We start from the raw sequence: 72,089 nt of genomic DNA, 5'->3' as shown, positions 1-72,089 counted from the left end.
AGAGAGAGCAGTGTAAAGTGTGAGAGAGAGCAGTGTAAAGTGTCAGAAAGAGAGCAGTGTAAAGGGTGAACGAGAACAGTGTAAAGTGTGAGAGAGACTGCAGTGTAAATTGTGAGAGAGAGCAGTGTAAAGTGTGAGAGAGCAGTGTAAAGTGTGCGACAGAGAGAAGCGTAAAGTGGGAGCGAGAGAGCAGTGTAAAGTATGAGAGAGAGTGCAGTGTAAAGTGTGTGAGAGAGAGCAGTGTAAAGTGTGTGACAGAGCAGTGTAAAGTGTGTGAGAGAGAGCAGTGTAAAGTATCAGAGAGAGCAGTGTAAAGTGAGAGAGAGAGAGCAGTGCAAAGTGTGAGAGAGAGCAGTGTAAAGTGTGAGAGAGAGCAGTGCAAAGTGTGTGAGAGAGAGAAGGGTAAACTGTGTGAGAGAGAGCAATGTAAAGTGTGAGAGAGAGAGCAGTATAAGTGTGAGAGAGAGAGCAGTGTAAAGTGTGCGAGAGAGAGCAGTGTAAAGTGTGAACGAGAACAGTGTAAAGTGTGAGAGAGACTGCAGTGTAAATTGTGAGAGAGAGCAGTGTAAAGTGTGAGAGAGCAGTGTAAAGTGTGCGACAGAGAGAAGCGTAAAGTGGGAGCGAGAGAGCAGTGTAAAGAGTGAGAGAGAGCAGTATAAGTGTGAGAGAGAGAGCAGTGTAAAGTGTGAGAGAGAGAGCACTGTAAAGTGTGTGAGAGAGCAGTGTAAAGTGTGAGAGAGAGAGCAGTGTAAAGTGTGAGAGAGAGAGCAGTATAAAGTGTGAGAGAGAGCAGTGTAAAGTGAGAGAGAGCAGTGTAAAGTGTGAGAGAGAGCAGTGTAAAGTGTCAGAAAGAGAGCAGTGTAAAGTGTGAACGAGAACAGTGTAAAGTGTGAACGAGAACAGTGTAAAGTGTGAGAGAGACTGCAGTGTAAATTGTGAGAGAGAGCAGTGTAAAGTGTGAGAGAGCAGTGTAAAGTGTGCGACAGAGAGAAGCGTAAAGTGGGAGCGAGAGAGCAGTGTAAAGTATGAGAGAGAGAGCAGTGTAAAGTGTGTGAGAGAGAGCAGTGTAAAGTGTGTGACAGAGCAGTGTAAAGTGTGAGAGAGAGAGCAGTGTAAAGTGTGTTGGAGATAGCAGTGTAAAGTGTGAAAGAGAACAGTGTATAGTGTGAGAGAGACTGCCGTGTATATTGTGAGAGAGAGCAGTGTAAAGTGTGAGAGAGAGCAGTGTAAAGTGTGTGACAGAGAGAAGTGTAAAGTGTGAGCGAGAGAGTAGTGTAAAGTGTGAGAGAGAGCAGTGTAAAGTGTGTGAGGGAGAACACTGTAACGTGTGTGACATAGCTGTGTAAAGTGTGTGAGAGAGAGCAGTGTAAAGTATCAGAGAGAGCAGTGTAAAGTGAGAAGAGAGAGCAGTGCAAAGTGTGAGAGAGAGCAGTGTAAAGTGTGAGAGAGAGCAGTGCAAAGTGTGTGAGAGAGAGAAGGGTAAACTGTGTGAGAGAGAGCAATGTAAAGTGTGAGAGAGAGAGCAGTATAAGTGTGAGAGAGAGAGCAGTGTAAAGTGTGAGAGAGAGAGCAGTGTAAAGTGTGAACGAGAACAGTGTAAAGTGTGAGAGAGACTGCAGTGTAAATTGTGAGAGAGAGCAGTGTAAAGTGTGAGAGAGCAGTGTAAAGTGTGCGACAGAGAGAAGCGTAAAGTGGGAGCGAGAGAGCAGTGTAAAGTATGAGAGAGAGAGCAGTGTAAAGTGTGTGAGAGAGAGCAGTGTAAAGTGTGTGACAGAGCCGTGTAAAGTGTGAGAGAGAGAGCAGTGTAAAGTGTGAGGGAGATAGCAGTGTAAAGTGTGAGAGAGAGCAGTGTAAAGTGTGAAAGAGAACAGTGTATAGTGTGAGAGAGACTGCCGTGTAAATTGTGAGAGAGAGCAGTGTAAAGTGTGTGAGAGAGCAGTGTAAAGTGTGTGACAGAGAGAAGTGCAAAGTGTGAGCGAGAGAGTAGTGTAAATTGTGAGAGAGAGCAGTGTAAAGTGTGTGAGGGAGAACACTGTAACGTGTGTGACAGAGCAGTGTAAAGTGTGTGAGAGAGAGCAGTGTAAAGTATCAGAGAGAGCAGTGTAAAGTGAGAGAGAGAGAGCAGTGCAAAGTGTGAGAGAGAGCAGTGTAAAGTGTGAGAGAGAGCAGTGCAAAGTGTGTGAGAGAGAGAAGGGTAAACTGTGTGAGAGAGAGCAATGTAAAGTGTGAGAGAGAGAGAGCAGTATAAGTGTGAGAGAGAGAGCAGTGTAAAGTGTGAGAGAGAGCAGTGTAAAGTGTCAGAAAGAGAGTAGTGTAAAGTGTGAACGAGAACAGTGTAAAGTGTGAGAGAGACTGCAGTGTAAATTGTGAGAGAGAGCAGTGTAAAGTGTGAGAGTGAGCAGTGTAAAGTGTGAGGGAGATAGCAGTGTAAAGTGTGAGAGAGAGCAGTGTAAAGTGTGAGAGAGAGCAGTGTAAAGTGTGTGACAGAGAGAAGTGTATTAGTGTGAGCGAAAGAGCAGTGTAAAGTGTGAGAGAGAACAGTGTAAAGTGTGAGAGAGAGTAGTGTAAAGTATGAGAGAGAGCAGTGTAAAGTGTTAGAGAGAGCAGCGTAAAGTGAGCGAGAGAGAGGGCAGTGTAAAGTGTGAGAGAGAGCAGTGTAATGTCTGTGAGAGAGAGCAGTGTAAAGTGTGAGAGAGAGCAGTGTAAAGTGTGAGAGAGAGTAGTGTAAAGTATGAGAGAGAGCAGTGTAAAGTGTTAGAGAGAGCAGCGTAAAGTGAGCGAGAGAGAGGGCAGTGTAAAGTGTGAGAGAGAGAGCAGTGTAATGTCTGTGAGAGAGAGCAGTGTAAAGTGTGTGAGAGAGAGAAGTGTAAAGTGTGAGAGAGAGAGCAGTGTAAAGTGTGAGAGAGAGCAGTGTAAAGTGTGAGAGAGAGCAGTGTAAAGTGTGAGAGAGAGAGCTGTGTAAAGTGTGAGAGAGAGCACTGTAAACTGTGAGAGAGAGCAGTGTAAAGTGTGAGAGAGAGAGCGGTGTAAAGTGTGTGAGAGAGAGCTGTGTAAAGTGTGAGAGAGAGCAGTTTAAAGTGTGAGAGAGAGCAATGTAAAGTGTGAGAGAGATAGCAGGGTAAAGCGTGAGAGAAAACAGTGTAAAGCGTGAGAGAGAGCAGTGTAAAGTGTGAGAGAGAGAGCAGTTGAAAGAGTGTGAAAGAAAGCAGTGTAAAGTGTGAGAGAGAGCAGTGTAAAGTGTGAGAGACAGCAGTGTAAAGTGTGAGAGGGAGAGAGCAGTGTAAAGTGTGAGAGAGAGCAGTATAAAGTGAAAGAGTGAGAGTAGTGTAAAGTGTGAGAGAGAGCAGTATAAAGCGTGAGAGAGAGAGCAGTGTAAAGTGTGAGAGAGTGAGCAGTGTAAAGTGTGAGAGAGAGCAGTGTAAAGTGTGAGAGAGAGCAGTGTAAATTGTGAGAGAGAGAGCAGTGTAAAGTGTGAGAGAGAGAGCAGTGTAAAGTGTGTGAGAGACTGCAGTGTAAATTGTGAGAGAGAGCAGTGTAAAGTGTGAGAGAGAGCAGTGTAAAGTGTGCGACAGGGAGAAGTGTAAAATGGGAGCGAGAGAGCAGTGTAAAGTATGAGAGAGAGAGCAGTGTAAAGTGTGTGACAGAGAGCAGTGTAAAGTGTGTGACAGAGCAGTGTAAAGTGTGAGAGAGAGAGCAGTGTAAAGTGTGAGAGAGAGCAGTGTAAAGTGTGAAAGAGAACAGTGTATAGTGTGAGAGAGACTGCCGTGTAAATTGTGAGAGAGAGCAGTGTAAAGTGTGAGAGAGAGCAGTGTAAAGTGTGTGACAGAGAGAAGTGTATTAGTGTGAGCGAGAGAGCAGTGTAAAGTGTGAGAGAGAGCAGTGTAAAGTGTGAGAGAGAGCAGTGTAAAGTGTGAAAGAGAACAGTGTATAGTGTGAGAGAGACTGCCGTGTAAATTGTGAGAGAGAGCAGTGTAAAGTGTGAGAGAGAGCAGTGTAAAGTGTGTGACAGAGAGAAGTGTATTAGTGTGAGCGAGAGAGCAGTGTAAAGTGTGAGAGAGAGCAGTGTAAAGTGTGTGACAGAGAGAAGTGTATTAGTGTGAGCGAGAGAACAGTGTAAAGTGTGAGAGAGAACAGTGTAAAGTATGAGAGAGAGCAGTGTAAAGTGTTAGAGAGAGCAGCGTAAAGTGAGCGAGAAAGAGAGCAGTGTAAAGTGTGAGAGAGAGAGCAGTGTAATGTCTGTGAGAGAGAGCAGTGTAAAGTGTGTGAGAGAGAGAAGTGTAAAGTGTGAGAGAGAGAGCAGTGTAAAGTGTGAGAGAGAGCAGTGTAAAGTGTGAGAGAGAGCAGTGTAAAGTGTGAGAGAGAGAGCAGTGTAAAGTGTGAGAGAGAGCAGTGTAAAGTGTGTGACAGAGAGAAGTGTATTAGTGTGAGCGAGAGAGCAGTGTAAAGTGTGAGAGAGAACAGTGTAAAGTATGAGAGAGAGCAGTGTAAAGTGTTAGAGAGAGCAGCGTAAAGTGAGCGAGAAAGAGAGCAGTGTAAAGTGTGAGAGAGAGAGCAGTGTAATGCCTGTGAGAGAGAGCAGTGTAAAGTGTGTGAGAGAGAGAAGTGTAAAGTGTGAGAGAGAGAGCAGTGTAAAGTGTGAGAGAGAGCAGTGTAAAGTGTGAGAGAGAGAGCAGTGTTACGTGTGAGAGAGAGCAGTGTAAAGTGTGAGAGAGAGCAGTGTAAAGTGTGAGAGAGAGAGCGGTGTAAAGTGTGTGAGAGAGAGCTGTGTAAAGTGTGAGAGAGAGCAGTTTAAAGTGTGAGAGAGAGCAATGTAAAGTGTGAGAGAGATAGAAGGGTAAAGCGTGAGAGAAAACAGTGTAAAGCGTGAGAGAGCAGTGTAAAGTGTGAGAGAGAGAGCAGTTGAAAGAGTGTGAAAGAAAGCAGTGTAAAGTGTGAGAGAGAGCAGTGTAAAGTGTGAGAGACAGCAGTATAAAGTGAAAGATTGAGAGTAGGGTAAAGTGTGAGAGAGAGCAGTATAAAGCGTGAGAGAGAGAGCAGTGTAAAGTGTGAGAGAGAGAGCAGTGTAAGTGTGAGAGAGAGCAGTGTAAACTGTGAGAGAGAGCAGTGCAAAGTGTGAGAGAGAGCAGTGTAAATTGTGAGAGAGAGAGCAGTGTAAAGTGTGTGAGAGAGAGCAGTGTAAAGTGTGTGAGAGAGCAGTGTAAAGTGTGAGAGAGAGCAGTGTAAATTGTGAGAGAGAGAGCAGTGTAAAGTGTGTGAGAGAGAGCAGTGTAAAGTGTGTGAGAGAGCAGTGTAAAGTGTGAGAGAGAGCAGTGTAAAGTGTGAGAGAGAGAGCAGTGTAAATGTGAGAGAGAGCAGTGTAAAGTGTCAGAGAGAGAGCAGTGTAAAGTGTGAGAGAGAGAGCGGTGTAAAGTGTGTGAGAGAGAGCTGTGTAAAGTGTGAGAGAGAGCAGTTTAAAGTGTGAGAGAGAGCAATGTAAAGTGTGAGAGAGATAGAAGGGTAAAGCGTGAGAGAAAACAGTGTAAAGCGTGAGAGAGCAGTGTAAAGTGTGAGAGAGAGAGCAGTTGAAAGAGTGTGAAAGAAAGCAGTGTAAAGTGTGAGAGAGAGCAGTGTAAAGTGTGAGAGACAGCAGTGTAAAGTGTGAGAGGGAGAGAGCAGTGTAAAGTGTGAGAGAGAGCAGTATAAAGTGAAAGATTGAGAGTAGGGTAAAGTGTGAGAGAGAGCAGTATAAAGCGTGAGAGAGAGAGCAGTGTAAAGTGTGAGAGAGAGAGCAGTGTAAAGTGTGAGAGAGAGCAGTGTAAACGGTGAGAGAGAGCAGTGCAAAGTGTGAGAGAGAGCAGTGTAAATTGTGAGAGAGAGAGCAGTGTAAAGTGTGTGAGAGAGAGCAGTGTAAAGTGTGTGAGAGAGCAGTGTAAAGTGTGAGAGAGAGCAGTGTAAATTGTGAGAGAGAGAGCAGTGTAAAGTGTGTGAGAGAGAGCAGTGTAAAGTGTGTGAGAGAGCAGTGTAAAGTGTGAGAGAGAGCAGTGTAAAGTGTGAGAGAGAGAGCAGTGTAAATGTGAGAGAGAGCAGTGTAAAGTGTCAGAGAGAGAGCAGTGTAAAGTGTGAGAGAGAGAGCGGTGTAAAGTGTGTGAGAGAGAGCTGTGTAAAGTGTGAGAGAGAGCAGTTTAAAGTGTGAGAGAGAGCAATGTAAAGTGTGAGAGAGATAGAAGGGTAAAGCGTGAGAGAAAACAGTGTAAAGCGTGAGAGAGCAGTGTAAAGTGTGAGAGAGAGAGCAGTTGAAAGAGTGTGAAAGAAAGCAGTGTAAAGTGTGAGAGAGAGCAGTGTAAAGTGTGAGAGACAGCAGTGTAAAGTGTGAGAGGGAGAGAGCAGTGTAAAGTGTGAGAGAGAGCAGTATAAAGTGAAAGATTGAGAGTAGGGTAAAGTGTGAGAGAGAGCAGTATAAAGCGTGAGAGAGAGAGCAGTGTAAAGTGTGAGAGAGAGAGCAGTGTAAAGTGTGAGAGAGAGCAGTGTAAACTGTGAGAGAGAGCAGTGCAAAGTGTGAGAGAGAGCAGTGTAAATTGTGAGAGAGAGAGCAGTGTAAAGTGTGTGAGAGAGAGCAGTGTAAAGTGTGTGAGAGAGCAGTGTAAAGTGTGAGAGAGAGCAGTGTAAATTGTGAGAGAGAGAGCAGTGTAAAGTGTGTGAGAGAGAGCAGTGTAAAGTGTGTGAGAGAGCAGTGTAAAGTGTGAGAGAGAGCAGTGTAAAGTGTGAGAGAGAGAGCAGTGTAAATGTGAGAGAGAGCAGTGTAAAGTGTCAGAGAGAGAGCAGTGTAAAGTGTGAGAGAGAGAGCGGTGTAAAGTGTGTGAGAGAGAGAGCTGTGTAACGTGTGAGAGAGAGCAGTTTAAAGTGCGAGAGAGAGCAATGTAAAGTGTGAGAGAGAGCAGTGCAAAGTGTGAGAGAGAGCAGTGTTAAGTGTGAGAGAGAGCAGTGTTAAGTGTGAGAGAGAGCAGTCTAAAGTGTGAGAGAGAGAGCAGTGTAAAGTGTGAGAGACGGCAGTGTAAAGTGTGAGAGAGTGAGCAGTGTAAATTGTGAGAGAGAGAGCAGTGTACAGTGTGAGAGAGCAGTGTAAAGTGCGAGAGAGAGAGCAGTGTAAAGAACAGGAGAGAGAGCAGTGTAAAGTGTGAGAGAGAGAGAGAAGTATAAAGTGTGAGAGAAAGCAATATAAAGTGTGTGAGAGAGAGCAGTGTAAAGTGTGAGAGAGAGCAGTGTTAAGTGTGAGAGAGACTGCAGTGTAAATTGTGAGAGAGAGCAGTGTAAAGTGTGAGAGAGCAGTGTAAAGTGTGCGACAGAGAGAAGCGTAAAGTGGGAGCGAGAGAGCAGTGTAAAGAGTGAGAGAGAGCAGTATAAGTGTGAGAGAGAGAGCAGTGTAAAGTGTGAGAGAGAGAGCAGTGTAAAGTGTGTGAGAGAGCAGTGTAAAGTGTGAGAGAGAGCAGTGTAAAGTGAGAGAGAGAGAGCAGTGTAAAGTATGAGAGAGAGAGCAGTGTAAAGTGTGTGAGAGAGAGCTGTGTAAAGTGTGTGACAGAGCAGTGTAAAGTGTGAGAGAGAGAGCAGTGTAAAGTGTGAGGGAGATAGCAGTGTAAAGTGTGAGAGAGAGCAGTGTAAAGTGTGAAAGAGAACAGTGTATAGTGTGAGAGAGAGAGCAGTGCAAAGTGTGAGAGAGAGCAGTGTAAAGTGTGAGAGAGAGCAGTGCAAAGTGTGAGAGAGAGAGCAGTATAAGTGTGAGAGAGAGAGCAGTGTAAAGTGAGAGAGAGAGAGCAGTGTAAAGTGTGAGAGAGAGCAGTGTAAAGTGTCAGAAAGAGAGTAGTGTAAAGTGTGAACGAGAACAGTGTAAAGTGTGAGAGAGACTGCAGTGTAAATTGTGAGAGAGAGCAGTGTAAAGTGTGAGAGAGAGCAGTGTAAAGTGTGCGACAGGGAGAAGTGTAAAATGGGAGCGAGAGAGCAGTGTAAAGTGTGAGAGAGAGCAGTCTAAAGTATGAGAGAGAGAGCAGTGTAAAGTGTGAGAGACGGCAGTGTAAAGTGTGAGAGAGTGAGCAGTGTAAATTGTGAGAGAGAGAGCAGTGTACAGTGTGAGAGAGCAGTGTAAAGTGCGAGAGAGAGAGCAGTGTAAAGTGCAGGAGAGAGAGCAGCGTAAAGTGTGAGAGAGAGAGAAGTATAAAGTGTGAGAGAGAGCACTGTAAAGTGTGTGAGAGAGAGCAGTGTAAATTGTGAGAGAGAGCAGTGTAAAGTGTGAGAGAGCAGTGTAAAGTGTGCGACAGAGAGAAGCGTAAAGTGGGAGCGAGAGAGCAGTGTAAAGTATGAGAGAGAGAGCAGTGTAAAGTGAGAGAGAGAGAGCAGTGCAAAGTGTGAGAGAGAGCAGTGTAAAGTGTGAGAGAGAGCAGTGCAAAGTGTGTGAGAGAGAGAAGGGTAAACTGTGTGAGAGAGAGCAATGTAAAGTGTGAGAGAGAGAGCAGTATAAGTGTGAGAGAGAGAGCAGTGTAAAGTGTGAGAGAGAGAGCAGTGTAAAGTGTGAACGAGAACAGTGTAAAGTGTGAGAGAGACTGCAGTGTAAATTGTGAGAGAGAGCAGTGTAAAGTGTGAGAGAGCAGTGTAAAGTGTGCGACAGAGAGAAGCGTAAAGTGGGAGCGAGAGAGCAGTGTAAAGTATGAGAGAGAGAGCAGTGTAAAGTGTGTGAGAGAGAGCTGTGTAAAGTGTGTGACAGAGCAGTGTAAAGTGTGAGAGAGAGAGCAGTGTAAAGTGTGAGGGAGATAGCAGTGTAAAGTGTGAGAGAGAGCAGTGTAAAGTGTGAAAGAGAACAGTGTATAGTGTGAGAGAGAGAGCAGTGCAAAGTGTGAGAGAGAGCAGTGTAAAGTGTGAGAGAGAGCAGTGCAAAGTGTGAGAGAGAGAGCAGTATAAGTGTGAGAGAGAGAGCAGTGTAAAGTGAGAGAGAGAGAGCAGTGTAAAGTGTGAGAGAGAGCAGTGTAAAGTGTCAGAAAGAGAGTAGTGTAAAGTGTGAACGAGAACAGTGTAAAGTGTGAGAGAGACTGCAGTGTAAATTGTGAGAGAGAGCAGTGTAAAGTGTGAGAGAGAGCAGTGTAAAGTGTGCGACAGGGAGAAGTGTAAAATGGGAGCGAGAGAGCAGTGTAAGTGTGAGAGAGAGCAGTCTAAAGTATGAGAGAGAGAGCAGTGTAAAGTGTGAGAGACGGCAGTGTAAAGTGTGAGAGAGTGAGCAGTGTAAATTGTGAGAGAGAGAGCAGTGTACAGTGTGAGAGAGCAGTGTAAAGTGCGAGAGAGAGAGCAGTGTAAAGTGCAGGAGAGAGAGCAGCGTAAAGTGTGAGAGAGAGAGAAGTATAAAGTGTGAGAGAGAGCACTGTAAAGTGTGTGAGAGAGAGCAGTGTAAAGTGTGAGAGAGAGCAGTGTAAAGTGTGAGAGAGAGAGCAGTGTGAAGTTTGAGAGAGAGCAGTGCAAAGTGTGTGAGAGAGCAGTGTAAAGGGTGAGAGAGAGCAGTGTAAAGTGTGAGAGAGAGAACAGTGTAAAGTGTGATAGAGAGAGCAGTGTAAAGTGTGAGAGAGATAACAGGGTAAAGTGTGAGAGAAAACAGTGTAAAGTGTGAGAGAGAGCAGTGTAAAGTGTGAGAGAGAGAGCAGTGTAAAGTGTGAGAGAGAGAGCAGCGTAAAGTGTGATAGAGAGAGCAGTGTAAAGTGTGAGAGAGAGCAGTGTAAAGTCTGAGAGAGAGAGCAGTGTAAAGTGTGACAGAGAGTAGTGTAAATTGTGTGAGAGAGAGCAGTGTAAAGTGTGTGACAGAGCAGTGTAAAGTGTGAGAGAGAGAGCAGTGTAAAGTGTGAGAGAGATAGCAGTGTAAAGTGTGAGAGAGAGCAGTGTAAAGTGTGAAAGAGAACAGTGTATAGTGTGAGAGAGACTGCCGTGTAAATTGTGAGAGAGAGCAGTGTGTTGTGAGAGAGAGCAGTGTAAAGTGTGTGACAGAGAGAAGTGTATTAGTGTGAGCGAGAGAGCAGTGTAAAGTGTGAGAGAGAGCAGTGTAAAGTGTGTGAGAGAGAGAAGTGTATTAGTGTGAGCGAAAGAGCAGTGTAAAGTGTGAGAGAGAACAGTTTAAAGTGTGAGAGAGAGTAGTGTAAAGTATGAGAGAGAGCAGTGTAAAGTGTTAGAGAGAGCAGCGTAAAGTGAGCGAGAGAGAGAGCAGTGTAAAGTGTGTGAGAGAGAGAAGTGTAAAGTGTGAGAGAGAGAGCAGTGTAAAGTGTGAGAGAGAGCAGTGTAAAGTGTGAGAGAGAGCAGTGTAAAGTGTGAGAGAGAGAGCTGTGTAAAGTGTGAGAGAGAGCACTGTAAACTGTGAGAGAGAGCAGTGTAAAGTGTGAGAGAGAGAGCGGTGTAAAGTGTGTGAGAGAGAGCTGTGTAAAGTGTGAGAGATAGCAGTTTAAAGTGTGAGAGAGAGCAATGTAAAGTGTGAGAGAGATAGCAGGGTAAAGCGTGAGAGAAAACAGTGTAAAGCGTGAGAGAGAGCAGTGTAAAGTGTGAGAGAGAGAGCAGTTGAAAGAGTGTGAAAGAAAGCAGTGTAAAGTGTGAGAGAGAGCAGTGTAAAGTGTGAGAGACAGCAGTGTAAAGTGTGAGAGGGAGAGAGCAGTGTAAAGTGTGAGAGAGAGCAGTATAAAGTGAAAGAGTGAGAGTAGTGTAAAGTGTGAGAGAGAGCAGTATAAAGCGTGAGAGAGAGAGCAGTGTAAAGTGTGAGAGAGAGAGCAGTGTAAAGTGTGAGAGAGAGCAGTGTAAAGTGTGAGAGAGAGCAGTGTAAATTGTGAGAGAGAGAGCAGTGTAAAGTGTGTGAGAGAGAGCAGTGTAAAGTGTGTGAGAGACTGCAGTGTAAAGTGTGAGAGAGAGCAGTGTAAAGTGTGCGACAGGGAGAAGTGTAAAATGGGAGCGAGAGAGCAGTGTAAAGTATGAGACAGAGAGCAGTGTAAAGTGTGTGACAGAGAGCAGTGTAAAGTGTGTGACAGAGCAGTGTAAAGTGTGAGAGAGAGAGCAGTGTAAAGTGTGAGAGAGATAGCAGTGTAAAGTGTGAGAGAGAGCAGTGTAAAGTGTGAAAGAGAACAGTGTATAGTGTGAGAGAGACTGCCGTGTAAATTGTGAGAGAGAGCAGTGTAAAGTGTGAGAGAGAGCAGTGTAAAGTGTGTGACAGAGAGAAGTGTATTAGTGTGAGCGAGAGAGCAGTGTGAAGTGTGAGAGAGAGCAGTGTAAAGTGTGTGACAGAGAGAAGTGTATTAGTGTGAGCGAGAGAGCAGTGTAAAGTGTGAGAGAGAACAGTGTAAAGTATGAGAGAGAGCAGTGTAAAGTCTTAGAGAGAGCAGCGTAAAGTGAGCGAGAAAGAGAGCAGTGTAAAGTGTGAGAGAGAGAGCAGTGTAATGTCTGTGAGAGAGAGCAGTGTAAAGTGTGTGAGAGAGAGAAGTGTAAAGTGTGAGAGAGAGAGCAGTGTAAAGTGTGAGAGAGAGCAGTGTAAAGTGTGAGAGAGAGCAGTGTAAAGTGTGAGAGAGAGAGCAGTGTAAAGTGTGAGAGAGAGCAGTGTAAAGTGTGAGAGAGAGCAGTGTAAAGTGTGAGAGAGAGAGCGGTGTAAAGTGTGTGAGAGAGAGCTGTGTAAAGTGTGAGAGAGAGCAGTTTAAAGTGTGAGAGAGAGCAATGTAAAGTGTGAGAGAGATAGCAGGGTAAAGCGTGAGAGAATACAGTGTAAAGCGTGAGAGAGAGCAGTGTAAAGTGTGAGAGAGAGAGCAGTTGAAAGAGTGTGAAAGAAAGCAGTGTAAAGTGTGAGAGAGAGCAGTGTAAAGTGTGAGAGACAGCAGTGTAAAGTATGAGAGGGAGAGAGCAGTGTAAAGTGTGAGAGAGAGCAGTATAAAGTGAAAGATTGAGAGTAGGGTAAAGTGTGAGAGAGAGCAGTATAAAGCGTGAGAGAGAGAGCAGTGTAAAGTGTGAGAGAGAGAGCAGTGTAAAGTGTGAGAGAGAGAGCAGTGTAAAGTGTGAGAGAGAGCAGTGTAAAGTGTGAGAGAGAGCAGTGTAAAGTGTGAGAGAGAGAGCAGTGTAAAGTGTGAGAGAGAGCAGTGTAAATGTGAGAGAGAGCAGTGTAAAGTGTGAGAGAGAGCAGTTTAAAGTGTGAGAGAGAGCAATGTAAAGTGTGAGAGAGATAGCAGGGTAAAGCGTGAGAGAATACAGTGTAAAGCGTGAGAGAGAGCAGTGTAAAGTGTGAGAGAGAGAGCAGTTGAAAGAGTGTGAAAGAAAGCAGTGTAAAGTGTGAGAGAGAGCAGTGTAAAGTGTGAGAGACAGCAGTGTAAAGTATGAGAGGGAGAGAGCAGTGTAAAGTGTGAGAGAGAGCAGTATAAAGTGAAAGATTGAGAGTAGGGTAAAGTGTGAGAGAGAGCAGTATAAAGCGTGAGAGAGAGAGCAGTGTAAAGTGTGAGAGAGAGAGCAGTGTAAAGTGTGAGAGAGAGCAGTGTAAAGTGTGAGAGAGAGCAGTGTAAAGTGTGAGAGAGAGAGCGGTGTAAAGTGTGTGAGAGAGAGCTGTGTAAAGTGTGAGAGAGAGCAGTTTAAAGTGTGAGAGAGAGCAATGTAAAGTGTGAGAGAGATAGCAGGGTAAAGCGTGAGAGAATACAGTGTAAAGCGTGAGAGAGAGCAGTGTAAAGTGTGAGAGAGAGAGCAGTTGAAAGAGTGTGAAAGAAAGCAGTGTAAAGTGTGAGAGAGAGCAGTGTAAAGTGTGAGAGACAGCAGTGTAAAGTATGAGAGGGAGAGAGCAGTGTAAAGTGTGAGAGAGAGCAGTATAAAGTGAAAGATTGAGAGTAGGGTAAAGTGTGAGAGAGAGCAGTATAAAGCGTGAGAGAGAGAGCAGTGTAAAGTGTGAGAGAGAGAGCAGTGTAAAGTGTGAGAGAGAGAGCAGTGTAAAGTGTGAGAGAGAGCAGTGTAAAGTGTGAGAGAGAGCAGTGTAAAGTGTGAGAGAGAGAGCAGTGTAAAGTGTGAGAGAGAGCAGTGTAAATGTGAGAGAGAGCAGTGTAAAGTGTGAGAGAGAGCAGTATAAAGTGAAAGAGTGAGAGTAGTGTAAAGTGTGAGAGAGAGCAGTATAAAGCGTGAGAGAGAGAGCAGTGTAAAGTGTGAGAGAGAGAGCAGTGTAAAGTGTGAGAGAGAGCAGTGTAAAGTGTGAGAGAGAGCAGTGTAAATTGTGAGAGAGAGAGCAGTGTAAAGTGTGTGAGAGAGAGCAGTGTAAAGTGTGTGAGAGACTGCAGTGTAAAGTGTGAGAGAGAGCAGTGTAAAGTGTGCGACAGGGAGAAGTGTAAAATGGGAGCGAGAGAGCAGTGTAAAGTATGAGACAGAGAGCAGTGTAAAGTGTGTGACAGAGAGCAGTGTAAAGTGTGTGACAGAGCAGTGTAAAGTGTGAGAGAGAGAGCAGTGTAAAGTGTGAGAGAGATAGCAGTGTAAAGTGTGAGAGAGAGCAGTGTAAAGTGTGAAAGAGAACAGTGTATAGTGTGAGAGAGACTGCCGTGTAAATTGTGAGAGAGAGCAGTGTAAAGTGTGAGAGAGAGCAGTGTAAAGTGTGTGACAGAGAGAAGTGTATTAGTGTGAGCGAGAGAGCAGTGTGAAGTGTGAGAGAGAGCAGTGTAAAGTGTGTGACAGAGAGAAGTGTATTAGTGTGAGCGAGAGAGCAGTGTAAAGTGTGAGAGAGAACAGTGTAAAGTATGAGAGAGAGCAGTGTAAAGTCTTAGAGAGAGCAGCGTAAAGTGAGCGAGAAAGAGAGCAGTGTAAAGTGTGAGAGAGAGAGCAGTGTAATGTCTGTGAGAGAGAGCAGTGTAAAGTGTGTGAGAGAGAGATGTGTAAAGTGTGAGAGAGAGAGCAGTGTAAAGTGTGAGAGAGAGCAGTGTAAAGTGTGAGAGAGAGCAGTGTAAAGTGTGAGAGAGAGAGCAGTGTAAAGTGTGAGAGAGAGCAGTGTAAAGTGTGAGAGAGAGCAGTGTAAAGTGTGAGAGAGAGAGCGGTGTAAAGTGTGTGAGAGAGAGCTGTGTAAAGTGTGAGAGAGAGCAGTTTAAAGTGTGAGAGAGAGCAATGTAAAGTGTGAGAGAGATAGCAGGGTAAAGCGTGAGAGAATACAGTGTAAAGCGTGAGAGAGAGCAGTGTAAAGTGTGAGAGAGAGAGCAGTTGAAAGAGTGTGAAAGAAAGCAGTGTAAAGTGTGAGAGAGAGCAGTGTAAAGTGTGAGAGACAGCAGTGTAAAGTATGAGAGGGAGAGAGCAGTGTAAAGTGTGAGAGAGAGCAGTATAAAGTGAAAGATTGAGAGTAGGGTAAAGTGTGAGAGAGAGCAGTATAAAGCGTGAGAGAGAGAGCAGTGTAAAGTGTGAGAGAGAGAGCAGTGTAAAGTGTGAGAGAGAGAGCAGTGTAAAGTGTGAGAGAGAGCAGTGTAAAGTGTGAGAGAGAGCAGTGTAAAGTGTGAGAGAGAGAGCAGTGTAAAGTGTGAGAGAGAGCAGTGTAAATGTGAGAGAGAGCAGTGTAAAGTGTGAGAGAGAGCAGTTTAAAGTGTGAGAGAGAGCAATGTAAAGTGTGAGAGAGATAGCAGGGTAAAGCGTGAGAGAATACAGTGTAAAGCGTGAGAGAGAGCAGTGTAAAGTGTGAGAGAGAGAGCAGTTGAAAGAGTGTGAAAGAAAGCAGTGTAAAGTGTGAGAGAGAGCAGTGTAAAGTGTGAGAGACAGCAGTGTAAAGTATGAGAGGGAGAGAGCAGTGTAAAGTGTGAGAGAGAGCAGTATAAAGTGAAAGATTGAGAGTAGGGTAAAGTGTGAGAGAGAGCAGTATAAAGCGTGAGAGAGAGAGCAGTGTAAAGTGTGAGAGAGAGAGCAGTGTAAAGTGTGAGAGAGAGCAGTGCAAAGTGTGAGAGAGAGCAGTGTAAATTGTGAGAGAGAGAGCAGTGTAAAGTGTGTGAGAGAGAGCAGTGTAAAGTGTGTGAGAGAGCAGTGTAAAGTGTGAGAGAGAGCAGTGTAAAGTGTGAGAGAGAGCAGTGTAAATTGTGAGAGAGAGAGCAGTGTAAAGTGTGTGAGAGAGAGCAGTGTAAAGTGTGTGAGAGAGCAGTGTAAAGTGTGAGAGAGAGCAGTGTAAAGTGTGAGAGAGAGAGCAGTGTAAATGTGAGAGAGAGCAGTGTAAAGTGTGAGAGAGAGAGCAGTGTAAAGTGTGAGAGAGAGAGCGGTGTAAAGTGTGTGAGAGAGAGCTGTGTAACGTGTGAGAGAGAGCAGTTTAAAGTGCGAGAGAGAGCAATGTAAAGTGTGAGAGAGATAGCAGGGTAAAGTGTGAGAGAGAGCAGTGCAAAGTGTGAGAAGAGAGCAGTGTAAAGTGTGAGAGAGAGAGCGACGTAATGTGTGTGAGAGAAAGCAGTATAAAGTGTGATAGAGAGCAGTTTAAAGTGTGAGAGAGAGCAATGTAAAGTGTGAGAGAGATAGCAGGGTAAAGCGTGAGAGAATACAGTGTAAAGCGTGAGAGAGAGCAGTGTAAAGTGTGAGAGAGAGAGCAGTTGAAAGAGTGTGAAAGAAAGCAGTGTAAAGTGTGAGAGAGAGCAGTGTAAAGTGTGAGAGACAGCAGTGTAAAGTATGAGAGGGAGAGAGCAGTGTAAAGTGTGAGAGAGAGCAGTATAAAGTGAAAGATTGAGAGTAGGGTAAAGTGTGAGAGAGAGCAGTATAAAGCGTGAGAGAGAGAGCAGTGTAAAGTGTGAGAGAGAGAGCAGTGTAAAGTGTGAGAGAGAGCAGTGCAAAGTGTGAGAGAGAGCAGTGTAAATTGTGAGAGAGAGAGCAGTGTAAAGTGTGTGAGAGAGAGCAGTGTAAAGTGTGTGAGAGAGCAGTGTAAAGTGTGAGAGAGAGCAGTGTAAAGTGTGAGAGAGAGCAGTGTAAATTGTGAGAGAGAGAGCAGTGTAAAGTGTGTGAGAGAGAGCAGTGTAAAGTGTGTGAGAGAGCAGTGTAAAGTGTGAGAGAGAGCAGTGTAAAGTGTGAGAGAGAGAGCAGTGTAAATGTGTGAGAGAGCAGTGTAAAGTGTGAGAGAGAGAGCAGTGTAAAGTGTGAGAGAGAGAGCGGTGTAAAGTGTGTGAGAGAGAGCTGTGTAACGTGTGAGAGAGAGCAGTTTAAAGTGCGAGAGAGAGCAATGTAAAGTGTGAGAGAGATAGCAGGGTAAAGTGTGAGAGAGAGCAGTGCAAAGTGTGAGAAGAGAGCAGTGTAAAGTGTGAGAGAGAGAGCGACGTAATGTGTGTGAGAGAAAGCAGTATAAAGTGTGATAGAGAGAGCAGTGTAAAGTGAGAGAAAGAGCAGTGTGAAGTGAGAGGGAGAGAGCAGTGTAAAGTGTCTGAGAGAGAGCAGTGTAAAGTGTGAGAGAGAAAGCAGTGTAATGTGTGAGAGAGAGCAGTGTAAAGAGTGAGAGAGAGCAGTGCAAAGTGTGAGAGAGAGCAGTGTAAAGTGTGAGAGAAAGCAGTGTAAAGTGTGAGAGAGAGAGCAGTGTAAAGTGTGAGAGAGAGCAGTGTTAAGTGTGAGAGAGAGCAGTGTTAAGTGTGAGAGAGAGCAGTCTAAAGTGTGAGAGAGAGAGCAGTGTAAAGTGTGAGAGACGGCAGTGTAAAGTGTGAGAGAGTGAGCAGTGTAAATTGTGAGAGAGAGAGCAGTGTACAGTGTGAGAGAGCAGTGTAAAGTGCGAGAGAGAGAGCAGTGTAAAGTGCAGGAGAGAGAGCAGTGTAAAGTGTGAGAGAGAGAGATGTATAAAGTGTGAGAGAAAGCAATGTAAAGTGTGTGAGAGAGAGCAGTGTAAAGTGTGAGAGAGAGCAGTGTTAAGTGTGAGAGAGACTGCAGTGTAAATTGTGAGAGAGAGCAGTGTAAAGTGTGAGAGAGCAGTGTAAAGTGTGCGACAGAGAGAAGCGTAAAGTGGGAGCGAGAGAGCAGTGTAAAGAGTGAGAGAGAGCAGTATAAGTGTGAGAGAGAGAGCAGTGTAAAGTGTGAGAGAGAGAGCAGTGTAAAGTGTGTGAGAGAGCAGTGTAAAGTGTGAGAGAGAGAGCAGTGTAAAGTGTGAGAGAGAGAGCAGTATAAAGTGTGAGAGAGAGCAGTGTAAAGTGAGAGAGAGAGAGCAGTGTAAAGTGTGAGAGAGAGCAGTGTAAAGTGTCAGAAAGAGAGCAGTGTAAAGTGTGAACGAGAACAGTGTAAAGTGTGAACGAGAACAGTGTAAAGTGTGAGAGAGACTGCAGTGTAAATTGTGAGAGAGAGCAGTGTAAAGTGTGAGAGAGCAGTGTAAAGTGTGCGACAGAGAGAAGCGTAAAGTGGGAGCGAGAGAGCAGTGTAAAGTATGAGAGAGAGAGCAGTGTAAAGTGTGTGAGAGAGAGCAGTGTAAAGTGTGTGACAGAGCAGTGTAAAGTGTGAGAGAGAGAGCAGTGTAAAGTGTGAGGGAGATAGTAGTGTAAAGTGTGAGAGAAAGCAGTGTAAAGTGTGAAAGAGAACAGTGTATAGTGTGAGAGAGACTGCCGTGTAAATTGTGAGAGAGAGCAGTGTAAAGTGTGAGAGAGAGCAGTGTAAAGTGTGTGACAGAGAGAAGTGTAAAGTGTGAGCGAGAGAGTAGTGTAAAGTGTGAGAGAGAGCAGTGTAAAGTGTGTGAGGGAGAACACTGTAACGTGTGTGACAGAGCAGTGTAAAGTGTGTGAGAGAGAGCGGTGTAAAGTATCAGAGAGAGCAGTGTAAAGTGTGAGAGAGAGAAGGGGAAACTGTGTGAGAGAGAGCAATGTAAAGTGTGAGAGAGAGAGCAGTCTAAAGTGTGAGAGAGAGAGCAGTGTAAAGTGTGAGAGACGGCAGTGTAAAGTGTGAGAGAGTGAGCAGTGTAAATTGTGAGAGAGAGAGCAGTGTACAGTGTGAGAGAGCAGTGTAAAGTGCGAGAGAGAGAGCAGTGTAAAGTGCAGGAGAGAGAGCAGTGTAAAGTGTGAGAGAGAGAGATGTATAAAGTGTGAGAGAAAGCAATGTAAAGTGTGTGAGAGAGAGCAGTGTAAAGTGTGAGAGAGAGCAGTGTAAAGTGTGAGGGAGAGCAGTGTAAAGTGTGAGAGAGAGAGCAGTGTAACGTGTGTGAGAGAAAGTAGTGTAAAGTGTGATAGAGAGAGCAGTGTAAAGTGTGAGAGAGATCAGTGTAAAGTGTGAGAGAGAGAGCAGTGTAAATTGTGTGAGAGCAAGCAGTGTAAAGTGTGATAGAGAGAGCAGTGTAAAGTGTGAGAGAGAGCAGTGTAAAGTGTGAGAGAGAGCAGTGTAAAGTGTGAGAGAGATCAGTGTAAAGTGTGAGAGAGAGAGCAGTGTAAATTGTGTGAGAGCAAGCAGTGTAAAGTGTGATAGAGAGAGCAGTGTAAAGTGTGAGAGAGAGCAGTGTAAAGTGTGAGAGAGAGCAGTGTAAAGTGTGTGTTAGAGAGAGCAGCGTAAAGTGAGCGAGAAAGAGAGCTATCTCTCTCACACTTTACACTGCTCTCTCTCACATTTACACTGCTCTCTCTCTCACATTTTACACTGTTCTCTCTCACACTTTACACTGCTCTCTCACACACTTTACACTGCTCTCTCTCACACACTTTACACTGCTCTCTCTCTCACAATTTACACTGCTCTCTCTCACACTTTACAATGATCTCTCTCACACTTTACACTGCTGTCTCTCACACTTTACACTGCCCATTCTCTCTCACACTTTACACTGCTCTCTCTCTCACGCTTCACACTGCTCTCTCACACTTTACACTGCTCTCTCTCTCACACTTTACACTGCTCTCTCTCACACTTTACACTGTTCTCTCCCTCTCACACTTTACAATGCTCTCTCTCACACTTTACACTGCTCTCTCCATCACACTTTACACTGCTTTCTTTCACACACTTTCAACTGCTCTGTCTCTCACACTTTACACTGCTCTCTCTCAGGGTTTACACTGTTTTCTCTCACACTTTACCCTGCTATCTCTCTCATACTTTACATTGCTCTCTCTCACACTTCAAACTGCTCTCTCTCACACTTTACACAGCTCTCTCTCACACACTTTACACTGCTCTCCCTCTCACACTTTACACTGCCCTCCCTCTCACACTTTACACGGCTCCCTCTCGCTCACTTTACACTGCTCTCTCCTTGCACTTTACACTGATCTCTCTCACACTTTACAGTGCTCTCTCTCACACTTTGCACTGCTCTCTCTCACACACTTTACAGTGCTCTCTCTCACACTTTACACTGCTCTCTCTATCACACTTTACACTGCTCTCTCTCTTACACTTTACAATACTCTCTCTCACACTTTACACTGCTTTCTCTCTCACACTTTACACTGCTCTATCTCACACACTTCACACTGCTCTCTCTCTCTCACTTTACACTGCTCTCTCTCACAATTTACACTGCTCTCTCTATCACACTTTACACTGCTTTCTCTCACACACTTTACACTGCTCTCTCTCACACTTTACACTGCTCTCTCTCACACTTTACACTGCTCTCTCTCACACTTTACACTGCTCTCTCTCTCACACTTTACAGTGCTCTCTCTCACACTTTACACTGCTCTCTCTCTCACACTTTATACTGCCCTCTCTCACACTTTACGCTGCTCTCTCTCACACTCAACACTGCTCTCTCTCACACTTTACACTGCTTTCACTCTCACACTTTACACTGCTCTCCCTCAGACACTTTACACTGCTCTCTCTCTCACTTTTCACAGCTCTCTCACACTTTACACAGCCCGCTCTATCACACTTTACACTGCTTTCTCTCACACACTTTACACTGCTCTCTCTCTCACACTTTACACTGCTCTCTCTCTCACACTTTACACTGCTCTCTCTCACACTTTACACTGCTTTCTACCACACTTTACACTGTTATCTCTCTCACACTTTACACTGCTCTCTCTCACACTTTACACTGCTATTCCTGCACTTTACACTGTTCTCTCTCTCACACTTTACACTGCTCTCTCTCACCCTTTACACTGCTCTCTCACACACTTTGCACTGCTCTCTCTCAAACTTTACACTGCTCTCTCTCACACTTTACACTGCTCGCTATCACACTTTACACTGCTCTCTGTCACACTTTACACTGCTCTCTCACACACTTTACAGTGCTCTCTCTCACACGTTACACTGCTCTCTCTATCACACTTTACCCTGCTCTCTCTCACACACTTTACATTGCTTCCTCTCACACTTTATACTTCTCTCTCTCTCTCACTTTACACTGCTCTCTCTCCTACACTTTACAGAGCTCTCTCACTGACACTGTACACTGCTCTCTCTCTCACAATTTACACTGCTCTCTCTCTCACACTTTACACTGCCGTCTCTCACACTTTACACTGCTCTCTCTCTCACACTTTACACTGCTCTCTCTCTCACATTTACACTGCTCTCCCTCTCACACTTTACACTGCCCTCCCTCTCACACTTCACACCGCTCCCTCTCGCTCACTTTACACTGCTCTCTCCTTGCACTTTACACTGCTCCCTCTCACACTTTGCACTGCTCTCTCTCATACTTTACAGTGCTCTCTCTCACACTTTGCACTGCTCTCTCTCACACACTTTACAGTGCTCTCTCTCACACATTACACTGCTCTCTCTATCACACTTTACACTGCTCTCTCTCTTACACTTTACAATGCTCTCTCTCACACTTTACACTGCTTTCTCTCTCACACTTTACACTGCTCTATCTCACACACTTCACACTGCTCTCTCTCTCTCACTTTACACTGCTCTCTCTCACAATTTACACTGCTCTCTCTATCACACTTTACACTGCTTTCTCTCACACACTTTACACTGCTCTCTCTCACACTTTACACTGCTCTCTCTCACACTTTACACTGCTCTCTCTCTCACACTTTACAGTGCTCTCTCTCACACTTTACACTGCTCTCTCTCTCACACTTTATACTGCCCTCTCTCACACTTTACGCTGCTCTCTCTCTCACATTACACTGCTCTCTCTCACACTCAACACTGCTCTCTCTCACACTTTACACTGCTTTCACTCACACACTTTACACTGCTCTCTCTCTCACACTTTACACTGCTCTCTTTCTCACACTTTACACTGCTCTCTCTCACACTTTACACTGTTTTCTACCTCACTTTACACTGTTATCTCTCTCACACTTTACACTGCTCTCTCTCACACTTTACACTGCTATTCCTGCACTTTACACTGTTCTCTCTCACACACTTTACACTGCTCTCTCTCACCCATTACACTGCTCTCTCACACACTTTGCACTGCTCTCTCTCAAACTTTACACTGCTCTCTCTCACACTTTACACTGCTCGCTATCACACTTTAAACTGCTCTCTCTCACACTTTGCACTGCTCTCTCTCACACTTTACACTGCTTTCTCTCTCACACTTTACACTGCTCTATCTCACACACTTCACACTGCTCTCTCTCTCTCACTTTACACTGCTCTCTCTCACAATTTACACTGCTCTCTCTATCACACTTTACACTGCTTTCTCTCACACACTTTACACTGCTCTCTCTCACACTTTACACTGCTCTCTCTCACACTTTACACTGCTCTCTCTCTCACACTTTACAGTGCTCTCTCTCACACTTTACACTGCTCTCTCTCTCACACTTTATACTGCCCTCTCTCACACTTTACGCTGCTCTCTCTCTCACATTACACTGCTCTCTCTCACACTCAACACTGCTCTCTCTCACACTTTACACTGCTTTCACTCTCACACTTTACACTGCTCTCCCTTACACACTTTACACTGCTCTCTCTCTCACTTTTCACAGCTCTCTCACACACTTTACACTGCTCTCTCTCTCACACTTTACACTGCTCTCTCTCACACTTTACACTGCTCTCTCTCTCACACTTTACACTGTTTTCTACCACACTTTACACTGTTATCTCTCTCACACTTTACACTGCTCTCTCTCACACTTTACAGTGCTATTCCTGCACTTTACACTGTTCTCTCTCAAACTTTGCACTGCTCTCTCTCAAACTTTACACTGCTCTCTGTCACACTTTACACTGCTCTCTCACACACTTTACAGTGCTCTCTCTCACACTTTACACTGCTCTCTCTATCACACTTTACCCTGCTCTCTCTCACACACTTTACATTGCTTCCTCTCACACTTTATACTTCTCTCTCTCTCTCACTTTACACTGCTCTCTCTCCTACACTTTACAGAGCTCTCTCACTGACACTGTACACTGCTCTCTCTCTCACAATTTACACTGCTCTCTCTCTCACACTTTACACTGCCGTCTCTCACACTTTACACTGCTCTCTCTCTCACACTTTACACTGCTCTCTCTCAGACACTTTACACTGCTCTCTCCCTCTCACTTCACACTGCTCTTTCTCACACTTTACACTGCTCTCTCTGTCACACTTTATACTGCTTTCTCTCACACACTTTACACTGCCCTCTCTCTCACACTTTACACTGCTCTCTCTCACACTTTACCCTGCTATCTCTCTCACACTTTACATTGCTCTCTCTCGCACTTTAAACTGCTCTCTCTCACACATTACACAGCTCTCTCTCACACACTTTACACTGCTCTCTCTCACACACTTTACACTGCTCTCTCTATCACACTTTACACTGCTATCTCTCTCACACTTTACACTGCTCTCTCTCACATTTACACTGCTCTCTCTCTCACATTTTACACTGTTCTCTCTCACACTTTACACTGCTCTCTCACACACTTTACACTGCTCTCTCTCACACACTTTACACTGCTCTCTCTCTCACAATTTACACTGCTCTCTCTCACACTTTACGATGCTCTCTCTCACACTTTACACTGCTGTCTCTCACACTTTACACTGCCCTCTCTCTCTCACACTTTACACTGCTCTCTCTCTCACGCTTCACACTGCTCTCTCTCACACTTTACACTGCTCTCTCCCTCACACACTTTCAACTGCTCTGTCTCTCACACTTTACACTGCTCTCTCTCAGGCTTTACACTGTTTTCTCTCACACTTTACCCTGCTATCTCTCTCATACTTTACATTGCTCTCTCTCACACTTCAAACTGCTCTCTCTCACACTTTACACAGCTCTCTCTCACACACTTTACACTGCTCTCCCTCTCACACTTTACACTGCCCTCCCTCTCACACTTTACACGGCTCCCTCTCGCTCACTTTACACTGCTCTCTCCTTGCACTTTACACTGATCTCTCTCACACTTTACAGTGCTCTCTCTCACACTTTGCACTGCTCTCTCTCACACACTTTACAGTGCTCTCTCTCACACTTTACACTGCTCTCTCTATCACACTTTACACTGCTCTCTCTCTTACACTTTACAATGCTCTCTCTCACACTTTACACTGCTTTCTCTCTCACACTTTACACTGCTCTATCTCACACACTTCACACTGCTCTCTCTCTCTCACTTTACACTGCTCTCTCTCACAATTTACACTGCTCTCTCTATCACACTTTACACTGCTTTCTCTCACACACTTTACACTGCTCTCACTCACACTTTACACTGCTCTCTCTCACACTTTACACTGCTCTCTCTCTCACACTTTACAGTGCTCTCTCTCACACTTTACACTGCTCTCTCTCACACTTTATACTGCCCTCTCTCACACTTTACGCTGCTCTCTCTCTCTCACATTACACTGCTCTCTCTCACACTCAACACTGCTCTCTCTCACACTTTACACTGCTTTCACTCTCACACTTTACACTGCTCTCTCTCAGACACTTTACACTGCTCTCTCTCTCACTTTTCACAGCTCTCTCACACTTTACACAGCCCGCTCTATCACACTTTACACTGCTTTCTCTCACACACTTTACACTGCTCTCTCTCTCACACTTTACACTGCTCTCTCTCTCACACTTTACACTGCGCTCTCTCACACTTAACACTGCTTTCTACCACACTTTACACTGTTATCTCTCTCACACTTTGCACTGCTCTCTCTCACACTTTACACTGCTATTCCTGCACTTTACACTGTTCTCTCTCTCACACTTTACACTGCTCTCTCTCACCCTTTATACTGCTCTCTCACACACTTTGCACTGCTCTCTCTCAAACTTTACACTGCTCTCTCTCACACTTTACACTGCTCGCTATCACACTTTACACTGCTCTCTGTCACACTTTACACTGCTCTCTCACACACTTTACAGTGCTCTCTCTCACACTTTACACTGCTCTCTCTATCACACTTTACCCTGCTCTCTCTCACACACTTTACATTGCTTCCTCTCACACTTTATACTTCTCTCTCTCTCTCACTTTACACTGCTCTCTCTCCTACACTTTACAGAGCTCTCTCACTGACACTGTACACTGCTCTCTCTCTCACAATTTACACTGCTCTCTCTCTCACACTTTACACTGCCGTCTCTCACACTTTACACTGCTCTCTCTCTCACACTTTACACTGCTCTCTCTCTCACATTTACACTGCTCTCCCTGTCACACTTTACACTGCCCTCCCTCTCACACTTCACACGGCTCCCTCTCGCTCACTTTACACTGCTCTCTCCTTGCACTTTACACTGCTCCCTCTCACACTTTGCACTGCTCTCTCTCACACTTTGCACTGCTCTCTCTCACACACTTTACAGTGCTCTCTCTCACACTTTACACTGCTCTCTCTATCACACTTTACACTGCTCTCTCTCTTACACTTTACACTGCTCTCTCTCACACTTTACACTGCTTTCTCTCTCACACTTTACCCTGCTCTATCTCACACACTTCACACTGCTCTCTCTCTCTCACTTTACACTGCTCTCTCTCACAATTTACACTGCTCTCTCTATCACACTTTACACTGCTTTCTCTCACACACTTTACACTGCTCTCTCTCACACTTTACACTGCTCTCTCTCACACTTTACACTGCTCTCTCTCTCACACTTTACAGTGCTCTCTCTCACACTTTACACTGCTCTCTCTCTCACACTTTATACTGCCCTCTCTCACACTTTACGCTGCTCTCTCTCTCACATTACACTGCTCTCTCTCACACTCAACACTGCTCTCTCTCACACTTTACACTGCTTTCACTCACACACTTTACACTGCTCTCTCTCTCACACTTTACACTGCTCTCTTTCTCACACTTTACACTGCTCTCTCTCACACTTTACACTGTTTTCTACCTCACTTTACACTGTTATCTCTCTCACACTTTACACTGCTCTCTCTCACACTTTACACTGCTATTCCTGCACTTTACACTGTTCTCTCTCACACACTTTACACTGCTCTCTCTCACCCATTACACTGCTCTCTCACACACTTTGCACTGCTCTCTCTCAACTTTACACTGCTCTCTCTCACACTTTACACTGCTCGCTATCACACTTTAACTGCTCTCTCTCACACTTTGCACTGCTCTCTCTCACACTTTACACTGCTTTCTCTCTCACACTTTACACTGCTCTATCTCACACACTTCACACTGCTCTCTCTCTCTCACTTTACACTGCTCTCTCACAATTTACACTGCTCTCTCTATCACACTTTACACTGCTTTCTCTCACACACTTTACACTGCTCTCTCTCACACTTTACACTGCTCTCTCTCACACTTTACACTGCTCTCTCTCTCACACTTTACAGTGCTCTCTCTCACACTTTACACTGCTCTCTCTCTCACACTTTATACTGCCTCTCTCACACTTTACGCTGCTCTCTCTCTCACATTACACTGCTCTCTCTCACACTCAACACTGCTCTCTCTCACACTTTACACTGCTTTCACTCTCACACTTTACACTGCTCTCCCTCACACACTTTACACTGCTCTCTCTCTCACTTTTCACAGCTCTCTCACACACTTTACACTGCTCTCTCTCTCACACTTTACACTGCTCTCTCTCACACTTTACACTGCTCTCTCTCACACTTTACACTGTTTTCTACCACACTTACACTGTTATCTCTCTCACACTTTACACTGCTCTCTCTCACACTTTACACTGTTTTCTACCACACTTTACACTGTTATCTCTCTCACACTTTACACTGCTCTCTCTCACACTTTACACTGCTATTCCTGCACTTTACACTGTTTCTCTCTCAAACTTTGCACTGCTCTCTCTCAAACCTTACACTGCTCTCTGTCACACTTTACACTGCTCTCTCACACACTTTACAGTGCTCTCTCTCACACTTTACACTGCTCTCTCTATCACACTTTACCCTGCTCTCTCTCACACACTTTACATTGCTTCCTCTCACACTTTATACTTCTCTCTCTCTCTCACTTTACACTGCTCTCTCTCCTACACTTTACAGAGCTCTCTCACTGACACTGTACACTGCTATCTCTCTCACAATTTACACTGCTCTCTCTCTCACACTTTACACTGCCGTCTCTCACACTTTACACTGCTCTCTCTCTCACACTTTACACTGCTTTCCCTCACACACTTTACACTGCTCTCTCCCTCTCACTTCACACTGCTCTTTCTCACACTTTACACTGCTCTCTCTGTCACACTTTATACTGCTTTCTCTCACACACTTTACACTGCCCTCTCTCTCACACTTTACACTGCTCTCTCTCACACTTTACCCTGCTATCTCTCTCACACTTTACATTGCTCTCTCTCGCACTTTAAACTGCTCTCTCTCACACATTACACAGCTCTCTCTCACACACTTTACACTGCTCTCTCTCACACACTTTACACTGCTCTCTCCATCACACTTTACACTGCTATCTCTCTCACACTTTACACTGCTCTCTCTCACATTTACACTGCTCTCTCTCTCACATTTTACACTGTTCTCTCTCACACTTTACACTGTTCTCTCACACACTTTACACTGCTCTCTCTCACACACTTTACACTGCTCTCTCTCTCACAATTTACACTGCTCTCTCTCACACTTTACAATGCTCTCTCTCACACTTTACACTGCTGTCTCTCACACTTTGCACTGCCCTCTCTCTCTCACACTTTACACTGCTCTCTCTCTCACGCTTCACACTGCTCTCTCTCACACTTTACACTGCTCTCTCCCTCACACACTTTCAACTGCTCTGTCTCTCACACTTTACACTGCTCTCTCTCAGGCTTTACACTGTTTTCTCTCACACTTTACCCTGCTATCTCTCTCATACTTTACATTGCTCTCTCTCACACTTCAAACTGCTCTCTCTCACACTTTACACAGCTCTCTCTCACACACTTTACACTGCTCTCCCTCTCACACTTTACACTGCCCTCCCTCTCACACTTTACACGGCTCCCTCTCGCTCACTTTACACTGCTCTCTCCTTGCACTTTACACTGATCTCTCTCACACTTTACAGTGCTCTCTCTCACACTTTGCACTGCTCTCTCTCACACACTTTACAGTGCTCTCTCTCACACTTTACACTGCTCTCTCTATCACACTTTACACTGCTCTCTCTCTTCCACTTTACAATGCTCTCTCTCACACTTTACACTGCTTTCTCTCTCACACTTTACACTGCTCTATCTCACACACTTCACACTGCTCTCTCTCTCTCACTTTACACTGCTCTCTCTCACAATTTACACTGCTCTCTCTATCACACTTTACACTGCTTTCTCTCACACACTTTACACTGCTCTCTCTCACACTTTACACTGCTCTCTCTCACACTTTACACTGCTCTCTCTCTCACACTTTACAGTGCTCTCTCTCACACTTACACTGCTCTCTCTATCACACTTTACACTGCTCTCTCTCTTACACTTTACAATGCTCTCTCTCACACTTTACACTGCTTCTCTCTCACACTTTACACTGCTCTATCTCACACACTTCACACTGCTCTCTCTCTCTCACTTTACACTGCTCTCTCTCACAATTTACACTGCTCTCTCTATCACACTTTACACTGCTTTCTCTCACACACTTTACACTGCTCTCTCTCACACTTTACACTGCTCTCTCTCACACTTTACACTGCTCTCTCTCTCACACTTTACAGTGCTCTCTCTCACACTTTACACTGCTCTCTCTCTCACACTTTATACTGCCCTCTCTCACACTTTACGCTGCTCTCTCTCTCTCACATTACACTGCTCTCTCTCACACTCAACACTGCTCTCTCTCACACTTTACACTGCTTTCACTCTCACACTTTACACTGCTCTCCCTCAGACACTTTACACTGCTCTCTCTCTCACTTTTCACAGCTCTCTCACACTTTACACAGCCCGCTCTATCACACTTTACACTGCTTTCTCTCACACACTTTACACTGCTCTCTCTCTCACACTTTACACTGCTCTCGCTCTCACACTTTACACTGCGCTCTCTCACACTTAACACTGCTTTCTACCACACTTTACACTGTTATCTCTCTCACACTTTACACTGCTCTCTCTCACACTTTACACTGCTATTCCTGCACTTTACACTGTTCTCTCTCTCACACTTTACACTGCTCTCTCTCACCCTTTACACTGCTCTCTCACACACTTTGCACTGCTCTCTCTCAACTTTACACTGCTCTCTCTCACACTTTACACTGCTCGCTATCACACTTTACACTGCTCTCTGTCACACTTTACACTGCTCTCTCACACACTTTACAGTGCTCTCTCTCACACACTTTACACTGCTCTCTCTCTCACAATTTACACTGCTCTCTCTCACACTTTACAATGCTCTCTCTCACACTTTACACTGCTGTCTCTCACACTTTACACTGCCCTCTCTCTCTCACACTTTACACTGCTCTCTCTCTCACGCTTCACACTGCTCTCTCTCACACTTTACACTGCTCTCTCCCTCACACACTTTCAACTGCTCTGTCTCTCACACTTTACACTGCTCTCTCTCAGGCTTTACACTGTTTTCTCTCACACTTTACCCTGCTATCTCTCTCATACTTTACATTGCTCTCTCTCACACTTCAAACTGCTCTCTCTCACACTTTACACAGCTCTCTCTCACACACTTTACACTGCTCTCCCTCTCACACTTTACACTGCCCTCCCTCTCACACTTTAACACGGCTCCCTCTCGCTCACTTTACACTGCTCTCTCCTTGCACTTTACACTGATCTCTCTCACACTTTACAGTGCTCTCTCTCACACTTTGCACTGCTCTCTCTCACACACTTTACAGTGCTCTCTCTCACACTTTACACTGCTCTCTCTATCACACTTTACACTGCTCTCTCTCTTCCACTTTACAATGCTCTCTCTCACACTTTACACTGCTTTCTCTCTCACACTTTACACTGCTCTATCTCACACACTTCACACTGCTCTCTCTCTCTCACTTTACACTGCTCTCTCTCACAATTTACACTGCTCTCTCTATCACACTTTACACTGCTTTCTCTCACACACTTTTACACTGCTCTCTCTCACACTTTACACTGCTCTCTCTCACACTTTACACTGCTCTCTCTCTCACACTTTACAGTGCTCTCTCTCACACTTTACACTGCTCTCTCTATCACACTTTACACTGCTCTCTCTCTTACACTTTACAATGCTCTCTCTCACACTTTACACTGCTTTCTCTCTCACACTTACACTGCTCTATCTCACACACTTCACACTGCTCTCTCTCTCTCACTTTACACTGCTCTCTCTCACAATTTACACTGCTCTCTCTATCACACTTTACACTGCTTTCTCTCACACACTTTACACTGCTCTCTCTCACACTTTACACTGCTCTCTCTCACACTTTACACTGCTCTCTCTCTCACACTTTACAGTGCTCTCTCTCACACTTTACACTGCTCTCTCTCTCACACTTTATACTGCCTCTCTCACACTTTACGCTGCTCTCTCTCTCTCACATTACACTGCTCTCTCTCACACTCAACACTGCTCTCTCTCACACTTTACACTGCTTTCACTCTCACACTTTACACTGCTCTCCCTCAGACACTTTTACACTGCTCTCTCTCTCACTTTTCACAGCTCTCTCACACTTTACACAGCCGCTCTATCACACTTTACACTGCTTTCTCTCACACACTTTACACTGCTCTCTCTCTCACACTTTACACTGCTCTCTCTCTCACACTTTACACTGCGCTCTCTCACACTTAACACTGCTTTCTACCACACTTTACACTGTTATCTCTCTCACACTTTACACTGCTCTCTCTCACACTTTACACTGCTATTCCTGCACTTTACACTGTTCTCTCTCTCACACTTTACACTGCTCTCTCTCACCCTTTACACTGCTCTCTCACACACTTTGCACTGCTCTCTCTCAAACTTACACTGCTCTCTCTCACACTTTACACTGCTCGCTATCACACTTTACACTGCTCTCTGTCACACTTTACACTGCTCTCTCACACACTTTACAGTGCTCTCTCTCACACTTTACACTGCTCTCTCTATCACACTTTACCCCTGCTCTCTCTCACACACTTTACATTGCTTCCTCTCACACTTTATACTTCTCTCTTTCTCACACTTTACACTGCTCTCTCTCCTACACTTTACAGAGCTCTCTCACTCACACTGTACACTGCTCTCTCTCTCACAATTTACACTGCTCTCTCTCTCACACTTTACACTGCCGTCTCTCACACTTTACACTGCTCTCTCTCTCACACTTTACACTGCTCTCTCTCTCACATTTACACTGCTCTCCCTCTCACACTTTACACTGCCCTCCCTCTCACACTTCACACGGCTCCCTCTCGCTCACTTTACACTGCTCTCTCCTTGCACTTTACACTGCTCCCTCTCACACTTTGCACTGCTCTCTCTCATACTTTACAGTGCTCTCTCTCACACTTTGCACTGCTCTCTCTCACACACTTTACAGTGCTCTCTCTCACACTTTACACTGCTCTCTCTATCACACTTTACACTGCTCTCTCTCTTACACTTTACACTGCTCTCTCTCACACTTTACACTGCTTTCTCTCTCACACTTTACACTGCTCTATCTCACACACTTCACACTGCTCTCTCTCTCACTTACACTGCTCTCTCTCACAATTTACACTGCTCTCTCTATCACACTTTACACTGCTTTCTCTCACACACTTTACACTGCTCTCTCTCACACTTTACACTGCTCTCTCTCACACTTTACACTGCTCTCTCTCTCACACTTTACAGTGCTCTCTCTCACACTTTACACTGCTCTCTCTCTCACACTTTATACTGCCCTCTCTCACACTTTACGCTGCTCTCTCTCTCACATTACACTGCTCTCTCTCACACTCAACACTGCTCTCTCTCACACTTACACTGCTTTCACTCACACACTTTACACTGCTCTCTCTCTCACACTTTACACTGCTCTCTTTCTCACACTTTACACTGCTCTCTCTCACACTTTACACTGTTTTCTACCTCACTTTACACTGTTATCTCTCTCACATTTTACACTGCTCTCTCTCACACTTTACACTGCTATTCCTGCACTTTACACTGTTCTCTCTCACACACTTTACACTTGCTCTCTCTCACCCATTACACTGCTCTCTCACACACTTTGCACTGCTCTCTCTCAAACTTTACACTGCTCTCTCTCACACTTTACACTGCTCGCTATCACACTTTAAACTGCTCTCTCTCACACTTTGCACTGCTGTCTCTCACACTTTACACTGCTCTCTGTCACACTTTACACTGCTCTCTCACACACTTTACAGTGCTCTCTCTCACACTTTACACTGCTCTCCCTCACACACTTTACACTGCTCTCTCTCTCACTTTTCACAGCTCTCTCACACACTTTACACTGCTCTCTCTCTCACACTTTACACTGCTCTCTCTCACACTTTACACTGCTCTCTCTCACACTTTACACTGTTTTCTACCACACTTTACACTGTTATCTCTCTCACACTTTACACTGCTCTCTCTCACACTTTACATCTGCTATTCCTGCACTTTACACTGTTCTCTCTCAAACTTTGCACTGCTCTCTCTCAAACCTTACACTGCTCTCTGTCACACTTTACACTGCTCTCTCACACACTTTACAGTGCTCTCTCTCACACTTTACACTGCTCTCTCTATCACACTTTACCCTGCTCTCTCTCACACACTTTACATTGCTTCCTCTCACACTTTATACTTCTCTCTCTCTCTCACTTTACACTGCTCTCTCTCCTACACTTTACAGAGCTCTCTCACTGACACTGTACACTGCTCTCTCTCTCACAATTTACACTGCTCTCTCTCTCACACTTTACACTGCCGTCTCTCACACTTTACACTGCTCTCTCTCTCACACTTTACACTGCTTTCCCTCACACACTTTACACTGCTCTCTCCCTCTCACTTCACACTGCTCTTTCTCACACTTTACACTGCTCTCTCTGTCACACTTTATACTGCTTTCTCTCACACACTTTACACTGCCCTCTCTCTCACACTTTACACTGCTCTCTCTCACACTTTACCCTGCTATCTCTCTCACACTTTACATTGCTCTCTCTCGCACTTTAAACTGCTCTCTCTCACACATTACACAGCTCTCTCTCACACACTTTACACTGCTCTCTCTCACACACTTTACACTGCTCTCTCTATCACACTTTACACTGCTATCTCTCTCACACTTTACACTGCTCTCTCTCACATTTACACTGCTCTCTCTCTCACATTTTACACTGTCTCTCTCACACTTTACACTGTTCTCTCACACACTTTACACTGCTCTCTCTCACACACTTTACACTGCTCTCTCTCTCACAATTTACACTGCTCTCTCTCACACTTTACAATGCTCTCTCTCACACTTTACACTGCTGTCTCTCACACTTTACACTGCCCTCTCTCTCTCACACTTTACACTGCTCTCTCTCTCACGCTTCACACTGCTCTCTCTCACACTTTACACTGCTCTCTCCCTCACACACTTTCAACTGCTCTGTCTCTCACACTTTACACTGCTCTCTCTCAGGCTTTACACTGTTTTCCTCTCACACTTTACCCTGCTATCTCTCTCATACTTTACATTGCTCTCTCTCACACTTCAAACTGCTCTCTCTCACACTTTACACAGCTCTCTCTCACACACTTTACACTGCTCTCCCTCTCACACTTTACACTGCCCTCCCTCTCACACTTTACACGGCTCCCTCTCGCTCACTTTACACTGCTCTCTCCTTGCACTTTACACTGATCTCTCTCACACTTTACAGTGCTCACTCTCACACTTTGCACTGCTCTCTCTCACACACTTTACAGTGCTCTCTCTCACACTTTACACTGCTCTCTCTATCACACTTTACACTGCTCTCTCTCTTACACTTTACAATGCTCTCTCTCACACTTTACACTGCTTTCTCTCTCACACTTTACACTGCTCTATCTCACACACTTCACACTGCTCTCTCTCTCTCACTTTACACTGCTCTCTCTCACAATTTACACTGCTCTCTCTATCACACTTTACACTGCTTTCTCTCACACACTTTACACTGCTCTCTCTCACACTTTACACTGCTCTCTCTCACACTTTACACTGCTCTCTCTCTCACACTTTACAGTGCTCTCTCTCACACTTTACACTGCTCTCTCTCTCACACTTTATACTGCCCTCTCTCACACTTTACGCTGCTCTCTCTCTCTCACATTACACTGCTCTCTCTCACACTCAACACTGCTCTCTCTCACACTTTACACTGCTTTCACTCTCACACTTTACACTGCTCTCCCTCAGACACTTTACACTGCTCTCTCTCTCACTTTTCACAGCTCTCTCACACTTTATACTGCCCTCTCTCACACTTTACGCTGCTCTCTCTCTCACATTACACTGCTCTCTCTCACACTCAACACTGCTCTCTCTCACACTTTACACTGCTTTCACTCACACACTTTACACTGCTCTCTCTCTCACACTTTACACTGCTCTCTTTCTCACACTTTACACTGCTCTCTCTCACACTTTACACTGTTTTCTACCTCACTTTACACTGTTATCTCTCTCACACTTTACACTGCTCTCTCTCACACTTTACACTGCTATTCCTGCACTTTACACTGTTCTCTCTCACACACTTTACACTGCTCTCTCTCACCCATTACACTGCTCTCTCACACACTTTGCACTGCTCTCTCTCAAACTTTACACTGCTCTCTCTCACACTTTACACTGCTCGCTATCACACTTTAAACTGCTCTCTCTCACACTTTGCACTGCTGTCTCTCACACTTTACACTGCTCTCTGTCACACTTTACACTGCTCTCTCACACACTTTACAGTGCTCTCTCTCACACTTTACACTGCTCTCCCTCACACACTTTACACTGCTCTCTCTCTCACTTTTCACAGCTCTCTCACACACTTTACACTGCTCTCTCTCTCACACTTTACACTGCTCTCTCTCACACTTTACACTGCTCTCTCTCACACTTTACACTGTTTTCTACCACACTTTACACTGTTATCTCTCTCACACTTTACACTGCTCTCTCTCACACTTTACACTGCTATTCCTGCACTTTACACTGTTCTCTCTCAAACTTTGCACTGCTCTCTCTCAAACCTTACACTGCTCTCTGTCACACTTTACACTGCTCTCTCACACACTTTACAGTGCTCTCTCTCACACTTTACACTGCTCTCTCTATCACACTTTACCCTGCTCTCTCTCACACACTTTACATTGCTTCCTCTCACACTTTATACTTCTCTCTCTCTCTCACTTTACACTGCTCTCTCTCCTACACTTTACAGAGCTCTCTCACTGACACTGTACACTGCTCTCTCTCTCACAATTTACACTGCTCTCTCTCTCACACTTTACACTGCCGTCTCTCACACTTTACACTGCTTTCCCTCACACACTTTACACTGCTCTCTCCCTCTCACTTCACACTGCTCTTTCTCACACTTTACACTGCTCTCTCTGTCACACTTTATACTGCTTTCTCTCACACACTTTACACTGCCCTCTCTCTCACACTTTACACTGCTCTCTCTCACACTTTACCCTGCTATCTCTCTCACACTTTACATTGCTCTCTCTCGCACTTTAAACTGCTCTCTCTCACACATTACACAGCTCTCTCTCACACACTTTACACTGCTCTCTCTCACACACTTTACACTGCTCTCTCTATCACACTTTACACTGCTATCTCTCTCACACTTTACACTGCTCTCTCTCACATTTACACTGCTCTCTCTCTCACATTTTACACTGTTCTCTCTCACACTTTACACTGTTCTCTCACACACTTTACACTGCTCTCTCTCACACACTTTACACTGCTCTCTCTCTCACAATTTACACTGCTCTCTCTCACACTTTACAATGCTCTCTCTCACACTTTACACTGCTGTCTCTCACACTTTACACTGCCCTCTCTCTCTCACACTTTACACTGCTCTCTCTCTCACGCTTCACACTGCTCTCTCTCACACTTTACACTGCTCTCTCCCTCACACACTTTCAACTGCTCTGTCTCTCACACTTTACACTGCTCTCTCTCAGGCTTTACACTGTTTTCTCTCACACTTTACCCTGCTATCTCTCTCATACTTTACATTGCTCTCTCTCACACTTCAAACTGCTCTCTCTCACACTTTACACAGCTCTCTCTCACACACTTTACACTGCTCTCTCCTTGCACTTTACACTGATCTCTCTCACACTTTACAGTGCTCTCTCTCACACTTTGCACTGCTCTCTCTCACACACTTTACAGTGCTCTCTCTCACACTTTACACTGCTCTCTCTATCACACTTTACACTGCTCTCTCTCTTACACTTTACAATGCTCTCTCTCACACTTTACACTGCTTTCTCTCTCACACTTTACACTGCTCTATCTCACACACTTCACACTGCTCTCTCTCTCGCACTTTACACTGCTCTCTCTCACAATTTACACTGCTCTCTCTATCACACTTTACACTGCTTTCTCTCACACACTTTACACTGCTCTCTCTCACACTTTACACTGCTCTCTCTCACACTTTACACTGCTCTCTCTCTCACACTTTACAGTGCTCTCTCTCACACTTTACACTGCTCTCTCTCTCACACTTTATACTGCCCTCTCTCACACTTTACGCTGCTCTCTCTCTCTCACATTACACTGCTCTCTCTCACACTCAACACTGCTCTCTCTCACACTTTACACTGCTTTCACTCTCACACTTTACACTGCTCTCCCTCAGACACTTTACACTGCTCTCTCTCTCACTTTTCACAGCTCTCTCACACTTTACACAGCCCGCTCTATCACACTTTACACTGCTTTCTCTCACATACTTTACACTGCTCTCTCTCTCACACTTTACACTGCTCTCTCTCTCACACTTTACACTGCGCTCTCTCACACTTAACACTGCTTTCTACCACACTTTACACTGTTATCTCTCTCACACTTTACACTGCTCTCTCTCACACTTTACACTGCTATTCCTGCACTTTACACTGTTCTCTCTCTCACACTTTACACTGCTCTCTCTCACCCTTTACACTGCTCTCTCACACACTTTGCACTGCTCTCTCTCAAACTTTACACTGCTCTCTCTCACACTTTACACTGCTCGCTATCACACTTTACACTGCTCTCTGTCACACTTTACACTGCTCTCTCACACACTTTACAGTGCTCTCTCTCACACTTTACACTGCTCTCTCTATCACACTTTACCCTGCTCTCTCTCACACACTTTACATTGCTTCCTCTCACACTTTATACTTCTCTCTTTCTCACACTTTACACTGCTCTCTCTCCTACACTTTACAGAGCTCTCTCACTCACACTGTACACTGCTCTCTCTCTCACAATTTACACTGCTCTCTCTCTCACACTTTACACTGCCGTCTCTCACACTTTACACTGCTCTCTCTCTCACACTTTACACTGCTCTCTCTCTCACATTTACACTGCTCTCCCTCTCACACTTTACACTGCCCTCCCTCTCACACTTCACACGGCTCCCTCTCGCTCACTTTACACTGCTCTCTCCTTGCACTTTACACTGCTCCCTCTCACACTTTGCACTGCTCTCTCTCATACTTTACAGTGCTCTCTCTCACACTTTGCACTGCTCTCTCTCACACACTTTACAGTGCTCTCTCTCACACTTTACACTGCTCTCTCTATCACACTTTACACTGCTCTCTCTCTTACACTTTACACTGCTCTCTCTCACACTTTACACTGCTTTCTCTCTCACACTTTACACTGCTCTATCTCACACACTTCACACTGCTCTCTCTCTCACTTTACACTGCTCTCTCTCACAATTTACACTGCTCTCTCTATCACACTTTACACTGCTTTCTCTCACACACTTTACACTGCTCTCTCTCACACTTTACACTGCTCTCTCTCACACTTTACACTGCTCTCTCTCTCACACTTTACAGTGCTCTCTCTCACACTTTACACTGCTCTCTCTCTCACACTTTATACTGCCCTCTCTCACACTTTACGCTGCTCTCTCTCTCACATTACACTGCTCTCTCTCACACTCAACACTGCTCTCTCTCACACACTTTACACTGCTCTCTCTATCACACTTTACACTGCTATCTCTCTCACACTTTACACTGCTCTCTCTCACATTTACACTGCTCTCTCTCTCACATTTTACACTGTTCTCTCTCACACTTTACACTGTTCTCTCACACACTTTACACTGCTCTCTCTCACACACTTTACACTGCTCTCTCTCTCACAATTTACACTGCTCTCTCTCACACTTTACAATGCTCTCTCTCACACTTTACACTGCTGTCTCTCACACTTTACACTGCCCTCTCTCTCTCACACTTTACACTGCTCTCTCTCTCACGCTTCACACTGCTCTCTCTCACACTTTACACTGCTCTCTCCCTCACACACTTTCAACTGCTCTGTCTCTCACACTTTACACTGCTCTCTCTCAGGCTTTACACTGTTTTCTCTCACACTTTACCCTGCTATCTCTCTCATACTTTACATTGCTCTCTCTCACACTTCAAACTGCTCTCTCTCACACTTTACACAGCTCTCTCTCACACACTTTACACTGCTCTCCCTCTCACACTTTACACTGCCCTCCCTCTCACACTTTACACGGCTCCCTCTCGCTCACTTTACACTGCTCTCTCCTTGCACTTTACACTGATCTCTCTCACACTTTACAGTGCTCTCTCTCACACTTTGCACTGCTCTCTCTCACACACTTTACAGTGCTCTCTCTCACACTTTACACTGCTCTCTCTATCACACTTTACACTGCTCTCTCTCTTACACTTTACAATGCTCTCTCTCACACTTTACACTGCTTTCTCTCTCACACTTTACACTGCTCTATCTCACACACTTCACACTGCTCTCTCTCTCGCACTTTACACTGCTCTCTCTCACAATTTACACTGCTCTCTCTATCACACTTTACACTGCTTTCTCTCACACACTTTACACTGCTCTCTCTCACACTTTACACTGCTCTCTCTCACACTTTACACTGCTCTCTCTCTCACACTTTACAGTGCTCTCTCTCACACTTTACACTGCTCTCTCTCTCACACTTTATACTGCCCTCTCTCACACTTTACGCTGCTCTCTCTCTCTCACATTACACTGCTCTCTCTCACACTCAACACTGCTCTCTCTCACACTTTACACTGCTTTCACTCTCACACTTTACACTGCTCTCCCTCAGACACTTTACACTGCTCTCTCTCTCACTTTTCACAGCTCTCTCACACTTTACACAGCCCGCTCTATCACACTTTACACTGCTTTCTCTCACACACTTTACACTGCTCTCTCTCTCACACTTTACACTGCTCTCTCTCTCACACTTTACACTGCGCTCTCTCACACTTAACACTGCTTTCTACCACACTTTACACTGTTATCTCTCTCACACTTTACACTGCTCTCTCTCACCCTTTACACTGCTCTCTCACACACTTTGCACTGCTCTCTCTCAAACTTTACACTGCTCTCTCTCACACTTTACACTGCTCGCTATCACACTTTACACTGCTCTCTGTCACACTTTACACTGCTCTCTCACACACTTTACAGTGCTCTCTCTCACACTTTACACTGCTCTCTCTATCACACTTTACCCTGCTCTCTCTCACACACTTTACATTGCTTCCTCTCACACTTTATACTTCTCTCTTTCTCACACTTTACACTGCTCTCTCTCCTACACTTTACAGAGCTCTCTCACTCACACTGTACACTGCTCTCTCTCTCACAATTTACACTGCTCTCTCTCTCACACTTTACACTGCCGTCTCTCACACTTTACACTGCTCTCTCTCTCACACTTTACACTGCTCTCTCTCTCACATTTACACTGCTCTCCCTCTCACACTTTACACTGCCCTCCCTCTCACACTTCACACGGCTCCCTCTCGCTCACTTTACACTGCTCTCTCCTTGCACTTTACACTGCTCCCTCTCACACTTTGCACTGCTCTCTCTCATACTTTACAGTGCTCTCTCTCACACTTTGCACTGCTCTCTCTCACACACTTTACAGTGCTCTCTCTCACACTTTACACTGCTCTCTCTATCACACTTTACACTGCTCTCTCTCTTACACTTTACACTGCTCTATCTCACACACTTCACACTGCTCTCTCTCTCACTTTACACTGCTCTCTCTCACAATTTACACTGCTCTCTCTATCACACTTTACACTGCTTTCTCTCACACACTTTACACTGCTCTCTCTCACACTTTACACTGCTCTCTCTCACACTTTACACTGCTCTCTCTCTCACACTTTACAGTGCTCTCTCTCACACTTTACACTGCTCTCTCTCTCACACTTTATACTGCCCTCTCTCACACTTTACGCTGCTCTCTCTCTCACATTACACTGCTCTCTCTCACACTCAACACTGCTCTCTCTCACACTTTACACTGCTTTCACTCACACACTTTACACTGCTCTCTCTCTCACACTTTACACTGCTCTCTTTCTCACACTTTACACTGCTCTCTCTCACACTTTACACTGTTTTCTACCTCACTTTACACTGTTATCTCTCTCACACTTTACACTGCTCTCTCTCACACTTTACACTGCTATTCCTGCACTTTACACTGTTCTCTCTCACACACTTTACACTGCTCTCTCTCACCCATTACACTGCTCTCTCACACACTTTGCACTGCTCTCTCTCAAACTTTACACTGCTCTCTCTCACACTTTACACTGCTCGCTATCACACTTTAAACTGCTCTCTCTCACACTTTGCACTGCTGTCTCTCACACTTTACACTGCTCTCTGTCACACTTTACACTGCTCTCTCACACACTTTACATTGCTTCCTCTCACATTTACACTGCTCTCTCTCTTACACTTTACACTGCTCTCTCTCACACTTTACACTGCTTTCTCTCTCACACTTTACACTGCTCTATCTCACACACTTCACACTGCTCTCTCTCTCTCACTTTACACTGCTCTCTCTCACAATTTACACTGCTCTCTCTATCACACTTTACACTGCTTTCTCTCACACACTTTACACTGCTCTCTCTCACACTTTACACTGCTCTCTCTCACACTTTACACTGCTCTCTCTCTCACACTTTACAGTGCTCTCTCTCACACTTTACACTGCTCTCTCTCTCACACTTTATACTGCCCTCTCTCACACTTTACGCTGCTCTCTCTCTCACACTTTACAGTGCTCTCTCTCACACTTTACACTGCTCTCTCTCTCACACTTTATACTGCCCTCTCTCACACTCAACACTGCTCTCTCTCACACTTTACACTGCTTTCACTCTCACACTTTACACTGCTCTCCATCACACACTTTACACTGCTCTCTCTCTCACTTTTCACAGCTCTCCCTCACACTTTACACAGCTCTCTCTATCACACTTTACACTGCTTTCTCTCACACACTTTACACTGCTCTCTCTCTCACACTTTACACTGCTCTCTCTCTCTCACTTTACACTGCTCTCTCTCACACTTTACACTGTTTTCTACCACACTTTACACTGTTATCTCTCTCACACTTTACACTGCTCTCTCTCACACTTTACACTGCTATTCCTGCACTTTACACTGTTCTCTCTCTCACACTTTACACTGCTCTCTCTCACCCTTTACACTGCTCTCTCACACACTTTGCACTGCTCTCTCTCAAACTTTACACTGCTCTCTCTCACACTTTACACTGCTCGCTATCACACTTTAAACTGCTCTCTCTCACACTTTGCACTGCTCTCTCTCACACTTTACACTGCTCTCTGTCACACTTTACACTGCTCTCTCACACACTTTACAGTGCTCTCTCTCACACTTTACACTGCTCTCTCTATCACACTTTACCCTGCTCTCTCTCACACACTTTACATTGCTTCCTCTCACACTTTATACTTCTCTCTCTCTCTCACTTTACACTGCTCTCTCTCCTACACTTTACAGAGCTCTCTCACTGACACTATACACTGCTCTCTCTCTCACAATTTACACTGCTCTCTCTCTCACACTTTACACTGCCGTCTCTCACACTTTACACTGCTCTCTCTCTCACACTTTACACTGCTCTCTCTCAGACACTTTACACTGCTCTCTCCCTCTCACTTCACACTGCTCTTTCTCACACTTTACACTGCTCTCTCTGTCACACTTTATACTGCTTTCTCTCACACACTTTACACTGCCCTCTCTCTCACACTTTACACTGCTCTCTCTCACACTTTACCCTGCTATCTCTCTCACACTTTACATTGCTCTCTCTCGCACTTTAAACTGCTCTCTCTCACACATTACACAGCTCTCTCTCACACACTTTACACTGCTCTCTCTCACACACTTTGCACTGCTCTCTCTATCACACTTTACACTGCTATCTCTCTCACACTTTACACTGCTCTCTCTCACATTTACACTGCTCTCTCTCTCACATTTTACACTGTTCTCTCTCACACTTTACACTGCTCTCTCACACACTTTACACTGCTCTCTCTCACACACTTTACACTGCTCTCTCTCTCACAATTTACACTGCTCTCTCTCACACTTTACAATGCTCTCTCTCACACTTTACACTGCTGTCTCTCACACTTTACACTGCCCTCTCTCTCTCACACTTTACACTGCTCTCTCTCTCACGCTTCACACTGCTCTCTCACAGTTTACACTGCTCTCTCTCTCACACTTTACACTCTCTCTCACACTTTACACTGCTCTCTCCCTCTCACACTTTACACTGCTCTCTCTCACACTTTACACTGCTCTCTCCATCACACTTTACACTGCTTTCTTTCACACACTTTCAACTGCTCTGTCTCTCACACTTTACACTGCTCTCTCTCAGGCTTTACACTGTTTTCTCTCACACTTTACCCTGCTATCTCTCTCATACTTTACATTGCTCTCTCTCACACTTCAAACTGCTCTCTCTCACACTTTACACAGCTCTCTCTCACACACTTTACACCGCTCTCTCTCTCACACTTTACACTGCTCTCTCTCACACTTTACACTGCTCTCTCTCACACTTTACACAGCTCTCTCTCACACTTTACCCTGCTATCTCTCTCTCACTTTACACTGCTCTCTCTCACACTTTACACTGCTCTCTCTCACACTTTACACTGCTCTCTATCGCACTTTAAACTGCTCTCTCTCAGACTTTACACTGCTCTCGCTCACACTTTACACTGCCCTCTCTCTCTCACACTTTACACTGCCCTCTCTCTCTCACACTTTACACTGCTCTCTCTCTCACGCTTCACACTGCTCTCTCACACTTTACACTGCTCTCTCTCTCACACTTTACACTGCTCTCTCTCACACTTTACACTGCTCTCTCCCTCTCACACTTTACACTGCTCTCTCTCTCACACATTACACTGCTCTCTCTCACAGTTTGTACTGCTCTCTCTCACTCTTTACACTGCTCTCTCTCACACTTTACACTGCTCTCTCTCTCTCACACTTTACACTGCTCTCTCTCACACTTTACACTGCTCTCTCTCACACTTTACACTGTTCTCTCTGACACTTTACACTGCTTTCTCTCACACACTTTACACTGCTCTCTCTCTCACACTTTCACTCCTCAGTCTCATTCTCTCCTGCTATAATCTGCACAGACTCTTAATCAACACACACAAAATGGTTGAAGGACTCAGCTGGTCAGGCAGCATCTATGGAAATGAATAATCAGTTGACGTTTTGGGCTGGCACCCTTCTTCAGAACTGGAAAGGAAGAGGGAAGACGCTAGGGTAAAAAAGGCAGAGAGAGGGGAAGGAGGATTGCTAGAAAATGATAGGTGAAGCTAGGTGAATGGAAAAGACTGGATATGAAGAAATCTAACAGGAGCGAAGAGATGACTGTAGAAGGAAAGGAAGCGGGGTGGGGGGGGGGAACCGTGGGAAAGTGACAGGCCAAAGTAGCGAGGGGGCGGGAAAATTTTTATTACTGGATATTTTTTACAGTCTTTTTATCTTTCCCTCTCATTAAACCATTTCTCCCTCCTCTCCACATCCAGCTATTTGAGTACTAATGTTATCACTATCCACTCTCCGCATTGCGTTCTATCTCCTTACAACTTTTACCAATGTGTTTCTCTCCACACTGACTCTACCACTTTCTGCTTTTCCTGGTCAACATATCCCTGAATCCTTCAATATCTGTCAGATTTTTAAACATTTATTTTCACTTCAGCGTGGCACTTTGTTCTCTAAAAGATGAGGTGGATAGTTTCTTCGAACTTTGGATTTGTTTCTGTTTTCACTGTGATTTTAAAGGCATCCGTTAGTCTTGCGAGACCATGGATCTGCGCCTGGAAAGCCTTCACTCTCCAGGGCACAGGCCTGGGCAAGGCTGAATGGAAGACCAGCAGTTGCCCATGCTGCAAGTCTCCCCTCTCCATGACACCAATGTTGTCCAAGGGAAGGGCATTTGGACCCATACAGCTTGGCACCGGTGTCGTCGCAGAGCAATGTGTGATTAAGTGCCTTGCTCACGGACACAACACGTTCCCTCGGCTGGGGCTCGAACTCCTGACCTTTAGGTCACTAGTCCAATGCCTTAACCACTTGGCCACGTGCCCATCACTGTGATATTATGTACAGAATCCTACTGGTCTTGTACTTATTAACAGTGGCATTATAATGATTTACTGGAGATGAATTACAAGCCATCAGTGGATGGGGGATCAATGTGATCTCTAGTGATATTGTTCTGACCATATATTTTAATTTTTAACGTTTACTTTTGCACATTATTTTGAACTTTGAAAATGTTAAGATAATTGACTCTTCATTTCTTTTCCATGGATGCTGCCTGTCCTGCTGAGTTCCTCCAGCATTTTGTGTGTACTACTCTGGATATCCATCATCTGCAGAAACAATCACTTATCTTCAAAAATTGAATGGGCTGGTTTTTTTTGGCCACAGATTTCAAACACTTCCAGAGCCGACAAGCTTCCTTTCAGAGGGAACGGTCATCAGAGAATAATCACAAAGCATTATTATGGATTTGCTTCTGACTAGGTTTAACATTGAATTACAGATATATAAATAGTTATTTGTTCTGTCCTTTTTTACACCAAACATGGTCTATACTTTGGGTTCCTGTCAGAAAATGAAAAGAAGGAAATACATCACTCTTTAAAGAGAAAGATTGTGTGGGCAAAGGTATACCGTGAGCATACAGTAATCTGCAAAGGTCATAAACAGTGACCCCCTCCCCCCCGCACCGGGAGTTTTCATCTTTTATTGTTTTACAACATTGAATCAGTGGATTTAATTTGGCTTTGTTTTGATATTCAGTGACTTGAAAATTTTATCGTATCCAACTCCTGACTTGTGCTTTTCAATAACCTTTTCACAGAGTTGTTTAGAGTGTTCTTTTGTCTTCATGGTGTAGTTTTTCCCCAGGATACTGACTCACCAGCAGTTGACCCTTCCAGAGACCGGTGTATTTTCACTACAGTCAATTGAAACACCTTGACTGCACACAGGCCTCCAAAAACAAATCTCCATTTAACCAGCTCTGTGACTTCCAAAACCAATTGACAGCACCAGTGATTACTTGGTGCCTCACATTAAGGGGGAGGGGTGAATACTTACACAATCAGTTATTTATGTTTTATATTTGTAATTAATTTAGATCACTTTGTAGAGATCTGTTTTCACTTTGCAATTAGCCTGCAGGCATTTCATCAGCAGTCGAGGTAACGTTCTCAGTGCACAGTTTGTGGTGTTTCTCTCTGGGACTGCTCACATTTAGGTAGGAGTCCACTGCTTGCCTCGGTCCTGATTGGCTACCCCTCCAGCTGAACTTGAATTACTGTCACCGTCCTGTAAACTTAACCAGTCTGGCCATTCTCCTCTGACCTAATCATTACCAGGCATTACTGTAATCATTACTGTCGCTCACTGGATGTTTCTGGGAGCTTTCCTTACACAATTCTCTGTAAACTCTAAAAAGCCTTGAAAGGATTCATTCACTGCCTTCCAAAAATTCAACTGGGTGGCTGAGGAACATTTCTTAACATTTGTAAAATATATATTTATACAATACAAGAAACTACAAAATCAAGAAAGACACATAAATCAATTCGTGACCTTTTATTTTTGACCAGAACATTGAAACTTCAGCAGTGATAAATGTCTTTTAATTGATAACACCTCAAAATCCACACCTCAAATTTACTCCAAATTTTGATTCTATTCTCCAAAATCTTTGATAGTTTTGAAAGTTAAGATACTGACTGACACCGGAGAAAGCAATAACATTGCCTGTTTTCTATGATACAGAAAGAAAGGGATCACATCATATTTTACATTAGTGTCACTAGTACTATTTCCTCTTCATCATACTCAATCCCAAAACAATGCTAAAAGAGAGTTTTTGCTGGCTTGATTTTACCTATACTGAGCAGAAAATCAGAGATAGCAGTTGGCATGTAGGAGAGAGGAATCCAAAATATCTTTGCATCGATTCCAGCAGAGTACCGAGTACGAGGATGAAGAGAAGTCAGAGCATGATTCAGGCACCACACCACTTTCATCAAATCTGGGTTGAGTTGCTTCTCCACTTTATTGTCAGGATTAAAGAGACTGTAAAACAATATGAAAAGTACATTTAAAGAAAATTGTTTTTCAACTATGATATTGATAAGCACCATATATAACAGACGGCAGAGTATTAGAGATACATATTGTTTGCACAAAGGAAAGGTGAAGTGTTTTCAGATAGATTTTATTTTCCTAGGAGTCTGCTAATTTTTGTGATGAGTTGTTGACTTGTGCAGTAAAGGCTCACTCTCGGTGTTATGTTTCGTAACTCCAAACCAGGAAGATCTGGGAGTCCGAAACAAGACCACAAGACATAGGAGCAGAATGAGGCCGTCTGGCCCATCGGGTTTGCTCCGCCATTCAATCATGGTGGATCCTTTTTTCTCCTCCTCAACCCAGTTCCCAGCCTCCTTCTTATAACCTTTGATGCCATGTCCAATCAAGAACCTATCAATCTCTGCCTTAAATACACCCAGCAACCTGGCCTCCATAGCTGCAAGTGGTAACATGATTACAGTGAATGGCGGTGCTGGCTCGACGGGCCGAATGGCCTACTCCTGCACCTATTGTCTATTGTAACAAATTCACCACACTGGTGAAATGTGGTCTGACTCTGAGCTTACTTTTAGCGAGGCGCACGTGCATCATGTGGTAGCGTGATGACATTTGTAATTGCCATAGTTTTACATTTTTACAAAACGGTTTAATCAATCAATATATACAGAAGATTACTCAAATATTGTTGAAATAGACAACAACCTGTGTGCTCTCACAAGAGGAAACAGGTGGAGTTCCTGCCTCTTCTCCAAGAAATGGTTCTTGCTACCTGAAATCAAACAGGAAGTCCCTGACAGACCTCAACTTTTATATCTCCAGCCTCTCACTCCAATAAAATCCCATTTTATTACTCCTCGTGTCTCTTGTAACCCAGGTGACTGAGGAAGAATTTAATGGATTCTTTCTCTTCGATTGATGATGGGTATATCGGCTTCCCCTCCCTTCTGGGAGACTGCATGCAGCTGCTGCTAGTGGGCTGGCGGTTTGAGGAACTGGGATGCAACCATGCAATCTAGAATGAATGGACCATCTGTACTCCTTCCTCACATTCATTTTGCATTATTACGATATATAGAATTACTGAAACTGTGTATATTAACGCTCCAAATTGTGGTTCCATTCTCTGAAATCTTTGACAGTTTAAAATCAAGATTCCTGACTCACACCACCGAAAGGGATAATGTGGCCTATTTTCTATGATACAGGAAGAAAGGAATTTTTAAATGAAATTTTACATCAGTGTCACTATAGACTATCTACTATTGTGTCAATAGTTTAAAGTCTACAGACACAGCAGTAAATAAGATTGAAAGAGTACAGAGAAAATTTACAAGGATGTTGCCAGCTTTGGAAGACCTGAGTTATAAGAAAGTATTAAATGAGTTAGGACTTTATTCCTTGGAGCATAAAAGATTGAGAGCAGATTTGGTATACAAAATTAGGAGGGGTACATGTCGGGTAAGTGCAAGCAGGCTTTTTCCCACTGAGGTTGGGTGGGACTGCAACCAGAGGTCATGGGTTAAGAGTGAAAAGTGAAAAGTTTAGAGGGAACCTGAGGGTTGTAAAAGATTAGAGCAAGCTGTCAGCCTCTCTCTCTCTCTCTCTCTCCCTCTCTCTTCTCTCTCCTCTCTCTTTCTTCCTCTCGCCCCTCTCTCTTCCCTCCCTCCCTCGATGGAGGGAGAGAGAAAACCTGCCTGAGAAACCGAAGTGCTGATTATGGACTGTAGGTTTTCATGGGACTCTAGATCCGGGTCTTCCTGGGGGCTTTTGCTATTGCTTGTGTAACATTCAGTTATATTGGCTCGTGTATGTCTGGGGGAAATCCAGCCCAGCACCCGCCTCAACACTCCCCACAGGGTTGGTTGCCGCCCGAATCAATCACAAACATCAATCATCAGCCAGCACACCCAGTAAATTTTAACAAATACACTTTATAGATATGACTAATTCTATGACATTAATATACATTTGATACAGAGAGGAAAGTAATGAAAAAAAAGGCGCCAACACTTATCAAAGTCCAAGTTCTTTGCGCGCTACATTGGAGCTCAATTCGACTTCAGACGACCACCCGAATTCCGTCGACTCACGGCTCGGGACCACCCTGAGTGATCGACCGGAGCCTCTCCACACGTCCGCGGTCTTCCTCGTCTCTCCTCCGACTCCCCGCCAAAACTCAGTCCACAGTCATATCATACAGCATGGTATCCGAAAACAAAACGATACATAACCACCCATTGGCTAATAGAACCCTGTTATCTCATTTTAAAGTAAAACGACTGTTAGCGCAAACTCTCTTCAGCGTTAAAGCACAACAAAGCCGCATTCCCCAGATTAACATAACAAAGTCACCACTTTAAATGTAACAAAACAAAGACCCCGTACACTTGCATGATGGGAGGGTGGTGGGGTGGGGAGGGAGAGGAAATCAGTGCCTCAGCTGCTGCTTGTGCATGGAAGGTGTGAAGGAGTGGCTGGGCTTTACGTTTCTGATGTTTCTATCATTCATTCTTTGGGATTTATTGTTTTGTGAATATCTGTGAAGGATAAGATTTCAGGCTGTATACATTCTCTATATTAAGTTGGACCAATTCATTTGAACAATTTATATATAAACATAAAAAACTAATAAAGATGGATTTTGCATTTTCTACACTATTCTGCTATCTACAGGTGAAGCATAGCAGTGGATGAATAATATTTATTGAGACAAGCTTCCTTTAGGTAATGTATCTATTTGGATCACAAGTTCATAATTGGATATCTTTAATTAAAAACATCTAAATATATATAAGATAAAAACAACTAACCTTTATCCATGTAATCATGCCCATATTCTTCTTGTACATCTGGCGGTAACCTACTCCACAGCCTGTTCATTTCCTGCCCTATGTCGTCGATATTACCCATGGGTGTTTTGAAAAAACCTGGCTCAATACAAGCTACTTTCACTCCAAAACACTTCATATCTCTCCTGCAAAATTACAAAATAAAACCATCATGTTGTTACAAACTTTTATCTATTGGCTTTTGTTTTCTAAGTCCTTTTTTATTTTATGTATTATAATGTTCAAGCTGCGTTAAGTGATAGACTATGAGGGGACCCAGTCAATCTTTTATGAAGTAATAATAATAATAAAGTTATACAGCATTTTTCCTACAGAAGATGTAATTCCAGGTGACTTACAAAGAGTAAAGATTAAAAATGAAAATAAAATACAAAATGATGTTCATTAAAAAGAAGGTTGAATAAACAGGTAACACACACAAAATGCCAGAGGAACACAGCAGGCCAGCCAGCATCTATGGAAAGATGTGCAGTCGCTATTTCTGGTTGAGATTTCTGTCTTAAGTGTTTCCAGCGATCTGACCTCCACAGCCATATGAGGCAATAAATTTCACAGATTAACCACTCTCTGGCTAATGAAATTCCTCCTCATCTCTGTTGTAAATGGACGTTCCTCTATTCTGAGGCTGTGTCCTCTAGTCTTAAACTCCTCCACCACAGGAAACGCCTCCGCATACTTCCTGTCCAGGCCCTTCAACAATCAATATTTCAATGAGATCACCCCTTAATCTTCTGAATTTCAGTGAATAGACACCTGGAGCCAGCAAACACTCCTCATATGACAAACCTTTCAATCCCAGAATCATTTTTGTGATCCTTCTTTGAACCCTCTCCAATATCAGCAAATTTTATCTTAGATAAGGGGCTTAAAACTGCTCACAGTACACCAAGTGAGGCCTCACCAATGTTTTATAAAACCTCAATTACATCCTTGCTTTGTATTCTAGTCCTCTCGAAATGTATGTGAACTACATTTTCCATCCTCACCACAAACTCAAATAAAAAATTAACCTTTATGGAACACACATCAAAGTTGCTGGTGAACGCAGCAGGCCAGGCAGCATCTGTAGGAAGAGGTGCATTCGACGTTTCAGGCCGAGACCCTTTGTCAGGACTAACGAAGTTTCAGGTCTCGGCCTGAAACGTCGACTGCAGTTAGTCCTGACGAAGGGTCTCGGCCTGAAACGTCGACTGCACCTCTTCCTACAGATGCTGCCTGGCCTGCTGCGTTCACCAGCAACTTTGATGTGTGTTGCTTGAATTTCCAGCATCTGCAGAATTCCTGTTGTTAACCTTTATGGAATCTTGCATGAAATCCCTTTGCACCTCAAATTTTTGTATTTTCTCTCCATTTAGAAAATAGTCTTCCCTTTTATTTCTTCTCCCAAAGTGCATGACGATTCACTTCCCAACACTGTATACCATCTGCCAATTCTTTGCCCATTCTCTTAATCTGTCTAAGTCCTTCTGTAGCCTCTCATCTTCCTCAAAACTACCTGCCCCTCCATATATCTACATATCGTCTGCAAACCTGGCCACAAAGCCATCAATTCTGTTATACAAATCATAGATATATAACGTAAAAAAGCTGTCCCAACACATACTCCAGTTATACACCACTGGTCACTGGCAGACAACCGGAAAAAGCTTGCATTATTCCCACTATTTCCCTCTTGCCAATCAACCACTGCTTTATCCACACGAGTATCTTTCTTGTAATACCATGGGCTCTTAGCTTCTGAAGCAGCCACATGTGTGGCAACTTGTTAAAGGCTTTCAGAAAATCCAAGTATTCAACATCCACCAATTCTCCTTTATCTATCCTGCTTGTTATTTCTTCAAAGAATTCCAACAGATTTGTCAGGGAAGTTTTTCACCTAAGGACACCATGCTGACTGCAGCCTATTTTATCATGTGTTTCCAAGTACACCGAAACTACATCCTTAAGAATCAACTCCAACATCTTCCCAACCACTGAGGTCAGACTAACTGGCCTACAGTTTCCATTGTTCTCCCTCCTCCCTTCTGGAAGAGTGGAGTGACATTTGCAATTTTCCATTCCTCCAAAACCATGCCAGAATCAATTGGTTCCTGAAAGGTCATTAGTAATGCCTCCAGAATCTCTTCAGCTACCTCTTTCAGAATGCTGGGGTATATACCATCTGGTCCAGGTAACTCAGCTACCTTCAGACCTTTCAGATTCCCAAGAACTTTCTCCTTAGTAACGACAACTTCACTCACTTCTATCCCCTGACATTCTCAAACCTCTGACATACTGCTAGTGTCTTCTACAGTGAAGACTGATGCAAAATACCCATTCAGTTCATCAGCCATTTCCTTCTTCCCCCATCACTACCATAGAGTCTAAATGGAAGAGGAAATATACAAGCACTCTGGTCCCTGACTCCAGCCACAAAGATGACAAATTTCCTGGCCCCTGGTGCTCTGGTCCCCAAGCCCTGGTACCAGATCTTGGCTCAGGGCTCACTCTCAGTTCCTGGCTGATATCCTGCAGCAGGAGCAAGTCGGATAGTGAACCACCAGGATTCCCGAAAAACAAAATGCCAGATTAAAAGAACTCTACTCTATTATGTTGATACATAAACAGAAGTATCAAGGAGAGCATCTTAATTTCAAACTCACCTGAGACTGTCATTGAAAGCTTCTACACCAAATTTAGAGATGCAATATGGTCCACTTACAGGGCTGATCCTTCCAAATACACTTGCAATATTCACTATTCTGCCTCGTGCCCGCTTTATCAGTGGAAGTACACTCAGTGTGACCTCAATAAGTCCAACCAGGTTGACATTCAACACGGCTCTGTAATCATCTATCATAAGCCGTCAATAGGTACAGTGGCGTTCATGATGCCAGCATTGTTAACCAGCCCCCAGAGTCCTATAATTGTTGAAATGAACAAAAAAAAAATTTAATGTCAGATTACCCTTTATTATAATTGATTGGCCCCTAATAGTGTCTTGTGATTTCACACATAAAACCCATATTGAAGCCAAAAAAATTATATTTTTATATACACACACACACACACACACACGCACAGACACACACACACGCACTTATATGCAGTCCACATACAAAACGTTAATGCTGTTGCCCTAGTGTTACAGGTTCATCATGCTCCTTGTCTTATATTTAAATTCTTGGTGGAGTAATGGATGAATAGTAACTATTAAAGTGTTTAATTAATTTAGAAGTGTTGGTGCGTGGCCAAGAGGTTAAGGTGTCTGTCTAGTGATCTGAAGGTCGCTAGTTTGAGCCTAAGCTGAGGCAGCGTGTTGTGTCCTTGAGCAAGACACTGAACCACACATTGCTCTGCGACGACACCGGTGCCAAGCTGTATCGGCCCTAGTGCCCTTCCCTTGGACAATATCTGTGGCGTGGAGTGGGGAGACTAGCAGCATGGGCAACTGCCAGTCTTCCAGACAACCTTGCCCAGGCCTGCGCCCCGGAACCTTCCAAGGCGCAAATCCATGGTCTCACGAGACTAATGGATGCCTATTATAATGATTTAGAAGGATAAGCTGAACACTGTGTTAATGAACACATATTGTTTGAATAAAAAACAGGCATTAGAACAAAAGATCAAAGAGTTTGACTGTTTCTGGGTCTCTCTATGCTTATCACACTTGTATTTACTGGGGTGCCTTTCACTGATTTTTTGTACTTTGCACTGACTGGAAGTCACGATCAGAGCTTGGACCCAGGGGTGGTTTCATGAGTGAGTCGAAATTCGGAGCTCCCCCTGACACAGCAACAAGTAGTATCTAAGAATCGTGAGCTCTGAAATCTTTGTATTTTGTGTGCTTTATTTGTGCTTTCTATTTTATAAAAATAAATAAGCTTAAATTACTTTATTGTTCTTGTATGCTTGTTAGCACATCTCCTGGAAACACAGATTGTTTGGGTCTAATCAACCAAACCCACTACACTCGCTCAAAAGACTGCAAGTGCCACAGATCAAAAGGATGCCAGGAATTTAATGGAACTGACTCGCACTAGATGCAGGGACACCTTTTCTGCCTTCACTCAAGAGCTTTTCCCGTTTCCTTAAGCTAGGCAGATAGGTAGACTCCATTCCCGGTGTAGTTATAGTTTGAAGACTGTTTTAATGATCACCAATATATCACAGTATACAAGCAGCTGTGTGAAAAGACAGTATTTTAGGCATTCTCACAAAAGACGGATTCAAATATATATCAAAACTCCTTTGACTCCGAACAAAGTGCTTCCTGCTTCAGAATGGTCAATCTGATGATGACGGTTAGTTGCTAACAACACAAATAAAAGTAATCAACAACAGCTGCAAACTTACAATTAGGCATTGAGAGCTCGTAGCTAGAAATAAAACAGCAAACTAAATGGGTGGGGTGGGAGGGGGTGGACATAACAGTACCTCCACCCTCCAGAATCAGAAAGACAGGTGTGTTAAAAGGGCCTGAAGGATCACTGGGGACCCGAGTCACCCCAACTCACAAACGGTTCCAGCTGCTACCATCCGGGAAGCGGTACTGTAGCATAAAAGCCAGGACCAACAGGCTCCGGGACAGCTCCTTCCACCAGGCAATCAGATGAATTAATTCATGCTGATACAATCCTATTTCTATGTTACACTGATTGTCCTGTTGTATATACTATTTATTATAAATTACCATAAATTGCACATTTAGACGGAGACATAACAAAGATCTTTACTCATGTATATGAAGGATGTAAGAAATAAAGTCAATTCAATTCAAAAGTCTAAGAAATAAATTTAATCACGGCAGTGGATTCCAATTAATTGAGCCATCGGTTAATCAGTCTCCTATTTGACACAAAGAATAAAAACAGAAAATCGAGAAAACAGCCAGGATGCCTTTTGTTTATTTGGAACATCATGGTGTTTAATTGGGACAGGAGACTGTTGCTGAGCTGTTCCTAATTAGAGTCAGTTAACTGATGATTTGTCTCTTTCTTTGTATACCTTTTAAACTATTTCCATGAAACTTTGACTTAATTGTGGTACCCACTTACCTGAGCCAAAATGTACTGTTCCTGATGTGTCCTAACCAACCAGAAATCAAATCAGAACAGTCTCTCCAAAGACAACACGGAATTCAATCAACCTACAGAAAATGCCAGCAATACTCTTAAGAGCATGGAAACCATGTCTAACAAAGGATTCATTTATTGAGATACAGTGTGAACAGTCCTTTGTGGCCCTTAAACCCACACCACTCAGAACTCCCCCGATTTTACTCTAGCCTAATCACAGGACAATTTACAATGACCAGTTCACCTACCAACCAGTTCTTCTTTGGACCGTGGGAGGAAATAGAGTCACCCAGAAGAAACCCACATGTACACGGCGAGTACGTAGAAACTCTTACAAGCAGAGGCGGGAACTGAACCAGGGTCAACTGTATTGTAAAGTGCTGTGCTAAACACTACACCACCGTGGATCTCCTGCCACAGGAGGCAGAGCAGAGGGGGATAACATGATGTCCCTTTAGATTCAATATGCTGGATGGCATTCTGCTCCTTTGCCTTATGGTCTTATGAAAACATCTGTGCAAACTGTAACAGAGCTAATGCTTCAGAACAAAGACCCTTCATCAGAAGCAGGTCAATGAGAGAATAAATTGGCTTTCAGTCGCAGAGGGGATTGGAAAGGCATGGAATTGGCAGTAGTAATATCTGTACATTTGCATGCTCCTGAATCATTGATTGTGTGCCTTCAGGCTTCTGCATGTCCTCCCTGATGGTAGGAACGAGAACGAAGCATAACCTGGGTGGTGGGAGTCCTTAATGATGGATGCCGTCTTTTTGAGACATCGCTCTCTGAAGGTGTCCTGGATACTACGGAGTCTAGTGCCATGATGGAGTTGACTAAGTTCACAACTCTTTGCAGCTTGTTTCAATCCTGTGCAGTAGACCCTCCCCCCCCACCACCTCAATACCAGACAGTGATGGAACCAGTTAGAATGCTTTCCATGGTACATTTGTAGACATTTGTGAGTGTTCTGGGTGACATAAAATTCTCCTTGACCTCCTAATGAAATATAGTTGCTGCACTTAATACTCCAAATGTGACCCAACTACTGTTTTACATGCTTCAACATGAACTCCCAATTTGTACACTCAATGCCCTTCTGCTATCTTTACCACCTCATCCACCCATGTTGCCACTTTTAGGGAGTTATGCACCTGCACCTCAAAATCCAACTGAAAGCTTGTGTTCTTAATGGTCCTATCATTTACTTTCCCCTTGCGTTTGACCTTCTAAAATGCAACACCTTCAATTCGTCCAATGGTGGGGGAGCCTAGGGCCAGAAGGCACAGCCTCAGAATAGAGCGCTATATATTTAGGATGAAGGTGTGGAGGAATTTCTTTAGCCAGAGAGTGGTGAATCCGTGGAATTCATTGTCATGGGCAGCTGTGAAGGCCAAGTGGTTGGATATATTTAAGGCAAAGGTTGATGCATTCTTGAATAGTCAGGGCATGAAAGGTTATGGGGAGAAGGCAGGAGGTTGGGGCTGAGAGGGAAATGGATCAGCATTGATGGAATAACAGAGCAGACCCAGTGGGCTACATGGCCAAATTCTGCTCCTATGTCTTATGGAATTCATATTGAATTTTACACACAGGATTAATTCCATGAACATGCCTGTCCCAAGCCTTTTAAGGTGACTTTTCTTTTTTTGTTGCTATTATGATACATGAGTTTCACTTGAAAGGCTAGCATTTGCCTTCCAAGTTGATCACCTCTTCATAAAGACATCACTTTTTTATCACTTTTTTATCTTCTCTATTTGGTTTTGCATTGTACTGCTGCCAGAAAATTGACAAATTTATCAACATAAGCCAATCATATTAAAACTGATTTGATTACTGAAGATTTTGAAAACGCTTTTACTGCATTACATTTTTTAAACATATGGTGATACCACATGTCATGTGTAAGAACATGATTGGACAAAGTTATGAGCATGCGTAGAAATGAGAGAATGATCTAGAAACTGTATGTTAAAGACGTGCTTGCTGTTGTAAATAAAAGTTCTAGCTTTAATTCTTCCAGAATATGGTTTGTTCTTTTAACTCACGGTACATATAAAGAACACACCATGGTATCAGAAGTCGGTCTGGAAGAATAATTCGTTTCACTAACACGGGAGAAGCAAAGATAATCGAACAAAAAGAGCGCAAACTTTTTCGTTGTTTACTAACAGCTTTAAAAATGGATGTTCTGCAACCCCCATCAACGCTTCAGCTGACTGGAAACGTAGCTGAAAATTGGAAAAGATTTAAACAGCATTTTGAAATTTATTTATTGGCGATCGGAGCAGAAAATAAAACAGAAAAAACGAAAGCAGCGATCCTACTCCATGCAATAGCGGATGAGAAAATGGAGATAATTTGAATCCAAGAGTGATAATCAACAAATTTGAAGCATTTTGTATACCGAAGTGTAATGTGACATACGAGCACTACAATTTTTTCAAATGTCAGCAGAGACCTGGTCAAACGATTGATTAATTTGTTAGGGAGTTGAGAAACCACAGTAAAAGATGCGAGTTTGCAGAGCTTACAGACTCTCTCATTAAAGACAGAACTGTTTGCGGCATTCTGGATAATGGTCTGAGAGAAAGACTATTAGAACAAGATTTGAATTTGGAAAAAGCTGTGGCACTCTGCAAAGCTTCTGAGACCGTGATGTCACAGGCTAAAGAGCTTTTTATTGAGAACTGCAATGTACACATGGTGCGCAAACGTATTAGAAAAAATAATACAACGGCAACGAAACTGACAGAGAACAAGACGTCATCTGAAACAAAAAAAACTTTGTGATCGCTGTGGGCGGGAGCACTGACCTAAAAAGTGTCCAGCATTTCAGAAAATGTGCAACAACTGTGGTAACAGTAATCATTTTTCACGCTGTTGCAGAAGTAAAAACGAAATAAAACACGTAAATGCAGTGCTTGAAAATGAACTCGAGAAGCTTTATATAGATGTGCTTTGTGAAAACAAAGGAAGTAAAAATGACTAGACTTTGCCATTGCAAGTGAACCAAAACATTATTCTGTTTAAATTAGATACTGGAGCACAAGTAAATGTTCTTGCAGAATTTGAGTTTAATGCATTAAAGCCAAGACCAAAGTTACATCAGACAAATATAAGTGACTGGGTATTCAGGTGCAGACATTCCAGTTAAAGGAACATGTGTGGCAAAAGTATCACACAAAAATATTGAGCACATACTTTCATTTGTGGTAGTGCCAAAATATGTACTGAATTTGGTAAAAAGAGTCTTAGTCCTGGACAGTGATACAGAGTCAGAATACAGTGGACACAGTCCCACACAGGAGATTAGTGTGCAAACTTAAAGCACACGGTATTGGGGGTAAGGTATTGGTGTGGGTGGAGAGTTGGTTAGCAGACAGGAAGCAAAGAGTGGGAATAAACGGGACCTTTTCAGAATGGCAGGCGGTGACTAGTGGGGTACCGCAAGGCTCAGTGCTGGGACCCCAGTTGTTTACAATATATATTAATGACTTGGATAAGGGAATTAAATGCAGCATCTCCAAGATTGCGGATGACACGAAGCTGGGTGGCAGTGTTAGCTGTGAGGAGGATGCTAAGAGGATGCAGGGTGACTTGGATAGGTTGGGTGAGTGGGCAAATTCATGGCAGATGCAATTTAATGTGGATAAATGTGAAGTTATCCACTTTGGTGGCAAAAATAGGAAAACAGATTATTATCTGAATGGTGGCCGATTAGGAAAAGGGGAGGTGCAACGAGACCTGGGTGTCATTATACACCAGTCATTGAAAGTGGGCATGCAGGTACAGCAGGCGGTGAAAAAGGCGAATGGTATGCTGGCATTTATACCGAGAGGATTTGACTACAGGAGCAGGGAGGTACTACTGCAGTTGTACAAGGCCTTGGTGAGACCACACCTGGAGTATTGTGTGCAGTTTTGGTCCCCTAATCTGAGGAAAGACATCCTTGCCATAGAGGGAGTACAGAGAAGGTTCACCAGATTGATTCCTGGGATGGCAGGACTTTCATATGAAGAAAGACTGGATGAACTGGGCTTGTACTCGTTGGAATTTAGAAGATTGAGGGGGGATCTGATTGAAACGTATAAGATCCTAAAGGGATTGGACAGGCTAGATGCAGGAAGATTGTTCCCGAAGTTGGGGAAGTCCAGAACGAGGGGTCACAGTTTGAGGATAGAGGGGAAGCCTTTTAGGACCGAGATTAGGAAAAACTTCTTCACACAGAGAGTGGTGAATCTGTGGAATTCTCTGCCACAGGAAACAGTTGAGGCCAGTTCATTGGCTATATTTAAGAGGGAGTTAGATATGGCCCTTGTGGCTACGGGGGTCAGGGGGTATGGAGGGAAGGCTGGGGCGGTGTTCTGAGTTGGATGATCAGCCATGATCATAATAAATGGCGGTGCAGGCTCGAAGGGCCGAATGGCCTACTCCTGCACCTATTTTCTATGTTTCTATGTTTCTATGACTTGCCGGTACAGTACAATACGGATCTGAAGCCAAAGAGTGACAAGAATCAGGATCCAATTGAAGAAGTGAAAGCACAAGTGAAGGAATTGAGAAGTTTTATTGAAATGATGAAGTCTCAGCATAAAAAAGAGATTACACAGTTAATGGATGAATTGCGATTTCTTCTCAAAGACCTTAAGAAAGAGCCAACTTCAGAGTTTCAGTTAACTGGTGCAGACCGGACAAAACAAGGAAATAACAACGAAACACAAGAACTGTGTGAACCACTTAGAAGGTCTACTTATGTTCTTAAACCCCCAGAGAGACTGATAGAGACATGTTAAATGATGCTTCTGTTTGTTTAATGTTGCTAATTGTTTTTCTTTTTAAGGAAAGGAAGATGGTGATATCACGTGTCACGTGTAAGAACGTGATTGGACAGAGTTATGAGCATGCGCGGAAATGAGAGAATGATCTAGAAACTGTATGTTAAAGATGTACTTCCTGTTTGCTGTTGTAAATAAACGTTCTAGTTTTAATTCTTCCAGAATATGGTTTGTTCTTAGTAACCCACGACAGAACAGATTAGACCCTCTTTATTTGAGAAACAGGGACAGTTCACATTAAGCAATATGATCTAAGACAGGGGTAGCAACCTACGGCCGGCGGGCCAGGTCTGGCCCACAAAGGTATTTTGACTGGCCCGCAAGTAAATATTGAGATACTATGCTTATCCGGCCCGCGAGCAGTTTTTCCTTATTCTGAGTGTTTCACACAACCAACTGATGGACATGCATGACGTCCTCTTACACTGGACCCAGGTTCCCTTTTGTTCCAGACCAAACACTGGTATATACGAATGACGGGAAGGCAGACTACCTTATTAATATGTATTAGATACTCTCCGTGCACGCACAGGTTTTCAGATGGGATCATTCAAATTTGTAAACAGAAACAACGTCACTGTGTTTTAACAAGAAAACCACGCTAAATATCCAGATATTTACATGTGCTACGATACTTGTTGAATAACTCGCGTTTCGAAATACAATCAAAAAAATTCCAACGGCAATGAATGCAAAACGCAGGAAGGTAGACGCTGAGTGCTGAAAAAGCAGTGAAAATGAAGGAGATACCCGTGCCGGCTACAAGGTCTCAAAACGTATTGCAGAAAAGATGAAGCCTTTTACAAATGGACAGTTTGTCAAAGAATGTTTACTGGCAGTGGTGGCTACTGTTTGTCCTGAAAATAAGTCTTTATTTGCATCTATCAGCCTGTCAGTAAGAACGATCACCCGGCAAGTTGTGAGGGGATCCAGGAGTGCCCCTATTAACTGTTTGCAGAGAGACATTTATCATTGATGGTTTGGTTGGAAAGGAGAGAGAGAGAGACGGAGTTATTTACCACCGATATATTGCTTTTGAAGAGAGAGAGAGAGACGAAGATTAACAGTTGGACTGTCACTTTAAGGCATTGGAAGTAACTTTGGATTTTTACTGAGTTGCGAGCTGGAGATGGCAGCGAGCAGTTCCAAGGTTGCTATGGTGACCGAAGGCGGAGGACACTCGATGTTATGATTTTCAGCAGGTTGTTGATGTTACTTCCAAGGACTTGTTGCCTGCTTGTACTCCTTTACAGACAAAGGAGGGAGGGACTCTTTGAATGACAGGTGATGCTCAGCCTGGTGAAATAAATGGGAGGTCAGATGATACAGACCTCAGGACACATGATCTGGACACTGAATGAGCATTGTTGTGACTGCAGAGAAAGTGGGTTTTGGAGGATCGATCAAGCTGATCGATCCAAATTGCTATTCCAGCAGTGAAAAAGGGGTTGACTGGTGGGGAGTTGTCTATGTGTCCACCCTTGCCGGGGTGATAGCTCCACCACAGAAAAACCGGTCCCCCTGGTTAAAGTCACGGTCGGTGACTTGTAAAGGATTTTGGAGGACAACGAGAAGATCGACGGCATCAGCTCACCTGAAGACTCAACTCTCTCTCTCTCTCTCTCCATCACTACTCAACTAAATACCACGAACTGAACTGAACTTTACTCAACAGACTGTATCTTTTTACCCCTAGACTTAAAGCTTGGTTTTTTCATACATATAAATTCCACACTTACTTTTATATGTAATCATTGCTAACCTGTGTGATTTATCCACATGTATATTACTGTATTGCGTAGTTACTAATAAATATTAGTAGTTTATAGCAATACCGGACTCCAAAGTGGTTTCTATTTCTGCTGGTTCTTTATCCCCGTCACAGGGTCCGTGACATAAATTGGGGCCTGTGTCCGCGATGTGAACAAATTGGTCAGGAGGCTGGTTTGAATTGATTTGGGGAAAATCCCTTTTGAATTTGGACTGTTGATTTGGTTGTGTGGAAAAACAGCAGAAATGGGTTTTAGAGACTTTCTGAAATCACCAGACCTGGTGACTTTGAAGTTTGCTAAACAGTATGAGTTGCGGGACATTGCTAAACAATTGAGAATTGAGGTAAAGAAGGGTGTGAGTAAGGTAGAAATTCAAAGGAAAATAGTTGAATACTATATAGATAAGGGAACATTTGATGAGGAGGCGTTAGAGTTGTTCGTGGAAGGTGAACCTACTGAGGATGAGCTTCAGCTTCAGCTGGAAATATTAAGGAGGGAGCATGAACTGAAATTACAACAGCTCGAGAGAGAGGCCAGAGAGGCAGAAAAATGGAGAGAAGAAGCAAGACAAAGGGAAAAGGCAGAAAGACAGAGACAGCTCGAGTGGGAGAAATGACAATGTGAAGATCACGTGGCAGAAAGACAGAAACAGTTCAAAAAGGAGAGGTTGTAGCAAAGAGGATTAGAGTCGGACCCTGATGATTTTTACAGCTCAGAAGGGCTTGTTTTGTGTGATGAATTTAAAAGTTGTGTTCCTGATGAGGTCAGGACACACCCAGTGGCAGAGGATGCCCCTACCCTGAAGGAGTCTGTTGAGAAAGCAGACGAAGAAGTTTTAACCCACGAGGTTGAGTTTAATCCAGACAGGAGTTTGCCAGAGAATAGCTGGGAGGTTCGAGATGACCTTGAATTTGAAACTGGGACAAGTGATGACAGCCCAGAAGAGGCAGCTGTCCCAATTGCCTGCGTTCAGGTTGTTGAAGTACCTGTGGATTCACAGGATTCTGAACCTTATGTTGAGACTCAGTTAAGGTCTGAGGTAACTAACTTGGTTGAAAGGGAATGCAGTTTTTGTGTGTCAGATGGACTTGTTTCAGTGAGTAAGGGGTTAAACTTGGTACCAGTGGAAAGTGAGGATTCTCAGTCATTTGTAGTAGACTGTGTTTTAGAACCTGTTGAGGTCAATGTTGTTGGAAGTAATGGGAAAAGTGCTGTTCCTGGACTTTTGGATAAAGTGCTGGAAAAGGTTGGAGTGGTTGCGCGAACATTGGCCCTGCTTGCAGGACAAAGGCCTGCTGACACAGGATGTGCTCGTTTGTTGAACTTTGTTTGGACATTTCAGCACCTACAAGGTCATGCTGTTATTCAGTGTTCTGTGATGGAAACACGGCGTAGTGAAGGTCCGAGGAAGTTGATAAAGAGATTATTTAGCCTCTTTCATATTCTCATCAGCCTCTCATGCAGAAATTGGTAAACAATGGAGGCATGTTGACAGTTCTCCAAGATAAGAGTGTTTCAGCAATTCAGCTAATGAGCAAAGCTGCTGTTGAGGCCTATAGCAAGACCTGTGATAGGAAAACCAGAGGTTTAAATTATGATGTGTCAGAGACATTTCTACCTTCTAGATTTCAGCAGGACTTAGAGGGTAGTACAACTGATAAGGGTAAGGTGTATAAGAAAGGTTTGGCTTTGTTGAGAAAGGATTTTATCGAGGAACGGAAGCAAGATTCTAGAATGGTGGCTTTAAGGGAGATGGCTCTCACAGGAGGAGAGGAGGTTCAGAGAGAGTCAGTGGGACGTTACCTTAAAGATGAGATGTTGATGAGGAGGTGGAGACCAGCCACAGTGCCTGCAAGTCACGTGGTGGTTTTGAAAGGTTACAAGGCTGAAATTTTAAACATGGCTTACAGTATGCCCTTAGGTGGGCATCATGGAGAGAGAGAGACAGGGAATAGGATTGTGAAGGAATTTTACTGGCTTAGTTTAGGGAACAATGTAGTGAATTGAGTGGGCTCCTTGGCAAAAGACTGCAGCTGGTTATCAGTATGTGTTAACAATTGCGTGTGCTGCGTCTAGGTCCCCTGAAGCAGAGTCTTTTGAAAACATTGAGACCAAGACTGTGGTAACAGCATACAGTAAGTTTTACACACTGGTAGGTCTGCCCAAAGAAATTCAATTTGACCAGGGTAATAACTTTACTTCGAGAACATTCCAGGGGATAGCTAGAGAATTAGAAGCTAAACACATGGTGTCATTTACATATCACACAGAGACCAAGGGAGCCTTGGAACGGCTCAACTCAACTCCTAAGACCATGATTAAAGCACATTGTGTGAGAAATGAGGAAAATGGGAATGAGGGGGTTCCCCTCCTTTTATTTAGTGGTGGAGATTCGATTCAGAAGGCAGTGAAGGGTAATTTGTTGGAACCTGTGTTCAGTTACAGGCCAAAAGGACCTTTGACCCTACTCAGAGAACTCTGGAAGCGATTTAGTAAGCTTTGTGTCCTTAATAAGGGACGTTCACAAAATGGTCGCGTCAAAATAAGACACTTGTTTATGGAAATTGCAGCTGTGAGAATTATTGGAGTACAAAATGGAGTCATGAAATCTGATAATGGAATGGAAATGCATGTTTGGCCACTGAATCTAGACTCACCAAGATGTCAGAATTTCATTGTTTTGGAAAATATTACTGATAAGGTCCATCAGTTGGACCCAACGCCGAAAAAAAAAGTAAAAGGACTAATTGGTGTTTTGAAATGGTGCACAGCTGCAGTGAATGACATCATTATGAACTTAGCCCAGCCTATGAAATGGTATCTTCACAGAGTGAACTTTGAGGAAAGTAAAAGGGTTGAACAAGGAATTAGAAACAAGAAAGAACAAAGAAAGAGAATGAATGACTGTATTGATGGAGTGGGGAAGGCTAAATATCTTATTAAGATTGACTTGTTAAAAGGATACTGGGGTGTTCCTTTAACAGAGAGGGTTAAAGAGATATCAACATTTGTGACACCATCTCGACTGTATGAATACAATGTTTTACACTTCAGGATGAAGAATGCTCTAGAAACATTTCAAAGAATAATCAATTCTGTGATTGGAGGATTAGAAAGCACAGGGGCTCATATCAATGACTTAGCGGTCTGGAATGACACGTGGCAAGAACATATTGCAGCTGTAGATAAATGGTCTGACAGACTTTCCAAGGCCAATCTTACGGTGAACCTCGCTAAAAGTGAATTTGGCCATGCCACAATTACATATCTGAGTTATGTGGTGGGCCAAGGCCATCTGGCTTCTGTACAGGCCGAGGTTCAAACAATTGCTGAAGTTCCTGTTCCAACTAGCAAGAAAGCTTGGAGAAGGTTTTTAGGAATGGTTGGGTATTATAGAAAATTCTGTAAGAACTTTGCTGACATTGCTCTCCCCCTAACAAAACTCCTAGGGAAGAGTGAAAGATTTGAATGGAGTGACATTCAATGACCAGGAGGCATTTGAACGCCTGGAAACTATCCTGTGTTATCATCCTGTGCTCAAAGCACCTGATTTTACAAAGCCATTTTCTAGGGTTAGTGACGAAGCTGCTGGGGCAGTACTGTTACAGAAGGGAGTGGATGTTATTGAACATCCAGTAGCTTATTTCTCAAAGAACTTTAATGTACACCAGAAAAATTATTCAACTGTTGAAAAGGAATTACTAGCACTTATTCTGGCTTTACAACATTTTGAGGCCTATGATCAGAGACCTCAAAACCTTTCTGTTGCTCAGAGACCACTTGTGGTTTACATGGGTTATAATCAGTTGATGTTTCTAACTAAGATGAAGGATAAGAATAGAAGGTTGTTAAATTGGAGTCTAGTACTGCAGGAAGGTGACTTAAAAATCAAACATGTGAAAGGTACTGACAATGTCATAGCTGATTGCTTATCCCGATGTTAAGTTGAAAACTGTACACATTTTTGCTTTGTCATCTGACGTTTCTTTTCCTGTATTGATTAAAACCCTGTAATGGACATTTTAAAAAAATCGTCTTCGACAATTTTTTTTCCCCTGAAGAAGGGGAGTGTGAGGGGATCCAGGAGTACCCCTATTAACTGTTGGAGAGAGACATTTATCATTGATGGTTTGGTTGGAAAGGAGAGAGAGAGACGGAGTTATTTACCACCGATATATTGCTTTTGAAGAGAGAGAGAGAGACGAAGATTAACAGTTGGACTGTCACTTTAAGGCATTGGAAGTAACTTTGGATTTTTACTGAGTTGGGAGTTGGAGATGGCAGCGAGCAGCTCCAAGGTTGCTATGGTGACCGAAGGCAGAGGACACTCGATGTTATGATTTTCAGCAGGTTGTTGATGTTACTTCCAAGGACTTGTTGCCTGCTTGTACTCCTTTACAGACAGAGGGACTCTTTGAATGACAGGTGATGCTCAGTCTGGTGAAATAAATGGGAGGTCAAATGATACAGACCTCAGGACACATGATCTGGACACTGAATGAGCATTGTTGTGACTGCAGAGAAAGTGGGTTTTGGAGGATCGATCAGGCGGATCGATCCAAGTTGCTACTCCAGTTTGAGGAGAAGGGGTTGACTGGTGGGGAGTTGTCTATGTGTCCACCCTCGCCTGGGTGATAGCTCCATCACAGGAAGACCGGTCCCCCTGGTTAAAGTCACATCGGTGACTTGTAAAGGATTTCGGAGGACGACGAGAAGATCGACGGCATCAGCTCACCTGAAGACTCAACTCTCTCTCTCTCTCTCTCTCTCTCTCTCCATCACTACTCAACTAAATACCACGAACTGAACTGAACTGAACTTTACTCAACATCGTAAGACTGTATCTTTTTACCCCTAGAATTAAAGCTTGGTTTTTTCATACATATATATTCCACACTTACTTTTATATATAATCATTGCTAAGCTGTTTGATTTATCTACATTTATATTACTGTATTGCGTAGTTACTAATAAATATTAGTAGTTTATAGCAATACGAGACTCCAAAGTGGTTTCTATTTCTGCTGGTTCTTTATCCCCGTCACAAGGTCCGTGACAGTCAGCAAATGTTAAAAGTTGTTTAAGGGATGCCTGCAAAGAATTGCATTTTTTTTTTCAATTGCGCTTGATGAGAGTACAGACTTGAGAGATGCAGCTCAACTTGCGGTGTTTGTGCGAGGACTGACCTCAACCTTTCAAATTTTTGAAGAGTTTATTCAATTAATTCCTATGAAGGACACGGTTACTGGAGCAGACATTTTTGAAGCTTTGCTGAAAATGATGTCAGAAATGAAACTTAATATGTCGAAGCTAATTGGCATCACAACTGATGAGGCACCAACAATGGTGGGACAAAAAATCTAAACTGAGTTCTGTGATTACTAGTTAGCAACCTTGGTTAAGCACAAATGGTTTTATAGCATGTGTTATTCACTAATTTGAGGAAAAACATAACTAGATGTATTTAAATGGATAATTCCAAAATTTCAAGTTTTTTTTAATGGCATTTATCTGGCCCACTGTCCGCTTATTAATACGTGATCCAGCCCATAGAGGCAAAAAGGTTGCCGACCCCTGATCTAAGAATTGACAATTTCTATATGGCAAAGATAAAGGTTTAAATTTAAATTACCTTTTCCCTTTACCTCTGATTTTACAAATTCTGCTGCCTTCCAAATGCTCTCAGACTTGGTAACATCAAGTTGAATTGTTTTGAGTCTCGATGATGTCCTGCTCTTCAGTTCTTCGGCACCCTTCTCAGTAAAACAGGCAGCCAGAACATGGAATCCCTGCTGGTCCAGATGCTGGGCCAGAAGATTTCCAAAGCCAGAGTCACAGCCTGTGATGTACACATGCTTGTCAAATATATTTGTTATCTGTTTCCTGTCTCTGTACCGCCAGTACAGGAAGCAAAGTACCAGCGACAGAATCAGATAGCCAAGCATTTCTGAAACTCAAGAAAAAGATGCAGCATTTCAGAATCATTGTATTTCAGAAAATATTTCAATTGTGTGAAGTCATTGAAAAATAATTCTGAGGTTCAACAAGTGCACTAGGGAACACAAGAGTCCAGAAAATTTGATGTAGTTTATTGGTAAGATTAGATCCTACTGTAAGGGAAATACAGATATGGTGATGAATTCTCAAACTAAGAAGTGTCTTGACTGATCAGGAGTCTTTCACGACTGAAGCACAAGTGTCTAACCGATGGAAACAATATTGTGAAATGTGATGTTTCATCGTCTTTAGCACACTGTAAGCTACGAAAGCTTAATTGGCTTATTCTTTAGTCATAGAAAAGTACAGGTAAGAAAGCGGCCCTTCGATCCGTCCAGTCCATGCCGAAACCATTTAAACTGCCTACCCCCATTGACCTGAACCCAGACCATAGCCCGCCATACCCCCACCATCATAAACACTGAAATCCAGCTCGCACGCACCAGTTGTGCTGGCGGCTTGTTCCACACTCTCACAACCATCTCAACAAAGAAGTTTCCCCTCATGTTCCCCTTAAACTTTTCATCTTTCAACCTTAACCCATGACCTCTGATTGTAGTCCCACCCAACCTCAATGGAAAAAACCTGCTTGCATTTACCCTAGCGATACCCCTCATAGTTTTATATACCTCTATCAAATCTCCCCTCTACCTTGTACATTACAAGGAATAAATCTCTAACCTACTTAATCTTTCCCTACCACTCAGGTCTTCTAGAGCCAGGCACGTAGAACCTAACGCTGATAACTTCAACATGACGTTGTTTAAAAAGTCAAATAATGGTTTGACATGTACAATAAGTGGTCAGGCAGTAGACAGGGTTGATGAACAGAAAAACCTCGACCCAGGTTGGGCACGTTTTATCGATGCATAGGAGGCTGTGAGGTGACCTAATTGAAATATACAGGATTATGTGTGCGATACAGAGAGGAGCTCAGAATTGCATATGGTGACGATATGTACTTTGATAATAAATTTACCCAAACTTGTTGCAGATGTGGTCATCACGAATCGCAATGGTCTCATCAGCTCCCACATCAGCTGCTACAACACACCGCCTGATCCTGTATCCTTACTTCATTTCATTAGTTGCAATTTGGTATCCCGGTACCAAACGTACCTGATCTTACCTGCTACTCACCTGTCCCACAGACTCACACAACGACTACCGCAAAGTCGACTCCGGAATCTCCGGAGATAAACGATCAGAGCCCCGACCCTATCTCTGTCCCCTCCCACAATGGGAGTTCCGCTTAAGCTTCACTTTTTATTGGCCCAAGTGAAACTCGACTCAACAAGATTTCCTCTTCTCAATTACATATGTTCTCGCAGGGATCCTCGTCGCAGCCCGTTTCCGCTCTCGCACAGAAACTCTAAAGCAAAATTAACTATTCATAATAAAATATTCACAAGAATAAAGCGTTCCACATCTTTTCATTCTTTACATTCATGGTTAATGATTTCCATATTGGTCTAGCGCTGTTGTCAGTAACATGGCGCTCTCCTGTTTTATATTAAATACTACAAGAATTGAGGAGATTCCTCACCACTCCCTCCCCTTTCGGCCCTGCCCTCTGCACCAGGAGAACCCTACATCTTGGGCTCGCACAGATTTCATCATCACTACTCCAAAGTGAAAAGTACTCGCATGGGGACTTCCTCTTTTCAAAGGCTCCCGTTGTCGCTCAAGCTAGTCCGAAGTGAAAATCTCAGACTTCAAACGAAGAATGTGCGAACCGAAATCCGTGTCCGCTTTCGCATTGCAATCCCTGGTACTGAGGTCCACAGGTTATCACCAAGTCAGATACACTGGACTCCTAAGCAGACATTCTCCTCTAAATTCCGTCATGTGAAGAGCTTCTCCGGGTGGATAAAGGAAAAAATTCAAAATGTGCTCGAGGCCTCCTGGAAGCAATGTGCTGTTAAATCCCGGTCAATGTCATTCACCCATGCTACGCAGGCAATCCTAAATACAACCTAAATTCTAAAGTTCTATAACTCTATTACTGTCATGGTCCGGATCGGGGTCCCTTTAAATTTACCTTGTTTATGTTACGATCCAGACTGTTGATTCCCTGTTTTCCCATGTCCCTCGATTAGAGGCAATTAACGCTCGGCTGAACCGGTAGTTTATAGTCTCCGGCTTTTAGCCGTTCGGCTCGGGAGCGTTTGCAAAGTCACCAAGGTACAGTGTGTCGATATCATCTGGCCGGAGCAAGCCTAGTCTCTGCCGAAGCGAGTGCCAGTAAGTCGCCTTTCCTCACCAGAGCAACCCTATCCAGTTACCTCACCAAAGCGAGCCTGCAAAGTTTCCTCACTGAGGTGGGTCCGTCAGTTAACCCGCCGGAGGGAATCAAGAACCGCTGTCTACTGTTCCTGGGCTGAGTCGAGAGCTCGCCACTACCCGGAGGCTCCAAGTCAAGTCCTGGCCCCGGCAGCATTCAATCAGCAAGTCAAGTCCTTTCCCCGGCGGCATTCAAGCACCAAGTCAAGTCCTGGTCCTGGCGGCATTCAAGCACCAAGTCAAGTCCTGGCCCCGGCAGCATTCAAGCAGCAAGTCAAGTCCTGGTCCCGGCAGCATTCAAGCAGCAAGTCAAGTCCTTTCCCCAGCGGCATTCAAGCACCAAGTCAAGTCCTGTCCCCGGCAGCATTCAAGCACCAAGTCAAGTCCTGTCCCCGGCAGCATTCAAGCAGCAAGTCAAGTCCTGTCCCCGGCGGTCTGTGATTCCTGTCCTACCCCCTTCTCTGCGCCTCTCGCCTCTAGCCCTCTTCTGCAGCTCCTGCCTGCACTTCAGTCTAGTTCCATCACCGGAGCTAGATAGGTACTGTCTGGTGTTCATTCGTGTTGGTCTTGTCTTGTCCTCGCCTCCGTGGGGTAAGTCAGGCTGTCTTGCTGTTGCTCCACAGGGGGTCATGTCTTGTCTTGTCTGGTCCTTGCCTCTGTGGGGTAAGTCAGGCCATCTTGCAGTTGCCCTGCGGGGGGGGGCGGGGGTCATGAGTCCCGGCCCTATGTCCTGTACCCAAGGAGGGGTCTCAGCTCTCTGTTTTGTGTGTGAGTCTCGGCCCTATGTCCTCTACCCAAAGAGGTGTCCCGGCTCTGTGTGTGTGTGTGTGTGTGTGTGTGTGTGTGTGTGTGTGTGAGTGAGTCCCGGCCCTATGTCCTGTACCTAAGGAGGGGTCCCGACTCTGTTCTGTATATATGTCCATGGTTCCATGTACCTGCTCCCCGAGACCGAAGCTCTGTGTTCCCATGTTCCTCCTCTCCCTAGCCCATGTCATGTCCTTGCCTGGTTCTGGGGTCCGAGCCCGAGGCAAGACCCAGGTACTGGGTCCTTGCCCAGTCTCGGGCTCTGAGTCCATACTCTAGCCACTTCATGTCTCCTCTAGTTCTGGGAGCCGATTCAGAGTACAAGCCCAGACCCTTGGTCCCAGCCGAGTCGTAGTCCTGAGTCCTTGTCCAGTTCGCTACTCCTGCTTCTGCCTAGCTCTCATGGTATCGAACAATAAACATGGTATCGAACAGTAACCTCATAAGATGTGTCTTGCATTTTGGTCCACCCTTGCTCCCTATGCCCCCGCCATTGTGACAATCACAGCACACTAGCAGTGTACAGAGTTGTTGACTGCCTTGTTACAGGGATGCAAATCTTGTAATTTTTTTTCATGTTGTTTTAGTATAACACTTAAAGATCAATGTTTAAAGTAAATATTACTATCAAAATACACATATGTTACGACATACAACCCTGAGATTCATTTTCCCGTGGGCATACTCAGCAAATCTATAAAACAGTAACTAGAACAGGATCAATGAAAGATCAGCTGGAGTGCAGAGACAACAAACTCTGCAAGTGGAAATGTAAATAAATAGGCAATAAATATTGAGAATCTGTGATGAAAAGTCTTTAAATGTAAGTCCATAGATTAGAAACATAGCAAATCCACAGCACAACACAGGCCCTTCAGCCCACAAAGCTGTGCCGAACATGTCCTTGCCTTAGAAATTAACTAAGGTTACCTATAGCCCTCTATTTTTCTGAGCTCCATGTACCTGTCCAGGAGTCTCTTAAAAGACCCTGTCATATTTGCCTCCATCACCTTTGCTGGCAGCCCATTCCATGCACTCACCCCTCTCTGCGTAAAAAATTTACCCCTGACATCTCCTCTGTACCTACTTCCAAGCACCTTAAAACTGCTTCAGCCCTGGGAAAAAGCCTCTGACTATCCGCATGATCAATGCCTCTCATCGTCTTATACACCTCTATCAAGTCACCTCTCATCCTCTGTTGCGCCAATGAAAAAGGGCCGAATTCACTCAACCTATTCTCATAAGGCATGCTCCCCAATCCAGGCAACATCCTTGTAAATCTCCTCTGCACCCTTTCTATTGTTTCCGCATCCTTCCTGTAGTGAGGCGACCATAAATGAGCACAGTACTCCAAGTGGGGTCTGACCAGGGTTCTATATAGCTGTAACATTACCTCTCAGCTCCTAAACTCAATCCCACGATTGATGAAGGCCAATGCACCGTATGCCTTCTTAACCACAGAGTCAACCTGCGCAGCGGCTTTGAGTGTCCTATGGACTCGAACCCCAAGATCTCTCTGATCCTCCACACTGCCAAGAGTCTTACCATAATTTTTTAAAATACTTCTTCGAGTGCAAGAAGGACGAGAATGCGCAGGTGTGTGACGTAACAGGACAGTGCGGAGAGTTTAAAAAGGAATCACCCTATACAGCGGGCCGCTGACGGAGCGGGCAGCGGATTGAGTGGTAGCAGAGTGTAGGTCTTTGGCCTTCAATGGGCTTTGGCGGTAAACAGGAAGAGGTGAGAGCGAGGCACCAACTCTTTTTTTTTTCCCTTCCCCCCCCCTTCGCGAATTGGCCCGGACAGACGGGAGCAGCAGGGTTTTCACAGCTAATGGTACGAGCTAAAGGTTTAAAAAAGTTTGTCTGTTTGGCGAGGTAAGTGGGTGAGTAGACTTATTTTTCCTGTTTCATTTCTGTAGAATTAGTAGCATGCCTGCAGGGTTAGTGCTTTGTTCACGGTGACCAGGTCTCTGGAACTGAGCCTGGCGCTGTTGTGCAGGAGAGAAGGAGGGAGAAGAGGAATGCAGTAGTCATAGGGGATTCCATAGTCAGGGGAACGGACAGGAGATTCTGTGAGCCTGATAGGGATACCCGCATGGTGTGTTGCCTCCCAGGTGCCAGGGTACGGGATCTCTCGGATTGGGTCCAGAATTTTCTGAAGGAGGAGGGCGAGCAGCTAGTTGTCTTGGTACATGTTGGTACCAATGACATAGATAGGACAAGGGAGGAGGTCCTGAAGAGAGATTTCTGGGAGTTAGGAAGGAAGGAAGCTGAGAAGCAGGACCTCCCGGGTAGTAATCTCAGGATTGCTACCTGTGTCACGTGATAGCGAGGGCAAGAATAGTAGGATCAGGCAGATGAATGCGTGGCTGAGAGACTGGTGCAGGGGGCAGGGCTTCAGATTCTTGGATAATTAGGATCTCTTC

At 44.1% G+C, this 72,089-nt stretch overlaps 1 pseudogene; it reads right to left on the bottom strand.

The window, feature by feature from the left end:
* Window positions 1–45,551: 45,551 nt before the first annotated feature.
* On the bottom strand, window positions 45,552–67,738 carry LOC140192369 (dehydrogenase/reductase SDR family member 9-like; annotated as a pseudogene).
* Window positions 67,739–72,089: the final 4,351 nt, after the last annotated feature.

The sequence above is a fragment of the Mobula birostris genome, unplaced genomic scaffold, assembly GCF_030028105.1.
Source record: "Mobula birostris isolate sMobBir1 unplaced genomic scaffold, sMobBir1.hap1 scaffold_1227, whole genome shotgun sequence".
Taxonomy (NCBI): Eukaryota; Metazoa; Chordata; class Chondrichthyes; order Myliobatiformes; family Myliobatidae; genus Mobula; species Mobula birostris.
This window is presented reverse-complemented; position numbering and strand designations above follow the sequence as displayed.